The sequence below is a fragment of the Symphalangus syndactylus genome, chromosome 8, assembly GCF_028878055.3.
Source record: "Symphalangus syndactylus isolate Jambi chromosome 8, NHGRI_mSymSyn1-v2.1_pri, whole genome shotgun sequence".
Lineage (NCBI taxonomy): Eukaryota > Metazoa > Chordata > Mammalia > Primates > Hylobatidae > Symphalangus > Symphalangus syndactylus.
Genome location: NC_072430.2, coordinates 22489023 through 22559719, shown reverse-complemented (window position 1 = coordinate 22559719; position 70697 = coordinate 22489023). Strand labels below are relative to the sequence as shown.

The following is a 70697-nucleotide window of genomic DNA, read 5'->3' as shown; positions in this document are numbered from 1 at the left end:
TGATCTAGACCTTCAGGTGCCCCAGTGAGGGTGTGTGTTCAGTGACGGACAATCCCCCTTTCCCACTTTCACAGATTGGACACTCACAATATTTGGACTGTCTCTTGGGTTCTGCAGGAGCAACCTGCTTCCTTCAGAGGGTCTGTGGGTTCTCTCGGCTTTCCTGGTTTATTCTTGCATTAGTTCTGAAACAAAGATTCAAGATGCGAGTCTTGAATCTTTGAAATTTTTTTCAAAGGTCCACACAGTGCTCTGTCCAAGTGGGAGCTGCAATCTAGTCTTGCCTTCTGTCTGCCACTTTTCCCCCTCTTTTTTTTTTTCTTTTAGGCTATGTTCTTTATTGGTTACCCTAACCGCAAGAATGTGAGAGAGGCACAGTCATCCCTACTTTGTAGATGGGAAACTGAGGCTCTGTGAGATTAAGTCACTTGCTCATTAAGTGGACGGATGGGGCCACACTCAGAACTTGAATCCTATCCTCCAGTCCAAGCCTTCACCACCACACCAAACCATTCCAGTATTTTGTTGCTAATTCAAATAAAATATAATCTGACTATGAATAAAAAGATTGGAAGGGGCCGGGTGCGGTGGCTCATGCCTGTAATCCCAGCACTTTCGGAGGCCAAGGCAGGTGGATCACTTGAGGTCAGGAGTTCGAGACCAGCCTGGACAACATGTTGAAACCCCGTCTCTACTAAAAATACAAAAATTAGCCTGACAGGATGGTGGGTGCCTGTAATTTCAGCTACTTGGGATGCTGAGGCTGGATAATCCCTTGAACCTGGGAAGCAGAAGAGGTTGCAGTGAGCTGAGATTGTGCCACTGCACTCCAGCATAGGTGACGAAAAAAATTGGAAGGAAATTTCACAAACAGAGAAAGATCTTTCTTCTTACTACTTTGAGAAACCTGTGAAGTGGAATCATTGGCTCATGATCACCCATGTCTCCCAAGTAAGTAGAACAAGCTTAGAATTAAATGAGTATTTATTTATGAGAGAATCTCTTTATGACAAAATTGAGGTGACTTTTAAGTTCTTCTTCATAGATTTTTGTATTCTCCAAATTTCTTACAAAGAGCATGCATCTTATTCATAATTAAAAACAATAAAACATTATTGTTGAAAAGTAGAATTATTTAATAGTACAAGTAAAGCTCATCCTAAAATAAAAGGTCATTGAGGTTGGCACAGTGGTTCTAATCAAGGCACTTGTAAAACATAAAGTCTCCCAGGAGGTCGAATCTGATTTTCTAAATGGGGTGGAGGTGCGGGTGCCCATGGGTCTGCATTTGCCACTCCTGCCTTGAGTGAAACTTTCATACGATGCCGTAATACTCATGCTTGATATTCTGTGACTGATGATTTTGCATCTTGAAATGATGGCCCAAACTAACGGCCACAGTTGATTATGTTCATGCCCTCTCTGTGTTTTCGTGGGCATGCAAGAATCATTTTACAAATCCTCCAACCACAAGCCTCAACCTCTATACTTCACTTCCTGCCCAATAGGGACATCCCACCTAACCACTCCCCACATTGCATACTAAAGTCTCTGGCCACATGTTCCTCTCGCTCTTGTGCCTCTGGACCAGCCTCTGTGCTTCCCCGTGTGGCCTTGTGTGGTGGGGCAGGCCCCCTCCTCTTAGGTGCTCAAAGTAATAAACTCTTCTTTCAAAGGCAGGTGTCTCTGTCTGTCACCTTACCATACCCAGTGGAAATGAATTTCAAAACAAAATGTGAGGTACATTTAAAAACAAATGCAAAGGATTAGCATTTCAAAAAACAGAGCTGGGACCTCAGCAAGTTGACAGAAAATGTCCCATGGCTGTTCTTGTATCTGCTTGCCAATGCAAGTCTGAGTGGGCACCAGGATGCCACCTAAGCTTGCTTTCACTGTAAAGTGCCACTGGAAGCAAGACTGTCAGAGGGATGCTGACAGCCGACACCCACTGCTGACTACTTGGGGCTCCCTATAGTTTCTAGAAAGAACTAGTTGTGAACAACAAGTGTCATTAGTCACTTCTTCACACCTACCCTCTTCTTTGTGCTACTGTAGGACATCTTCTTGCCTACTCTGCAGGAGGCTGGAGCCATGTCTGAGCAGGTATGCTCCTTCTTGGGAAAGATGCCTGGCTTCTCCACTATGGCCTTTATAATGGAGAGCCTGAGGGAAGAGCACTGTGTATAAAACAAAGCTTGCTCCAGGCACTGTTGCAGGAGCCCTTCATAACTGGCCATTTGTCCTGGTTCTAAGTCAGCACAGGAAGGCCGTGTGGCCTAGGTTAGTTCTTTTTACTCTTTGAGTGTCAGCTCTTCTGCTTTTGTTTTTTGTTTGTTTGTTTGTTTTTGTTGTTTTGAGACAGGGACTTGCTCTGTTGCCCAGGCTGGAGTGCAGTGGCAGCTTGTTCTGTTTGTGAAATAAAGTGGGAGCATGAGGACCAGGGGTTAGGTTCCCCTGGGACTTCTGCCAGTTCTCCAGCATAACTCCTTTCTGTTTTGTTTCTTTCCTTATAAAAGAGCATGAGAAAGCCTACATGAGGCCCCTGGCACATCTAAGGTGGGTGGGGCACCAGGGCCCCCGGAAGAGGAGCCTTTGGATCTGACAGGAGCAAGGGCTTTACTGAGGCTGCCAGAGATGCTATCGGTAACGAGGGTGACACAGAGGTGCCAGCACAGCCTGTCAGGCAACGAGGGAGGGAGGGATGGTAGGTCTAACTCAAAGGACACGAGCTGCCTTTGCTGTGGTGCCACCATGGCCCATTGCTCGTTGTGCTGCTCTCAGGACTCAGAGTATGGGAGCGGGACCATTGCCGTTACAAACCCGCAGGGAAGGGGCTGAGCACTCGGAGGGCTGTGTGTGCACACACGATGTCATCGGAGTCAGGAAGGCAGCCAGCCGCGAGGAGATGGAAAACTGTCCTACGGCACCCAGGGAGACCTTCACAGCCCATGCATTAGCCCCCGTCAGCCGGTATCGTGGCGCTCCCCACAAACCCAGACTCTCTCCTTGGCTAACAACGGCTTCCACCAGCCGACCTCCTTGAGCCTTTGTGTCCTCATTTCTTCCATGTGCCACACATGATGCTACAAGGTCCCTGCTCTGTCCCTCCAACATGCCACTCATTCCTGACTCACAGCCTTCATGCACACACCCCTCCCTTGTCCTCTCCTCACTCTCAGTCATCCTGTTCAATACCATCATGGCACTTATCATAAGCTCTTAGGATCATGTTTATAGGTTTGATTTCATTGTTGCTGTAGGGGGGTCTGTCTCCCCCATTTAGGCCTAACAGGCCAGGAATCTTGTCTGTCTGATTTACTCCTAGCATATGTTAAGTGTTCAATAAGTTTTTGTTGAATAAATGAAGGAAAAAAAATCATGCAGCCTCTGAGATGTCATGGGATGACAGCCCAGCCACCGCAAGTTCGCTAGTAAATCATTTTCAGATTAGGACCCTGTTGATAGCTGAATTCATATTTTAGTTTTATTGAATGTGTTATTGTAATTCTGCAATAGAGGTGCCTAACCTGGGTTGGTGCATTTCCATTCCCAGGAGCCCCAAGGAATGGAAATATGGTAACCCAGCAACATCCCATGAAGCTAGTTACCTAGGAGAATTTGTGGAAAAGGGCACTGACTGGGGTTAATGGGTGTTGGCTTGTGACTGGGGTCCGTGTTGATGGTTTGGTGATGGAGCCTTGGAAGTGGTGTCCGTGCCAGCGAATGCAGCTCCACTGGGGTCAAGTGCACCCTCAGAACGGAAAGAGGGATGTGGTTTGTTATTTCTTGTGCATTAGCAATGTGCCGTCAGTCAACAGGCCATTTCCCACCTAGGATTTAGTGGGATTTTCCACTTTCCCTAGAAAGAGAATACTGTCTGTGGCTTTATTTGTAATCATCATCAGGAAGGTCCTATTGAAGGAGACAGTGAAGTAAGAGGGACCATCCTTCGATCGGACTATAAACTTGGTGGCGGTAGCTGCTGCGGCCTCAGTGCCCTCTTCACTGACATTCAGCACAGCCTTGTGGGTTGCCTGCCAAGGGAAAAACAAACATCAATGGCCCCAGTGGAGACAATTTTACTTAACTGAGTAAACTAAACTGAGTGTTTTTGCCCTGGAATGGTGATGTCTACCTTGAAAGGATTCAAGGTTCAAATGCCCGGCATTGGGTTTGCTCAATAGATTTCAGTGGGTGTTGACTATGGCCCATTGGTCCTTACACTGGGATTGAGATGGTTACAAATACAGAGCAGGAAGATCAGAGTGAGTCTCAGTTCTGCCACTTATGGTCGCAAAATTATTTAGATGCTGCATGCTTCAGTTTCCCGATCTATAAAAGGCAATGATAACTGCATGTGTCCCGTAAGGTTATTGTGTAAATTAAGGGAGATCATACAAAGCAAGTGCTCGTGGACTTGCCAGCAGTAGTAATTGCTGCAGTTCTCGCATGGCAGACATGGGTTTGATATGACTAAAGTTAGATCCCTTCTTTGTCTTCTAGGGAAGAGATTCTTAACCTGGAGTTCCTGGATTTCTAAGCTTCAGGGAGGCTTGAGCTCCTGTGACTACAGGCATTATTTTTCACAGGCTCACAGATGCACTTTCCTCGAGAAAAGTCCATCATGCTCATCATATGCCAGTGCGGCCTCTCAGCATTTTCTGAAAACCAATGACAAAGGTCCCCTTCAGTGGCCCCAGGATCACTTCTGACTATTATAAGCCACTATCAAAATAAAATTTTAGGTCAGGGATCAGTAACCCATATGTGTGCAGGGGCTAGGCAGGTAACCCCAATTAACTGACGGAGACTTCTTGTAAGAGCATGGGGTGCCCACATTACCTGGAGGGTACTGTCTGGTTAAAAGGGGCACGCACAGCTCAGCTCCTGTGACGGCTGCCGTGTGGACACATAGGCTCACTGTTACCATGTGGGAATTAGAGTCAGTGATTTGTTTCAAGAGGGTCAGGAATCTAGACTTTTAGATCTAATATACTACGTTTTAAAACTCCTCTCTCTCTCTCTCTTTCTCCTTACACCCTGAAGGCCAGATAACACATCTACAGAGTGCAAATGGTCTATGGGCAGCCACACTGTGATGCCTGTGTGAGGGCCTAAACTTCAGGGAGGAGGAAGGTGAGGTCAGATCCTGAGGGAGTACCTGCTCGCCTGCAGTAGGCATGGGGGAGCAGCTGCCTGCTGAGGATGCCTTCGGAACATTTGTGTGAAGAGGGATAACAGATGCTGAGTGCCAGAGGCATGGTGGCCGTAGGCCGCAAGATTTGGTTCTTCTGGCTGCAGAAGAACCGCACTTCACCTTTCAGGCCTCTGTTTCCTTATCAATGAAATAAGAGCGCTTGATTAATTCTGCAGGTGCTTCCAGCTTGGACTTTTTTTGCAAATATTCTCATTCAACTCACTTTAGAAACCTGCAGGGAGTCTCTCTTTGTAATTCCAGAAAAATCAGCGTTTTCATCAAAGGCATTTTGGATGCCCATCTTCGGGAGGATGGTTTCCAGATTGTAGGAGGCAGAAATGGAAAATTTGGGGATGAACACCTCTATCCACCTATGGAGTAGGGAAAATGAAACAATGAGGTCACAAGCCCACGGTGTCTGCATCTCTGCTCCTAGATGCCATTTTGGGAGACTCCGTTCTTCCTCCAGCCATTGCTAATTGCTGCTAAAAAGGTCAACACATATTAGCCAAGAAATCCAGGTTGCTCTTGAAATAAGCCTCCCAGCTGAGCAGGTCCAGCACTAAAAACATGCAAGGAGACAGACAGGCCCCCCAGTGAAGTGGGTGCAGAGGTGAGAAGGTGGTCAGCAAGGGAGTCTATGGCAGAAACCAACAGGAGACGTCAAGCAGCAATAGAAGCTCATCAACCACCCACTCACTGTCCGGAGTACCTCCTCACCAGCACTTCCTGACGCAGGCCCTGCTAATGCCCTAGAGCAGCAAAGTCCAGCAGAACATCCTGTGATGCTGGGAAGATCCTAGACCTGCACTCTCCAGTACAGTAGCCATTAGCCATGTGTGGCTACTGAGCAACTTAAACAGTGGCTTGTGCAAATGAGAAACTAAAATGTTAATTTTACTACATTTCAGTTAATTTAAGTGTAAATAACTGCAGGTGGCTTAGTGGCTACTACATTGAACAGCACCACCTGATAATTTAGCACAATATTTTTTTTCCTCTGCAATGGTTTCCCTGAACCAAGAGTAAACAGCCCACATGTATTGAACTTTTTTTTTTAGATGGAGTCTCACTCTGTCACTCAGGCTGGAGTGCAATGACACGGTCTCTGCTCACTGCAACCTCTGCCCCCCGGGTTCAAGCGTTTCTCCTGCCTCAGCCTCCCAAGTAGCTGGGATTACAGGTGTATGTGGCCATGCCCGGCTAATTTTTTTTGTATTTTAGTAGAGACAGGGTTTCACCGTGTTGCCCAGGCTGGTCTTGAACTCCTGAGCTCAGGCAATCCACCCGCCTCAGCTTCCCGAAGTGCTAGGATTACAGGCGTGAGTCCAGCCTGAACATTTATTATATGCCAGACATTGTCCCAGGCACATTCAACAACACTTCCCCCATTTTAAAGATGGTAAAGCTTACTTTTAGTGCTTTGCCCAAGGTTATGAGCTTAGTGACTCACAGCAATGAAAGCACAAAAATACTGGATGGACACATTTCAGTCCTCATCTGACAGGTGTCTTGTGACCCCTCATGCCAGGGACAGCTCTCTTTTCCCTGCCACTGTCCCCTTTCCCTGTTTTCTCTGTGCTCCATCTGCTGCTCTGTGCTCTGTCCCTCCCTCCCTGAGATTCTGTGCCACCTCCTCTTCCTATCCCCAGCCCCAGATGCAGCCTGAGAAGAGAAGAAATCGCTGACACACCCTGCAGCATCTCTTCATCCTTGACTTTGAGTTTTTGCCAGTGCTGTGTCCTCTATCAAAGCTGCCCTTCCCAAGCCTCTGTGTGCTCATATGCTACCCATATGTGCAGCTAAACCCCACCACCTCCTCGAAGCTGTCCCTCAGTCCCAGCTGAAAGTGATCTCTCTCTGCTCAGAAGCTCCTCAGCACCTTTCCTGCCCTCCCCTGGGGCATTATCCAATCTCTTTCTTGAATTCCAGTTACACTGCAGCCTTGCTTCTCTCTTCCCAGACTATGAACACCAGGGAATGCTGCTGAAATCATTCTATGATGCCAACAATATGTTGCTAAGAGACAGAGCATAAAACTTTGACATTCCTTTTTTATCTCATGATTAATCTTTCTGATATTCTCCATATTTTTTATACTCACCATAATAATTACAGAACTAAAAATAACATTATTAGCTAGCATTTACTGAACACTTACTATCTTCTAGGAATTCTTCTAAGCACTTTGTAAATAGCAGGTTACTTTATCTTTTCACCAACCTTTGGATTTGGTAATATCGTTATCCTCTTTCTTATATATGACCACCAATGCTTTTGTTTGCTTGCTTTTATGGGATTATTCCATAGATTTCAATATCAGATTGGCTTCTAGAGCCAGCTCTGCTAGCATATAACAGCTACATGACCTTGGGCAATTCACCTACCCCCTTGGAGCCTCCATTTCCTCATCTGTGTAATGAGTGGTACTAAGACTCCTCATCAGGTGATAGTGAACTTCATGTGCAAACATGTATAGACAGCCCCAGGCTCTCTGTCCTGCATGCAGTTGGTGCTCACTGTGCAGAAGTGATTATCTAACAGCTGTTAGCACAATCGCTCCCCCGTTTTTGAATGTGTGCATCCCCTGCCTCAGGGCCCAGGAGATTGACACAGATGCCCACCTTTTCTGGAGTGAGTGGCTCCACTTTCTCAGTGTTCTGGCTGACAAGGCCTGTTCCAGTTGCCTCATCTTGCCCTTGCTAGGGAGGACAAAGAAGGCCACAGCATCTCCCTTGTAGTCCATCTGCAGCACAAAGCAGTTCAGCTCTGTATCCACCCCAAAAGCAAACTGCTCCTTCTGGTGCATCATGGGGACACGCACAGTGACCTGCTTGCCCACCAGGAATGGGAAGCTCTTTCTTGTATATGCAGGGTGAAAGGGCTTCTCCCACCTGGCTAGCACAAAGAGAGAAAAGAGGTCTTTATGTCAAAGTGCAATTAGTGAGGCAAAGACAGCAAAATGAAATGGGGAATTACTGCTAATGGGTATGAGGTTTCTTTTTGAGGTGACAAAAAAATGATCTGGAATTACACAACGGAGTAGTTGCCCAAACTTGTGAATATACTAAAAACCAATACAATGTTGAATTTTATGACATGTGAATTGTATTTCAATTAAAAATAGAATTAAGTTAAATGGAACAACATAAAGTGAAGGTAACTTAGTAAGGGCTCAAAGCACACCAGTTTTCTTTCCTTCTCTTTCCTGTTTGAAGGATGGATGGATAAATGGGTAGATAGCTTGGCAGATGGAGGGTGGATGGATAGACGAAAAGCTAATGGGTAGATGGTTGGCTGGCTGGGTGTATAGATGGATGAATGGATGGATGGATGAACTGATGGATGGATAGATAGATGAATAGATTAATGTATAGGTGGTTGGCTAGCTAGGTGGATGAATGGATGCATGGATGGATGGATGGATGGATGAACTGATGGATGGATAAATGGGTGGATAGTTTGCTGGATGGGTAGATGGAGGGTGATGAACAGGTTAATGGATAAATGGTTGGCTCTTTGGGTGGATAGATGGATGCATGCATGGATTCATGGATGAATGACAGAAGGGATAAATGGGTGGATCGTTTGGTGAATGGGCAGATATAGGGGATAGATAGATGAATAGATTAATGGACAGGTGGTTGGCTAGCTAGGTGGATGAATGGATGCATGGATGGATGGATGAACTGATGGATGGACAAATGGATGGATAACTTGGTGAATGGGTAGATGGATAGATGAATACTTTAATGGATAAATGGCTGGCTGGTTGGCTAGGTGCATGCCTGGATGGATGGACAGATAAACTAGTGCATGGATAAATGAGTGAACAGGTGGATGAAGGGAGGGAGGAAGGAAGGGGAGGAGAGGGACAGAGGAAGGGAGGGATGATACGGTGGCATCCATGAAAACTCTGCCTGGAGACACCAGGCACTTCTATCTCAAGCACAACCCTATAAAGTTGGCTTTATCATCAGACTATCCAGTCAGCACAGAGACTGGCACAGGTCAGGCACTCAACACATGGTAAATCTTTTAGAGACACATGCTGAGGATCATAAAGCAAGTACGGGGCAGAGGCGAAATTCAAATCCAAGTTGTTTGACTTTAAAGCTGATGTGCATTCCCTGCAACATAGTGAAAACTGTAAAACTCTAACATATATCTATGTCTATATCTATATCTATATCTATGTGCAGTTATATATGAAGGAGAGTTCATATATGTATGAGGTATGAATGACAGTCACATCAGCTTGTCTACATTTCTACACCTATGAAAGTGTTCATACTCTTGGATTTGCTTCTGAAACTGGGTTGTCAGAGAGTTCCATGTTCCTTCTCTAAAACTTTCAAGGGGCAGTGGGACAGCTGCTGGTGGCAAAAGGTCCTTTCTCTCAAGTAGTTTCCAGATTTTTCCTATGCGTTTTCCACTGAGTCAAATATAAACACGTCTCAAGACACTTAATCTGTCTACCCAAAGAGAAATAAATGAGCCTCCACTGTAACTGGTAAACATGAGCTATCCTAGGTCCTGCAGCCAGCTAATTGCAAAGCTAATTAGAGCTCAGGCCCTCCCATTTCTCCACCCTGCAGTCTAGGGTTTGTCTGGCTTGTGTATTTCACTAAGCAAAAATCATCATCATCATCATAAAATAAATAAATAAAAATCAACTTCTCAAATCCTTACCTTTAAAGAAAATGTGGTTCACCAGCACCATGGCTGTCAGAAGGTCAAGGCCTTGGATTATGTCTACAACCTTCCCCTGGGTCCTGTTTTTCACGTGGCTGTTGATCCTCGCCTGGGCAACGGAGGGGTTGGAGAAATCTGTAGAAAAGACTTCTGCTTCATACAGCCTCTTGACATTGCCCAAGAAATTTGCCTGCAGCTGCAGCTCCTTCTTGATGAAGAGGGCACTTCCCATCTTCAAGGCCAGGTCTTCGCTGGGAACAGTCAGTGAGTGAACCAGGTGCTGGAAGCCTTGGTGGATGGCAGACTCTGGTGTGTGTGTGAGGTTGAAGCCCAGGCCCTGGAGAATCTGGGTCTTGGTGACTGAGTGGGCCCCAAGGGAGAGCATGGCCAGGGCAGTGGAGACACTCACGGGGGAGAAGAAGACGTTCTGACTCGGGGTCTCCAAAACCAGCCTGCGGTACAGGCGGAAGGCAAAGTCGGTATTGAGGGAATACACCTGTGAGGCAGGGGTGCTCTTTGTGGAGGAAGGGTGGGGGTATCCGCTGGGGGTATTGGCCGGGGACACACAGTAGATTGGAGCACAGAGGCCAACAGCAAAGAGTACTCCATAAAGGGAAGATACCATTTTGGAACAAAATATGTCTGCAAGAGAAGTAAGAACAATTGAGGGGGTAAACTGAGGGTCCAGGCCCTGAATCAGAGACCTTTCAACACCCAATGCCATCAGCAGCAGAATGAGGACAGAGAGGCCGGTTAACAGAGCTCTCTCACGTAATCTCCTTTGAGCCTCACAACAGTCCCATGATGTAGGTATTATCATTGCTGTTTTACTTGCAAATAAGTAAACAGGCCACAGAGAGTCTGTGTAACTTACCCCAAACCACACGGTTGACTTGTCTGTGTTCTGTGTGGACTTCAAAGTCAGGTCTCAAATTCCAAATCCGTGCTTTTTTGATGTTTCTGCTTCATAGACTTATTTTTTAAGAATTGAGAGTGTGAGATCAGACTGCAAAGTCTCCCTCTTAGCAGCCAGAGGTGGTTTCTCACCCTTTGGAGGTCCCTCTACACATTCTTTATCCATTTTGTGTAGATCTGATTATTTTCTCACCCTGGCTGCCTGTTCCCAGACACAGGCATTTACTAATGTGTGCATATCTCTCAAAAAGTGGAAACCTGGAGCAAAAGGCTGTCCTTTTTGCTGTGCTCCTTCAGGTGCCCTGAGCACTGGCAGTCAGTTGCTGATGAGCTGCAGTTCAGCCACATCTGTCTGCTTCTTCTTCAAGCCTCAGCTGACATGGCTCTGGCACCAAGGAGACTTCAGACTAAATGACCTGATAGCAATTTCAAACCGCAACAGGGCTGGGCTTGCATCCAACCCTGACATTCGTGGTGGACAAGTAACCTCTCTGGACTTCTCTGTTTCGCCTTTGTAAAACAAAGATAGTTACCTTACAGAGTTGTTCAGAGGACTGAGTGTGATAAGGCACAAATTGTGCAGCACGGGACCCAGCACATGGTGAGCACTCAATACATTACTTTTACTGTTGTTTTGTTGAAGTCAGAGAGAATTTGATTTGAGCAACTCTATCAAGTACTGCTTGCAGGTCTCCCCAGCCCTGCCTACAGCACCCTCACCTGTTCAGTTTCATCAGAAAGATTTCATTTACTTTAACACACCTTTACAGAGGAGCTCTAACCCTGTGGGTTGACTCTGAGATACAACAGTAAATGGTCATTTTATAGAAGGAAGGTGTATGAATCCAGTGCAAGGCCAGGTGGGGTCTGTGCTCAGCCAGAGGGGAAAGCAAAGCAGGTGTGTGCTCCAATAGGTCCCATCTGTCTGAAGGCTTTTCTCTCCTCACCAATTTTATACTTTCTCCCCCATGACCTGGATGTCCTTCCCCCCATCATCCTTTTCACAAGCAAGTGCCTTCATAACCCCCCCTTGCCCTTCATCAGACTTTGCTCTTTATTCATTTATACTACAGTGTGAATGGCTGCCACCCACTCTTCTCCTAGGAGCACCAGCATGAAGTGTTACTTTTTGTTTGTGAAGGAAAGACTTTACCCACTGGAACAGAATTCAGTCAATAAGTGAACAATTATTTTGCCAGAAATGGAGAAGGAAAAGACAAGAGAATCTTTGCCAAAAGCGACAAAAATACTGCCACACACAGTCACTTGTCTATGTCAGACCAAGCATAATGTGACAGCCACGTTCCCAACAATTTCTCTGGAAATGAAATATGTAAATGAATCACATTTTACTATACCAGATATAATTTAACTTAGATGGAACTTTATAAAGAACCTTTTAACTGAGTGAGTAATTCTTTTGCAAAACTGTTCACTTCTCTCCATTTCCACTTATGTGATTGGGCGATTTCTGTTTTGTAGTTTTGTGTTTGCCTGTTTGACTAAAGTGGAGTTTTCTTTCTAAGTTACATTTGCATCCATCCATCCACCTACTGGACTCTTTGCCAACCTGTTCTGAACTGACCTCCGGAGCTGCCCCCACCCTGAGTGCCCTATCTCTCCCTTTCTCCAAGGCCATTTTACCCATGCTGCCATCTTCCAAGTCAGGAGACTGATGGTCACTCTGCACTCTTCGGCCACCCTCCTTCCCCACATCGTTCTTCCTCCCTGAGACATCGCAAGCCCCAGCTTCTCTCCATCTCTTTGCTCTTCCCTTGGTCCAAACCCTCCTTATCTCTCCCCTGGACAATCCTGAAGGCTTCTGGACTCATCTCCCTCCTCTGGTCATGTTTGCTCAAAACGTTTTTCTTAAGAAACTTCACCAATTTGACTCTGCACAGAGATGATCTACTGAGAGATAGAAGTGTTGGGGCTACAATGGGGGACAGATAGCCAGGGTCCTGACTCTTAAAGAGCTCCCTGGGAACCCTATGACACATGGCCTTAAGAGTTGACTGCTTCCCCTCTCTTCGGCCCCACTGCCGGCCAGTGGATTTATCTGCAGTCTCTGCAGTCAACGCCAACAGCAAACAGCCCAGGGTCCACCTCCCTCCCTCCTCTTCCCACTCACCCACCCCTTACTCAGGCACAGCATACTCTGCTACAAACGCCCCTCCTGGATGCCACCTTCCTTTGCTCATGGAAAAGCCCTTGTTTCTCACTCTGGAAGACTCTACTTAGCTATTACTGGCTTGAGAGGCCCTCCCTGGCCCCCCTCTCCTGTTGTGACTTCATCACTCTCTCCTTTCTCTCTTCTGCCACTTTGGAAATTTACTCAACTTCTATTACCAAATGGATTATCACTGACCACACGCAGGCCTTTAGATAATCTCTAGGTTCTTTGAATGTGTAATTCATACATTTAGTCCATTGGGTTGAACATGTACACTTATTATGCAGGTACTATAGAAGGTGTTGGGCTACAATGATGGACAGAGAGACAGGGTCCTTGTCCTTAAGGAGCCCATTGGGAAGACGGACAATTAGCAAACACCACTAGGCACAAGAAGTGTGTGTGTGTGATGAGTAAGTACAGGCATCGGGAACACCTATTCCATAACAAGAAAGGCTTCCAGAGGAAGTGTCAGCTGATTGAGACTTGAAAAATGTTAGCAAGGTAAAGGGGAAAAGCAGAGAAGAGAGAGATTCAGGCTGGGAGGACCACCTGTGCAAAGGCCCAGAAAGAACCAGAGCCAGGCAGCTTTGAGGAACAGAAAAGGTTCTGACACAGATTTCAGCACCACAGAAGCCGGCAGGAAGGGCTGGGGAGTGGGAGAGACCGGCTGCTGTGAGAGGGGTCCCCATGCGGGGATGTGCGGACTGGGTTCTGTGCCCTGGAACCCACTGGGGGATGGCTGCAGAGAGCCTCAGCAGCAGAGAATTCTCAAGACTATCCCGGCACCTGTCTGTATTCCTCATTGCTCTACACACCTGCTTCCTGTCCTCCTTCCCCTTTCCCCCACCAGCACGGAAAAGTTCCCAGTGTAGGAGCTCAGTGGACACTTGATGTGCTGCCCTGAGATGGAGAAGCATTTACACCAGCCTCAGAACTGGGGTGGTGGCTGGGCGCGGTGGCTCACGCCTGTAATCCCAGCACTTTTGAGGCAGGTGGATCACCTGAGGTCAGGAGTTCGAGACCAGCCTGGCCAACATGGCAAAACCCCATCTCTACTAAAAATGCAAAAGTTAGCCAGGCTTGGTGGCGGGTACCTGTAGTCCCAGCTACTTGGGAGGCTGAGACAGGAGAATCACTTGAACCCGGGAGGCGGAGGTTGCAGTGAGTCGAGAGCAGGCCATTGCATTCCAGCCTGGGCAACAAGACTGAAACTCCACCTCAAAAAAAAAAAAAAAAAAAAAAAAGCAACAACAACAGAAAACCGAAAAGCAGGGTGGTGAAATGAAGGAGGCCTCCTGGAATATGGGACTGAAACCCCAAGTTTCTCTTATTTGATGAGCTCTGTGACAGACTGGGGCTCTTCAGGAAGCTGTGTAAGAGTGTGGCATCTGCAGGCTTCCCTGTGACAAGCCGGGGTCTACTGTGTTAACTTGGGGTCTGCAGGCCCTCTAGCCTCAATGATGAAGTGGCAGCACTTGATCTTGACGGCCACTCAGAGGTCAGAGCCTAAGCAAGATCATGGTTCCCCTCCTAACCTCAGAGCAGTACTTTCTGTTTAGAGAACAGCATTGTCCTCGCATTGCTTCACCTTCTGAATTGCGTCGACCCCAATCTGTAAGGAGGGCAGCTCTGAGGAAGGGTGAGACAACGTCTGCAGAATGCCCAGTGCGGCATCCAGCCCATGGTGGGCAGGAGACCAAAGCTGCATCTCTTTTGTGGCTCTTATGATTTTGTGTCCCTCCCTTGGAATCATGGTGGAGGAATAGGATTGTCCCTGGCTATTCGTGACCATGGGAGAGGGGACCAGTTGAAGGAAGAGGACATCAGCCACATGGAGGGGAAGCGGGTGCTGCCAGGCGCCAGGATGCCACAAGCACCAGGGGTCTGTGCCCCTTTCTGTGGAGGCTGGGGGTGGGGCAGGTGGCTCACAGGGGGCCCCCACTGACACTGGGTTGTGCCTCCCATGGAATCCCCATTCCCATCAGCAGAGGTGGCCTATTAGACGCGGCCTCCATGCCCCAAGTCTTGTTTCTTTTGGACTTGGGTTGAGTAGGGGAGACCCACCTGAAGTCGGGGAGTTGGCTAGTAAGTATCCTGACTCACCGATGGTACTGGCTTCCATGTGACTTCAGGTAAGTCTCTGCTTTTCACAAGACTTCAGAAAGAGGTGGTCTCAAAAGGCCCTCTCTTCTGAGTCTGGGATCTATGTCTGAGGGCCCCCAGGTCATTGCTCTCTTGGGGGAAAACCATGGCCAAAGCCCATTCAGTCAGCTCTTAAAATCCACCACACTCCCCACTTTGCTTCTCCCCACCCTGAACTCCTGTCCTCCTGTGGCCTCCCCTTCTTTCTCTCAGCCCTGCCAAGGCCCTTGCCCCTCTTTTGGCTGTGGCCTGGGTTTATGTGAGCATTCGGCCAGTGGGCACTGCTCATTCGGGTGACAGGGACACTCTGCCGTCCCCAGGGCTTGCCTCTTCTGGACCTCTCCTTCCCAGCTACCACAGCCTGCACTCCACCTTCCATTGTCTCTCACTCACTCCCATCTCCAAGTGCTCCTCCACCCTGCAGATAGGATGACTTTTACAGATGCTGAACTGGTGTATCATTCAACTCACGTCAAATTCCTCAATGGCTCCCCATTGAGCTCAGGAAAAATGCTCAAGCCCCTGGAATTCAAGAGTCTTATTTATTGGGCTCTGACTTACCTCCCCAGCTTCATCTTTGAGGACCCAGCTGTTTGCATTCCTCAGTTCCACCCCATCCCCATCTTCGTTTGCCTCTTTATCCAGCTTGGGTGTCAAGGGCTTCATTTTAATCTAATTTGCTTCACCTCCAGACCTGTGTCTTCATGTCCCAGCCCTGTGGCAAGGCTCCATGTGTGGTAGAACCTACCTGTCTGCTCCTTCCCTGCCAAGTGCTGCTGGAAGAGGGGTTCTGCAAGGCAGCCTCGTCCACTGGGGGTTCCCAACCACCAGCCTTTATCCACCTGGCAACATGTAACTCATCAGCTCATTCCCATTTTCAGGGAAAAGCTTCACCTTTTCCATGTCCTTAACCTTTTTATTCCAGGGTGGAATGGATGCCCACCCTGCTACGTATGCATGTGTGCCCACATGTGCACACACACACACACACACTCAGCAGACAACCTTGCCTCCTATCTCACATAAAAGAGAGATTCTATGAAAAGGAATTGTCTCAAGTTCCCTCAAAGTGCATCCTCTCTGCCTATCCCTACTTTCCCAGTCACCCCTCTCTCTCCCCTACACATCCACTCCACCAACAAAGCAGAGGATCTGCCCTCCTTTGAGATCCAGTCCCCCTTCCTGGGCCTTAGAAAGTATCTCTTCTCTCCACCTCAGGACCCTTCCACCTATCTTTTCTGCACTTAAACACTCCCCCTCAAGCTGATCCTTGCTGTTAGTTTGGAAACTGTTCAAGTCTTGCTCGTTAAGACAAAGAAACCAACAACACAACAAAAAAACACTCCTTTCACCCTCTCATTTGCTTCTAGCAGCTGCCCTATTTCCATACTCCTCCTCTTGTGGCCCAAATTTTCAAGAACTGTGTATTCATGGCCTCTGTGGCCTTACCTCCAACTCACTCACTGGTCCACTCCAGCCTGGCTTCTGTATCCACAAAAATGTGACCCAGATGCTACTAAAAGCCAACTAATGTGTCTAGGTTCTCATCTTACTTGACTTCCCAGCTGCATTTGACACTGAAGACCATGCTCTGATCCAGTCCTTCCCTCTGGCTTAGTGACACCACATTCCCGATCTCTCTGCACCTCCTTCTTACCCACCTTTGCGGATTCCTCTTCTCCTGCCCTGTCCTTGCATGGTTGGCGAGCCCTGGCACTTGCTTACTTGGTTGTAGCTCTCTCCTCACTTTAATCTCTCCTCTCCCTCCAGCTGCTCTCATGCCACGACACCCACGACTTCATTACTAAGACAGGCAAATGATGTATTATTTTTATTCTCCAGCTTAATCATTTCCTCTGATCTCTGTATGTCTAACTGCCTACTTGATATCTCCTCCTGATGCTGCAAATAAACCTTACATGCAATATGAACCACAGTGAACTCAGACTCCTTCCCAAGAACCATCTCCCAGCAACAGCCACAACTGAAACCCCTTTTCAACATTTCTGTCACTGGATCCACCATTCACCTAGTTTAGTTGAGCCTAGGAGGCATCCTTTCTCTTCCTTCTTCTTCATGTCAACTTATTCCCAGTTTTGTCAACTTTACCTCCTAAATGTTGCTCAAGTCCATCCACTTTTCTCTGCCTCCACTCTGGCAGGCTAGTTGTGCTGTCATTGTGTCTTGCCTGGGCTACCACAGAGCTTCCTAACAGCCCTCTCTGCACACCCTGTCCTGCTCCTCCAATTCACTCTGCACATGACAGCTAGAATAGTCTTTTAAAACTCAAACCTGACTGTGTCACTTACTATTTAAAATGTCTCAATAGTCTCCCATTTCCTAAAGTAAACACTGAAGTCTTAACTTGCATAGCCTGGGCTGTGCTGGCCTCTCTAACTTCATCATAGATCATGAAGCTCCTTGCCCTTGACATCCATGTTAGCCCATTCTGCTGATTTTTTTTTATGCTCACACGTGATATTTGTTGTTTCCTACTCCTGGAATATCCTTCCAACTCTCTTCATCTGACTTTTCCCCTAATTAATTTTTATTCATTATTTAGGCCCTAGTTCAGGTGATTTCCTCAAGGAAACTCTCTTTGACCACTCAAATAAGAAAAATTTCTCCTAGCAGCTATTTTTATAGTACCATCAACTTCTCAGTGAAACACTTATCACTGTCATAGTTTCACATTTATTTGTGTGACTGAACAATTGATAAATCAGGGATCTTGTCTACCTTAATTTTGTCTACTTGTGCACCCACTCTTTGGCCAATACTCATGGTCCATTAAGTAGTTGCTAAAAGAATAAATGAATTGAAATAATCCATTTACCTCTGAAGAGTAATCCTTACTGGTAATAAGCAAGGGGAACTCAGGGTGATGAAAAGTCCTGTAGCTACTTAAGGTAAAGTTACACAGGTATATATGTAAAGTTTGAGTTGATTTACACTTTTGGCCAAAACAAAGTAACTGATACTGGTTGCAAACGGTTGTACACAGATAGAAACTAGACAAAATTTATGACACCATTGAGATACTCAAAAAGTATATAAAACAATTCAGACATTAGAGAACAGGCAGGGAAGGTAAAAAATGAGATAAGCTCTAAAATTGTCCCATTTTTCTGCCTAAGGTCACTTTCTGGACATGTGGAAGAAAACCCAAGGAGGGCATGGGAGGCTTGCTGAGCTTAGGAGACAGACATTAGAGTTTGAGAAAACTGATGAAGCTACAATTTGTGCAGTGAAGTACTAGAGGAGAGCTTTAGAAACGTGCCTAGGGGTCTCTTTAAGTCCAAAGCTAAGTACTAAGCTCTGTGTGCATAAAGTGAAATTCCACATGGCTGGTCAACATACACACACACACACACACACACACACACAGAAGAAAAAATAAACCTACTGTGAAGGCATAAACAAACTAATTTCCAGAGTTCACAAAGCACAAGGATATATTAAGATTATGACCACCCAAAGTGGAGAGACCTGGAGCATTCAGTAGAGACCAGAAGTGTCACATCTTGGCATTAGGGCTAAACTAACTTTGAATTAAAGCTGCACTAGACCCACCCTAACAAAGCTTAAAAACACGCCTTGACAAGCTCAAGCAGATCTGTAAGTAACTTATTGCCTGTTAAAGCAAATGTCAAACACTGTAAAGGAAGACAACAAAACTCAGACAACAAAATTGTAATCTTATGATGTCCAGCATCCAATCAAAAATTGCTAGACATTCTAGGACTAGGAAAATGTGACCCATGACCAGAAGAAAAATTAAGCAATATAAACAGGCTCAGACATAATAGCGATTAAGGAATTTGCAGACAAGGACTTTAAAACAGTTACTTAAAACATGCTTAAATAATAAAAATGTTACTGTAATGTGAGAAAAATCAAACTTCTAGAGATGAAAAACTTAATATCTGAAATGAAAAATTCACTGGCTGGGTTTAACCGCAAATTTAGTACTATAAAGAAAACATCTGTGATCTTGAAAATGTATCAATAGGAACTATTCATACTGAAGACAGCAAGCTGGAAAATAATAATAATAAAAAACAAGTCCCAGTGACTTGTGGGACAACATCAATGATCTAACATATGTGTAATTGGAGTTCTAGGCAAAAAAAAAGTGAGGGACAGTGGAGAACAGAAAATTTTGAAGAAATAGTGGGCAGAAATATTTGTGTACCTTATGTGAACTATACCTAAATAAAAATCAAAATACAATAAATTGAAATGAATGCCACCCTGCTGTTTCTTCCTCTACTCTCTATGATTACACACATATCTCAGTTGGCTTGGACTACCCATCTCACTCTCTTTGCCTGACACACTCCTTCCCATCCTGCCAGCTCCAGCTCAAAATCGCCCACTGCACAAAGTCTTCTCTAGATCCCACAGAAAGTCTGCCCCTCCCTTTACAAACACCTGGAGCAAACCAGAACAGTTTATCTTCTTATATGTCGGTCTCCCTGATTAGACAGTCTGGACTTTGTGAGACATCCTCCAGGGTTGGGACTATGATCAGTAAGTAATAGGGAGAGACGTAGCAGATTGCATGGGAAGGAGCAAGTGGGAGGGATGTTGGGAACCCTGAGGGCCAGGCACTATTGGCTCACCCACACCCAGGGACTTTTGTAAAGACTCATAGTTGGTAAAACACAGAGAGGCAGCCTAAAGAAGTATGGAACTTACCAAGCTTAATTGGGCTCTCATTAAAATGCAAATTCCCAGGTCCCATGCAGAGCTACCTAATCAGATTTTCCAGGGAAAGATGAGAAGACTTGAGAGTGGGGAGGGCTGTGTGCTTCCTCTTCCCACCCTTCACCCCACCCTCTGTCCTTGCCCCAGAGAGAAGCTCTTCAGGGTTTCCTCTAGCTCTGAGGTCCTCAGTTCCTGGGGCCTGAGGGCCACCTTGAAAGTAAAGACCCATTTCTCCCCAGATTCATAAAACCGAGGCTGCTGGAATAGCCACCAGCCAGGAGTAGATCCCCATGGGCCCATCAAGATGGAGCCTTGCCCCAAGTCCACACTCCTCCATGGAGCCTCTCCTGCTGTGTCCAGGCCTTTCTGGGATCCTCTTAGGACTCTGGCTACAGGATCTTTTGCCTGCCTCACACATTCTTATGCTTCTGCTCCATTTCTGGTTTATTGGAGATATTCATACTATTTTAAAAATCTCGCTACATCTTTATACTTTTCTATTTCAATACTTGTTTTAATATTTCACCCATTGTTTCTCCTAACAGTGGAGCAGATTGGGTGCCTCAAGGCTACTCCTGGAGTGCCATCTTAGCTAGAGGGTACCCTTAGGATTGTCAAGAAGCCTCCCCAGCTGAGATCCACAGTCCCCACCATGGATCTGTCTCAGGACGTGCAGCTCCCTGCCACCCTTTCTGCTGCAACATTGTTCATTTCCTAGCCTGCCCAGTGTGATCCCCTGACTTCTAGGAATCTGAACCAAGCTGAGGGTAGAGATAGGGAAGGGAGATAGATCCAGACAGGACCCCAACACTTGAGGAGTTTTGTCTGTCTGTTAATTAGTCTAGGTTTTTTTTTTTTTTTTTTTTTGGCAAGGGGTCATTATTTCAACATCATGGGACACATGGGATTCCTGCCCCAGCAGGGGTCTTCATCCTGGAGGGCCCCTTTTTCTGCCTTGCCCAGGAATCTGTGATTCCTCTGTTCACATCATGGTGAAGAAAACAGCTATGGAAAAGCTGTCTGTGCTGGAAGGACATTCAATCTCCATGGAAGCCCAGCCAGTGGACTACCCTTCCTGCTCTGGAGGCCTCTAAAAGCCAATACTCTATGGATGCGTGCCCAGCAGGTGCCAAGTGGGTTCATGTAACCTATAGCATTGAATTCTCCCAAGACCCTGAAAGATCAGTATTACTATCCCCACATCATAGAGATGCAAAACTAAGGACTGGGCCACCAAGGGATGTGACTAATGTCACAAACCAAATAAATGGCACAGCTGTGAATTTGACCTCAGCCTGTCTAACTCCAGGGCTTCCCACCAACCTCCAGCCACCTGACTCATTTTTCGAAGTCCTTAACATAAAAGACCACTATATGTGACGTGTATCCTGGATTGGATCCTGGAACAGAAAAAAACATATATTCATTTAAAAAGATGGTGAAATTCAAATAAATTTTGTAGTTTAGTGAACAGTAAGCTACCAACACTGGTTCCTCAGCTGTGACCAACGTCTCACAGTCATGGAAGATGTTAGCATTAGGTGAAGCTGTTGAAGGGTGCATGGAAACTCAGTGGACTCTCTTCATATCTTTTCTGTGAAGCTAAAATTATTCCAAAATTTAAAAAGAAGAAAGAAAAGCCAATTAGTCAAGGACATAAATCAGGAAAACATTCCAACTTTGGCCAAGGTCTCCAGGGATCAGGGAGATGACTGCTCTGTTCACAAGGTAAACAATCTCAGGTGGTTTCTGCCCACGACGTGGAATCACTCAGTGGCAAAGTCCTCCCTCTTCCAGTTCTCTTTTGATTATTCTGAGTTCCCCCAGGAGTGAGTCTCAGCTTGATGCCAGCCCATCTTTACCACCATCTTAGACTTGCTGACTTTCCTTTCTAACAAGGGTGAGCAGACCACAGCCTGGGAGCCTGCAATCTGTGACAGTCTTGGTTGAATATAATCACTCAATTAGTTTTGTTGTGTGCATTTTTACTTTCTACTTGTGGCAAGTTGTGCTAGTTTCTATGTATGACTGCAATATTAATTTTTCTATTTAAATGAATTTTCTTTTCCTAACATGAATTGATTTAAGGATAGGCCTTGAGCAAATAATGTACAAAAGAGAGGGGAATTTAGTCCTAATCATGAAAGTGGCTTGGGAGTAAATAAAATTTGAGAAACTGAGCACTAATAGAGAGCTGGTTTCCCAAAGAGAAATGGCACCTCGGCTTTGCACCCCTGTGGGAACACCTGAGCACCGACATGGTGACTCAGTGGAGTAGGATACGTGTTCCTGGCTGGTTCTGAAGGGAGACTAGAAAATGGGGAGGAAGCAGGCCATGTGACCTCAGCACTACTTGAACAAGGTCCCTGTCTCTCCTGTCCATCCTGGCTTCTCCATCCCTGGAACACAGCTTGGCACATAGTAGATTCCCAGTAAGTATTTATTGACTAAACAAATCCATGGGAGAATGACTATACATAAAAGTTTCGAGCCAGTTCTATCATTTCCAATATGAACATCAAAGTATTGCCCCAAATAGAAGGGTCTTCTGGGGGCATCCAGGGCAACCTCATCATTGCACAAATGGGCAGTGGAAGCCCAAGAGGAAGAAGGCATTTGCTCCAGCCACACAGTCAGTGTCTGGGAAAAGCAGGACCAGGAACTAGGACTTCCCATCTGTGATCATCCTTGCCAACACACCAGTCTGTCTCTTCTGTCATGCACCCACATGAATGACCTCAGCCTAGGCAGGCGATGCTGCAGGCAGAGTGGGGGCAGACAGCAAACCAGACTCCTGGTCACACCAACTGGAAGGGTTGTGGGCCGGTGAGATGGGGAAAGTACCTGTGTCGTGTCAGGCTTTGATAGGCATCTAGGAAGTGTCGGTTATGTCAAAATCAAAATCCACTCATTCATTCATTTATTCACAAGGTCAGTCAGCCCACAAATATGTGACCTGGGAAGGCTTCTGAGAAGGAGTAGGGGTTAACCTTCCCTGAAGGACTGAGTAACATGCTGGAGGGAAGTGGTGGGAGTGGGAGAGGATGAGGAGCAAGGAGAGCATCCAGGCAGGGTGGGAAGAGGTAGGGAGGTGGCACACAGACCTACAAGAAGGAGCAGGCATGGCGACATCCTAGTGGGCAGGCCTGCCGGACTAAGGCATGTGACTCCCCTCCCAGAGGAGAGGGGAGCTTTGGAGGGGGTTGACCGTGTCTGGACAAGGATGATTGGCAGGGCAGTTTTTCTTTCCAGCAAATATGTGTTGGGTGTGTGCTCTGTGGCAGGTACCGGCCTGGGTATGGGGGATACAAGGACACAAGTCTGCAGGCAGAGGGGCACACAGCACATGGGCTTGCCTGGATCACTCTCAAACTGCACACCTGCTGCAGCCCGCCATAGCTCTTCAATTAAAGACCAGCATCCCTCTGTGGCCCACGAGTTCCCACCTACCTCTTGGCCCCACTCCCACCCCTTCTTGCTTACTCATCTCATTTCAGCTCCTCACCCATGCCACTCCTGACCTCAGGGCCTTTGCACGTGCTGTTCTCGCTGCTTGGTGGGGTCTCCCTGGGCTCCCACCCTCATTTCTTCCTCTTTTTTTTTCTTTTTCAAAATAGAATTTATTTTTGCAGTGAATAATACAAATGTGGCTATGAAAGCAGAACATGATATTTAAAAATATTTAAGATATGCAACAGTCATTTTAAAAACAGAATTAGTTAAAAGGAAGATGAATAAAGAACTCAAGCTTATGCCTGATTTCTATTGGTATACTTAGAAATACCGATCAGTATTTAACATATTATTAACTATGCTGGAAAAAACACCTCTATATGCAGTTTTAATTCCTAACTACAGTTTAAAAACAGATGAGTTCCCAGCATTTGGAGCTCCTCCTAAATGTTACATCCTGGGGAAGCCTTTCTCGGACCCCTGGACTGGACGCGACCTGTCTGTGACACCCTTTGCAAGCTCTGCAACGTCTCCTTCACTGTGCCCGCTGCAGCTCATGACAGACATGTGTTTACTGGATTCATGGTGGCTTCCCTCCCTGATTATTAACCCCAGGAAGGCAGGAACCGGTCTACATATATCAACAATGAGCTCAGAGATGGCAGCCCAGAAGTCATCATTTAATGGAGGATTGACTGCAGCCCACAGGGGCCTGGAGGGAACATTCAGACCCACCCGCCATCGTCATGCATGGAGGTGAGGGTTTTGGAAGGCTGCTTGGAAGAGGCTGCCTGGAAGATGTTGGAAAGGTAGAGAAGAGTTCATAAAGAGGTCCTAGTGGCCTGGGTATTAAAGGGTGAGTAGGAGTTTGTTAGGCTGGAGGAGGGAATTCCCATTAGAGGAGATGGCAGAAGCACTGGAGGGGGCTGGTGGAGGACTGCAGCAGGAGCCCTCTACTGCATGCCCACATGCCAGGCACGATGGCCATGCAACCTCACGTGATCCTCAGAGGTGGGTAGGTAGATAGAGGGTATTAGTCTCCAGCTTAGCCGCTGGAGGTAGATGTTATGATCCTCTCTCAAGAAATGAAGCGGCTAAGGCTCAGAAAGATTTAGTGATATGCCCAGGTCCTCTGGCCACTCGGTGGCTGTCCTGGCATTGTCACGTCCCCAGTGTCATATGTTGCGCACCTGAGACCGTAGCTAAGGGTTTCTGTGTCTTTCCGTACCCACCCCTCAGGCTGGGGCAGGGGAAATGATGTCGGCAAAGGGCTCGGCCGGGATTCCCAGCCTTTTTCCCACGTCTGTGTCCCTGTGCGGGATCTCAACCTTCTCCCTCACCCCCACCCTCTCGAAAAGGGGCTGCGCTCTCTGGGCTCCGAGGCTCAGCTCTCACCACCGTCCACTAGCCCTGCCCTTCCCCCCTCCCCCCGCAGGCAGCCTTCTCCACCAGCCTCTGGGGACTCTTCCCTTCCTGCCCCAAACCAGAAGATGGGGCACTTGCTGCATGTGGCTAACCCTGAGGCCACGAGAAGGCCACTTCACCTCTCTGAGCCTCAGTTTCCACGTCTGTTCTAGGGACCCCCACTCTGGCTGCTCTGAGAGCACCTGTGACCAGAACACAAAGGACACCATGAGCTGCAACCTGCTAAACACGCCCGGGAAATGATAAGTAGTGCCAATCGAGGCTCCTCAGTGCCAAGCCAGCCAGTATCCTCTCCTCTCCAAACACCGAAAGACCTGGGAATTCCCTGCAGGAGAGGAAGGAACCAGATGCCTGAAATGAGCTTGCCGCAGGCGGGGAACCTGTGAGCGGCCGTGCGAGCACCTGATGCCCTCTAGTGGCCACAGGTGGCCCTGCAGGGCCACATTTTCTGGGGAGGGCGCAGAGACTCCACTCACTCTTCAATTGAACTTGCTAACAGATTTAAACCGCAGGATCTGCCTTTGACAACAAGATAGGGAGGGGACAGGGGAGGGAGGGTGCCAGGATGTTCTTTTTGTGCCTGAAATGGACAAAGCTGGCGGCAAGTTCTAGCTGCTACTCTAGACTTCGTCCTTCTAATGCTGCCCGTGGGGCTGGACTGGCCCTGTCCCTGTTTCCCATCCCCTGGATTCCTGGCTGAGCCCAGAGCTCCCTCGTGGACACTCTGGGGCGGATAATTGGCCAAGGACTCACAGAGGTGAGACCAATTTTGTTAAAGCACTGAACTAGCTTCCTTGGCGCCCCAAAGGGAGTGGCAGGACCTTCACTTCAGAAATAAGAACACAGAGAGGGTTTGTGGCTTTTCCGAAGATACCTCATTCTAGGATTTGAACCCCAGTCTCTCACTCCAGACCCCAGGTACCTGTTGTGGCCCATACCTTCCACAAATTATCCACGAACAGCCAGTCAACCTGGGGCAGGGCTGTGGGGGAGAAACATTTGTTTATTAAATCACAGAGTCCCTCTGCCCACTGGAGGGGAGAGGAGAATGCCACCAAGTGGGTGGGGGTGGGACATTGAATCCCAGCATCTGAATGGGCAGGGAGGAAATGGGGCACAAGACTTCTAGAACTGGCAGTTTTGCTCATTCGGGCAGTCTAGGGAGATGGTGACGGGGAGAGACTAAACTGAAATGTGCCTGTGACTTCCATCTCAGGAAGATGGAACATGTTCAACCCCAAGCCGTGTTCCGGGTCTGCGGCAAGCAGGAATTCTCCTTTATTTTCCAACAGGGTTAACAATCTTTCCCAGGAAGAGCACGGAAGGTATTTTCTCGCTGTAAATCAGCAGCAGATAGGGTTTGTCTATCTTGACGACGAGTGGTGTCTGCATGGGCAGAGTTTGTGCTCCGGTGCCAGCGGCCCCCTCCGTACCCCTCTCATCCATCTTCAGCTCAGCCTTGTGCACAGCCTACGGAAGCCAAGAGCAAAGTCAGGGCCTGCCAAGCTGCTTGGCGACCATAGTGGGCCGGAGGCCCAGAGAGGATCAGAGAGGGAGGATCAGAGAGGCATCCAGCACAGCAGTAACTTGGTTTACCCCAGGGTTCCTGGCTCTTTTGCTATTAATGCTGGAGAATATTCGACAAGCAGATGCCGCGTGAAGGAAAAGATGGTGCAGGGGGAGCATCAGTTATGCGAGTTGGTGGGAGGAGAGATGGAGTGGGGTTTGCTTCTCTTTCTCATGGGTTACAGGGAAGGATCAACCATAGCCGTGGCAGAAAAGGTCTCCTGGGCTGTAGCTGGGTGAAAGTGAGGTGGTGGTACCCCCACCCTGAAGCCTCCAGCACCTCCTTTCATCCACCTGGTGGATGGTTAAGAGGGAGAAGGATTCTGGATTAGCTCTTTGAGATGACTTGCATCCCAAATCCACTCCAAAGGCATCAACATCTGTAAACAGGTGATCAGTACTGGGAAACTAGTGGGCATGTGTGAAATCCTGGCACATTTCTTTCTAGCCTACAAAATTCTCACAATTTTACTTGCAGAAAACAGGACAGTATCCTGTGTTAGAATCACAGCTATCAGCAAATGTAACTACAGAAAGAAACGAGCCATTAAACTCAACAAGACCTTCAGAGCTGGTGTTGAATGTTTGTGGGAAGTCTGTGGCAGGAAAGCTCAAAAGTGAGAAAATTCTAGTAACTGTGTTTCTTATGTCAACGTGAAAAATACAGTGGAATCTGTGCCATCTGATTCAGAGCAGTGGGCTCAGATTGGCAAGCTGGATCCTTCCCAGAATGGCTTGAACCTCCCACTTTATCTCCACTAAGCACCCAATCCCCACCACCCACTACTCCATGATATCCAAAAACCCCCAGCCTTGGCCACCCTGCTGCACCCATCCCCACACCCATCTCTGCTTGTTGAAATCTTTCCCCTCCTTCAATGCCTCTTTAACCCCAAAGTAAGGTTGCCAGGTGAAATATAGGACACCCAGTGAAATTTGAATTCAAGATAAACAATGAATATGTTTTAGTGTAAGTGTGTCCTGTGAAATATTCAGAACATACTGGAATTAAAAAATTTATTCATCATTTATCTAAAATTCAAATTTAATTGGCTATCCTGTATGAAATCTGCTAAATCCGGTGACTCTACCTATATGGTGCTCTCTTCTTGCCCCAGACAGTCAGGTGCTCACATTTGCCAGAGGCCACAGGCCCCTTTGCTTGGTCATCTCTTCCTATGCAGCACATGCTTACGCCAACTCATACAAAACATGTGGCCTTGGGCGCGGTGGCTCACGCCTGTAATCCCAGCACTTTGGGAGGCTAAGGTGGGTGGATCACCTGAGGTCAGGAGTTTGAGACCAGCCTGGCCAACATGGTGAAACCCTGTCTCTACTAAAAATACAAAAAAGTTAGCCGGGCATGGTGGTGGGCGCCTGTAATCCCAGCTACTCAGGAGGCTGAGGCAGGAGAATTGCTTGAACCTGGGAGGTGGAGGTTGCAGTGAGCCGAGATGCACCACTGCATTCCAGCCTGGGCGACAGTGCAAGACTCCTTCAAAAAAAAAAAAGGAAGAAAGAAAGGAAGGAAGGAAGGAAGAGAGAGAAAGAAAGAGAAAGAGAGAAAGAAAGAAAGAAAGAGAGAAAGAAAGAAAGGAAGGAAGGAAGGAAGAAAGAAAGAAAGAAAGAAAGAAAGAAAGAAAGAAAGAAAGAAAGAAAGAAAGAAAGAAAGAGAAAGATGTGGCCTTTGAGAGAGGATCTGGGTTAGACTTAGACTAGTTCTAGGCCTGATAACTGTTCCAGGCCTTGAACAATGTTTCCTACATTGAATTGATTTCCAAAACAGCAGCAGTTTTAAAGACTGGAAGCATGAGGCTGGGGGAGGTTATGTGGTTTGCCCAGGATCACGGGGTTGGTAAGGGGCACAGCTGGATTCATGGCCGCCCTGACTGGTGGGTGGAGTCCTGGCTCTGACAGCCACTGTGACCCTGGCTCTGGCCCGGGGCTGGGGGAAGGCCCCTGTGTTGCAGGGAGTGGAGTCCAGGCTAGGCAGGCTTACCTCGCTCACTTTCAGGCTGCGATAAGGGATGATCTTGGTGAGATCACCATGCTCCTCAAAGATTTTGGAGACACCTATGTAGGAGAGCGTCTTCTTCAGGTCGAAGGTGCCCGTCATGTGGAGTCTGGGCACAGACACATCTACGACCCTGGGGAATTGACATGACAAGGGTGAGTGGTCAAGTCCTGTCATGTTGCAGGGCAAGCCTCGGGATACATGACGAATGAAACGTGTGTCCTCCCAGCCCCGAAGGTCTCCAATCTCTCTCCATCCACAGAATGAGGAGGGGCTCCTTAACCCTGGGACCCTGGTTTCAAAACAGCGTAAGCTCTCTGAACCGTGTCCCTGCCTCCCAGCACACCTGCCCCAGAGCCCTCTTCAGGGAGTGTTCTCAAGTCTCAAGTTCCCCCATCTCAGAGCCTCTTCAGCCACAGACACTGACGATGTCCCCACTGTAGTCGCTGCCATGCCTGAGCCCTGAGCCCATCCTGACCCCAGAAGACCTGACACTGGAGGGAACAAGGCACCCAGAATCTGGAGCTAGACAGAACTGAGTTCAAATCCACTCTGCCTCTCATGAGCTCTGTGACCTTCCCTCTCTAAGTCACTTGTGCGAGAAGGAAGATGATCATCATCACTCCCGTGGGACACTCGGGGTGCTGAGGCAAATGCAGACAAGGCGCTCAGCAGACAGTTGGTGCTTAGCAGGTGTCCATCCTCCTGCCCTCCAACTAGCAGCTTCACATCCTCTGTGGCTGAACCGCGCTCAGCCTCCTGCCCGGAGCCTGGGGCCCAGGGGCTCCGGAGGTACTTGCAGACCCTGGATTCCTGTTCACCTGGCCTTGCACCCTATTTTCCCACCTACCCAAGGACCTCATTCCTGCCTATGTGTCCTCTCTCTCCTGCACCATCCTTAAACAGTGCCCCTTTGTGCCTCCTCTGGAGGAGGCTGCACGCTAGAGGGACCCCATCCTCAAAAACTAATGCCAAGACATCTTTCTTGGCCCTGAATAGCCTCTCCAGCTTCCAGCTCATTTCTTTTCTTCCTTTTATAGCAGCTATCTCCACTCCCTCTCACGATTGCCTCAGTCCACTCCAGTCAGCTCTTTGACCTCAACTTTTTATGGAAGCAACTTTTTCCAAAGTCACCGTTGACAACTAGCCCCACGTCCCAGAGCCAACTCTCAGTGAGCTGCACCTGACGGTAATCCCTTTCCCCAAGGTGAAAAGCATCCCAAGTCCACCCCTTGAGGCTTCTCCTCCTGCCCCACCACTCCTGCCCCTCTCTGGCTCCACCCCACCCATCTCTACTGGCTACATTGCTGCTTCGAGGCTCGGACCCTGGTCCCCTTCTCTTCTCCACCTTCACTCCCTCCCCATGCATGCCATTCAGTCTCACAGCTTTGAATATCATCAACAGGCCCAACGACTCCCAAATTTACCTTTCCACTCATTCATTCACTCAACAAACATTTATTAAATGCCTACTGTATACCAGGTGCTGTTCTAGGTGCTGGAGATGCATCTATGAACAGAACAGGCAAAGATCCCTGCCCCTGACTGTGTGTTCTAGCAGGGAAGACAGGTGATAGAATCAACACAACAAAAAGTACCACCTAAGCCTACATACATGTACTAGCAGTATGCAGAAGGCAGTAAGTGCAATGGAAAAAAATAAATAGATCAACTTGCAGGAATCAAGGATTGGTCCAAGGTTTGAGCAAACCTTGAGACAGGCAAGAGAATTAGACAAATTGGACTTTTTTTTCCTGAATAAAATGGGGAGTCACTGTAAGGTTTTGAACAGAGGAGTGACACAGTCTTGCTTAGGATTTAAAAGGATCATTCTGTTGCCTCTGTTAAGAAGATACTCTTGGTGGTGGTGTTGTGTGTAGTGGGGATCGGCAAAAATTGATGCTGGGAGACCATCTGGAAGCTAGTGTGGTTGTCAGATATTGGGAGACACAGAGACGGAGGAAAGATACCAAATTCCAGATGTGGTTTGCTTAGGCTAAAGGAGTTTTCTGACAGACTGAATGAGGCATTTGAGAGTGGTTAGGGTGACTCCAGGGTTTTTGGCTTGAGCAACTAAAAAGATGGAGTCACCACTGACTGAGATGGGCAGGCTTGGGGAGGTTCTCTGGGGACAGATCGGGACGCCATTCTAGATGTGTTGACACTAAGCTCCAATTACACATCCAGGGGAGATTCTGGGTAAACAGAAAGATCCATGACTCTGGAATTTGGGGGAGAACAGGGGCTGGGGATGGAAGCATGGCAGTCGTGGTAATAGAGATGGTGTTTAAAGCTCTGAGCCTGTGGGCTCACTCAGGGGTAAGTATAGACAGAAAAGGAGGCTGGGAACTGAGCCCTGAGACACTCACCTCTGAGACCTGGAGGAGGAGAGGCGTCTCCAGCAAAGGAGATTGAGGAGGGGAGAGGTGGGAGGTGCCATGAGAGTGGACAGCTGGAAGCCAAATGAAGAGCGCCTTAAGGAGGTGGGGACACAAACCAGCCAAAGAGCGAGGCCTGAGACTGACTGCACTCTGCAACACAGACACCCTTGGGACCCTGGGAAGGGAGCTCTCTGTGAGAAGTGGGTGCAGAAGCTGGACTGGAGTGGATTTAGGAGAGGATGAGAGGAACTAGGGGCTGTGAACAGAGGCAACTGCTTCATGGTATTCACCTGCAAAGGGGGAGTGACGAGATGGAGGAATAACTGGGGGAAAGCAGAGGTCAAGAGAAGCTTTTATGTTGGGAAAAATAATAGCACTGAGATTACCTGCAGGCCAGCGCAAGCCATACAGGCCTGCCTGCACAGAAGGCAGACACCTGCTTTGTCTTCTTGCATAGAAGCCACTTCTATGAGCTGTAAGTTTTCCCTGGCCCCCTGCGAGCTTTCATAATGGGAAAAATAAGAGCATCTTTGTATCTGATGGAAATGATTCAGAAGAGAGAAAAACATGCTGATGTAGGAAAGCGAGGAGAGGATTTCTAGGGTGATGTTCCTGAGTAGCGAGGGGACGTATGTCCAGTGCGTAAATGAGGAGATTGGCTTTAGTTTGTGCCAACGTGGGAAGGCACTAAATGCCACTGTGCTGATGGGTGAGTGCATATACCAATATGTACAGAAATGTGTGGGGGGCACCCAGGCTGGGAGTGGACCCTCAACACTTCTGAACGGGACAATGGCTATTTCAAAGCCACCAGCAGTTTTCTGCTCCTAAAGGTGGACCCTGGGAACTAGAGCTTTTCCTCTGGGGAAATCAGAGCAGCGCCTGGCCTCAAATTATGCAAATCCAAAGCAGGTGCCTGCCTCTTGCATAGAGGCCAGGGGGAAGTCATCTGAAGCCTAAATTCTGACATATTCTACCCACATGTAAGTTGGTGTGTGTCTGTTGACTTGGTTACTTCTTTTAGGGAAAAGGTGATTTTTCTGCTCAGTGTCTTCTAGGCCCTCCAGTCTGGAGGGGACTGCAGAAAGAATGCATAGAGTTAGCCTGTCCACCTCTGCTCTCCCATAGCGGGCCACTGAGCTGTCTGGACTAGGCTTCCCACCTGTAGATCAAAGCAACTTGACCACTTATCTCCCAGAAATAATGAGCTCAGAAGGTAGGAATATTTGCCTACCATGTTCTAACCAAATGTAATTCCCTGGGGACCGTGGGCAAGCCCTCTGTCCTGCAAGAGGATTTAGAGTTTCTTCTCGGGAAGGTGGACAATACCCTTTCTGTCATTCCAAGGTGAGAAGTGACTGGGTAGGCAAGACATCCCTGGGGTGAGAAGAACCTTCCTCTCCATGGCCCTCCTGGTGGGGAGGCCTGGCCTCAAGTCAAGGAGATTCGGAGAGCAGTCCCAGAGGGATGGGGGAGGCAGACCAGGCACTAGATAAATGGAAGGAGGTGCCTTGGAAGAGATGCTGAGAGCAGCCTACACTTGGACTTCATAAGACGCCACTGAGAGCAGCCTACACTTTACACTTGGACTTCACATGACACCACTGAGAGCAGCCTACATTTGGACTTCACAAGATGCCAATTCTATGCGCTGTAAGTTATCCTGGGTCCCTGTGAGGAGCTTTGGTTCTGTTATTCCCAAACCTCCAGGAAGTCTGGCACTAGCCTGCAGAAAATCTCAAAGGTTCTATTCCACTCTTGTGTAAAGGTGCAAAAGGAGATGAAGCCTGAAGCCAGAGAGATGTGGTAGTGCCCAGGGAACATCTCTGTGTGGTTGGTGGTGGCCTGATGGTGGTCACAGCACCAGGGGCTGCAGAGGGCCTCAGTGAGGGGAATGTGAAGCCCCCAGTGTAGCATCTGAGCTATAGCCCCATGGAGAAATTGTCAGACATGGCTTGGAGATAGGGGTGGAGTGCACTCAGGACGGTGAGTTCCAGCAAATCAACTGCAGGGTCTCAAGCCACTGTAATTTGAGTCCTACAGGAAATGTATTCTGGAGTCCATGTCTCACAAAGCCAGGACTTCCAGATGAAGTGGGGTGGAAGACCTGGCATCCCTCCCATTTCTCACCTTCTCTTCACCTTCTACACCCCCCAGTTCCCTAGGGAGATGTCCCAAGACATCTCTGTGAACTCTAAAAATCTGTAGAGTGCTGGCTGAAACATGACAGTCCCTTTGGGGATGTCCCCATGTTGAGACAACACGGGGGAACCCGTGGGTGGTAACTGAACTGAACTAATGTGACTCCTTTCACATGGAACATGACTTGGAGGCATTGCAGAATGCATCTCTGATATCTAGAGTGAGCTGCAGGCTTGAGAAAGGAAAATTCTGGTTCTGCATGCTTTCAATAAAGTCACATTTATGGAAGGGGGAGCTAAGTGGCAGGGCATTCCAAGAGCGCTGCCATCCCTCAAGATCTGCACAGCCTCACCCGCCCTTCCCACTGGGAACATCTTTTTCAGTGGAAGAGCAGCCACCCTAGGGCTTCAACCTGAGGGTAAGAGGGTCAGATTTGCAGGACACCTGCCATTCAATAAACCAGAAGTTCAAAAGTTCAGCTGAGAACCTTGGAGCTCTGCCTCTTTAGACAATGGGAAGGAGAGAGGAATTTGCATTTGGGTGTGTTTTCTGTGGGGCAATGCTGTGCTAAGGCACATTTAATTCTCTCAAGAGTACTGTGGTGTTGGCAATATTATGGCCACACACCATAGATGAGAAAACCAGGTCTCAGCTAAAGGTTGTAACCTGGACCCCTCCTTTTGTTTCAGTGGCCAGACCCTGCCAACCCTTGCAGCTCCCTGGTTCCCAGTGGGAAGGGTAGGTGAGGCTATGCAGATCTCAAGGGATGGCAATGCTGTTGGGATGCTCTGCTACTTGGCTCCCCCATCCCAGTACCGTGACTTAATTGGAAGCATTCGGAATCAGAATTTCCCTTTCTTGAGTCTGCAGCTCACTCTAGATATAAGAGATGCATTCTGGAATGCCTCCAAGACAGTGTTCTTCTGCATGAAAAGAGTTGCATCAGTTCAGTTACCAACCATGGGTTACTAAGCTCAATCCTAGCATCATCAATACCTCTCTTGGTACCGTCCTTGGTGCCTGACAGGACATTAGGTGTGGCAGAGGTTCTTGGTAAATACCTTTATGGAGATGCATGGGGAATGATGACAGGGACAAGGTGGAAGAGGGAAAGAGAACAGAGAAGAGGACATCTGACACCTGTCCAAGTGGAAGCTGCCCACTCTGCTACATCCCCTTCATTGCTCTGGCTACTAGAGGCCACTAGCCCAGCCACTTTCAAGGCACTATGTATGTCCACGCTGACACTAAGTCCCCAAGACTTAAACCCAACACCAACTCTTACCTCTTCCCCCAAAATCTATCAGTAAGCAAGTGCCTGGGAGGAATTCTGTAGGCTTAGCATTAATCTAATATCAGTTTATGTTTTAAAAGAAAAATACTTACTCTCTTTGGTTCTTCAACTATTATTTGTATAACTTACTTTGGATACTTCATGGGTTTTTTTGTGGCACCACAGTTGACAACATCATTCTACTCACAACTCACAGCTCTCTTTTACAGCCCGTGTTTGTCCTTGCAGTTTCCTTTGCTCCTCCCCCTTTCATACAGACTGCCACTCAGCTTTGAAGATTTGGCTCAAATGCTCTCTCATCTGTGAAGTCCTCCCTGACCACCACCCTCCACTAAGACTCCATCTACTGTGCTCTCACAGTCTTGATGAATCTCCCTCAAAGAGCCAAGCACTTCACTCTATTCCTATGATTTGTTCCCCAGTCTACTTCTCACCATGATATAAGTTTATTATAGAGCCCAGAAGGGGACTTGGCCATGAGGTAAGAGCTCAGATAGAAGAAATAAGAGGGAAGACAGGAGAAGGAAAAAGCTGCAAGGGCTAGGCACCCACTTTACCTGCGTGACAGTAATGTTTTCCATCTGGAGAAAGTGTCCACCTGCAATCCCTTCTCCAAGTGCGTCAGCTTGCCCTCATCAGGAAGGATGAAGACGGCTGTGATATTTTTCTGGTAGGGTATTTCCAGGATGGTGCAAGAGAGCTTATCATCATAGCCAACTTGGTACATGCCACTACGGAACATCATGGGCACCTTGACTGAACTGTTTTTCTCCAGAAAGAAATCTTCCTCTTTAGTTACATTTGGATCAAACTCATGTTTCCACCTGGCTTAGATTGAAGACAGACAAACAGACATGATTATCCCAAAGGAAAAAAGGTGACTAAATCCAACTAACCAGTAGTCTCTATCCACACAGATTCAGGGTGAAAGGGGATATTCCAGGATATCAGGGAAGTCCTTGCCCTCATGCCATGTCCTGGAGATTTCTGATGAGATGGGCTCAGGTGTAATTATTAGTTCCCAAAGAAGCCAGGACTAGACTGCCAAATTAAGAGGGGAAAAGCAGACTACCATAAGCTCAGGTTCCCCTAAGCCTGAGAAAGCCCACTGATTATGTCCTAACAGAGGGGACTGCATTACAATTAATGAGGGCTAATTGAAAATGATGTGAGTAGAAATGCTTGATTCTAATCTGAGTCAGTCATGAAGGAGCTGCTCTCATGTGGAATTAAGAAAACTGGTGAAACAGTCTGCCATTGGGAGCTTGCCAAAGAGCAGTGAAAACTGAAGCCTAGATGCCTGGACTCTGAAGATACCTTGACCTACTGGGCATAAACTCAGACCTGGGTCTTTCAAACTTGCTACCTCAGAGTCCTCATTATAGGGCCAACTCCCTGAGTTCACATCCTGGCCTCACTGTTCTATCTACCTGTCCAAAAGGTTATCAAGGGTTAACCCTGGGTAAATGTCTAGATCTCCCTGGACTTCAGTGTTCATATTTGTAGAATGAGGATATTGACAGCTGCCTCATAAGGATGCCTTGACACATAGTGGGATAAGGCAGCACAGCTCAGTGCCTGTGTATAGTGAGTGTTGAGTAGGTGCTAGTCATCATCAGCATCATTATTTTCACTGTTATTCCTATTATTATCTAAGGGACATAGGGATTTCAGGAAATTCCAGATTCTCCTCTTTCCTTCTCTGGTTTGGGCAGATCGAGGTTTTAGACTGCCATTGGTCACCTTTTTTCTTCTTTAGCCATCAATCTGCCTGTGGATTTTGAGAACCCTCAATTTTTTATATTTAGTACCATGTTCCTGACACTCCAGCAGTGATTTTGTCTGGACTGATGGGTGTTGGCCTCTGATTCTCACCTATTTTGGCCAACCTGTCTGTGTACATGTGTTCTGTGTGGTGTTGGGGGATAAAGTTGAAATTTGGAAACATTATTCCATCTTTTTTTCTGTCTCTCCATCAGATCTGGGAAATATATAAAGTCTGATAAGGAGAATTTATATAATATATATATATAAGGAGACCCACCAAGTGATCACCATCACCATAATCAACACAATCACCATCTCAGGTGTCTGCTGGAAAGCACACAGTGCTAGGGCCAGGAGAAATGTCTTCCAGACCTGACTCTCAATGATGGGCTTTGTAACTTGGAGTAAGTTAGTTACTCTCTCTCTGAATTTTTTTTTTCTCATCTAAGAGATGGGAACAAAATGTCATTCCAATCTCTATAACCAATGTTGTGTTATGATAATCACCAATTATGAAAATGATAGACTTCATAAAGCTCATTTCACATACATTTTCACTTTAAATCTCAATAATTGTATGATGAGTTATGTATCATGGTACCCGTTTTACAGTAGGAAAAGTGAGGTTCTGAGAGGTAAATCACATATGAATTCAAGGTCACAGAGCAAACAAGTGGCTAACTCAGGTTTTTAACCCAAGTCTAGTGGTCATCCTATTCTTTCCACACCAATATGCCAAAAGCCTTACCTCGAAAGAAAATATAATTTGCAAGAAGCATCACAGTGCCAGGGTCTATATTCTCGATCAGGTTGTTAATTTTCCCATGGGTTTTATAACTGATAAAGTCATTGATCTGCTTCTGAGTCACTTCCAAATTCTGAAAGTCGGTAAGGATGGTTTCGGCACTGTAAAAGTTCTTGGCATCTTCCAAAAACTTACGCTGTGGCTGCAGCCTATGGTCAATGAACAGCATGTTCCCGATGCTCAATTTGAGGTCCTGGGTCTTCTGGACCAGCTCGTGGATGATGTAATGGAAGCCCTCATGAAGCTCTTTTTCTGGCATCTTTCTGAAGTTGAACCCCTGCTTGATCTCGTCCAGGGTGCTGTCCTGGGCACCCAGGCACAGCATGGAGAAAGCTGTAGAGATGCTCAAGGGGGATAGGAAGATGTTCCTGCCAGGGTTGTTAAAGGTCAGCTTCTTGAGCAGCTTAAAGCCAAAGTCCATGTTCTGCCTTGCAAGCTCTTTGGGTGCCGTCCTTTGCTTCCACCCTTGGGCCTGGCTCAAAGCTTTATAATTCGTTGGTGAGAAGCTCGGCTTTAGAAGACCTTTCACGGTGAGGAGAACAGCCAGAAAAATGGCCAGGCCTAGTGTGGGGTTCATTTTCCTTGAAGAATATCCTGTTGAGTAGTAGACCTGAGGTTAGCAGAAAAAAAGAACATGATAACCCCATTGCCTACATGTTACCCAGAGGAAGACCAGATGAAAGAAGAAATACAGTGATTAGTATGTGTTGTACATAGCAGTTTATGAGTGCTTTGACCCCTTTATAGCATTTAAACTTTATAATCACCCTGGGGACTAGAAATGACTTTCTACATTTTGTAAATAGGAGGACTGAATGTAGAAGACATCTCTTGTTTTTGTGCCCTCTTTATGGAAACAGTCTCAATTCATTTGAGGAACAGCTCTCCTTCCCTCCATTGGACCACAGTGAGGATACCCCGTAGTGTAGGCACGTGGCCCAGACCTACCATCATAATACTTCATTCCTTTGCCACACTGGCTGGTTAAAGATGAGAGTGTGGACCAAAATTAGACCACTCAGTGTCTTTCTAAGGGAATGCAAAACCCCCTAAACTTTGGGGCAGCTAGCTTTGTGAAGTAGCCCTGAAGCTGAATGTGGCCATGGTTTCTACATGTAGAAGGAGAGGAGAGTGATAGAGGGAGGTCGAAAGACAGAAATGGACTGACACATCCGATGACATCTTCGGAGACCCTGGACTAAGCTTTAACTCAGTTTGCTACCCACTTCCATGTTTCCAAGTTATAAAAGCCAATAAATTTCCCTTTTAGAGTTGGCTGGTTTGAGGTGAATTTTTCCCCTTCAGCCAAAAGAATTATGACTAATTTGCAGAGATCAAGCCCTTTGTTTAAGCTCATATGTTCTCTAGGTGGTGGATACTCATTCCAGGAGGACTTAGGTCTCCAGGAAACCTTCTTCCCTACACCCTTCCCAAGGAGGGAAGAGGATGGCACCATGGGAGAGGAACAGCCAGGTCTGCCTGGCTCTGGACTTTGCTCCTTTCACCCACCTCTCAGCTTTGACATCTTCCAACGGCACTGTGAGCTTCTGGGAGACAAGACTGTTTTCCCTTAATCTTCAGCCCTAATGCTGCAGTGAGATGCCAAAAGCATGTTGGCCTAAAAAGCTTATTGATTTCTCTAGTTGGACATACTACTGTCAGTGATGGTTACACTCATTTATATGTAAAACGAAGGCAGATTTCTTTGCTTGGTCATCTGTTATATCATTTAATCTGCTTTCTTCCTGTGATTTATATCTTACATGTCTGTAATCCGTGGGTAATATCCTGTCCACAGTAAAGGTTATTCATGATTGTCTTAGATTGGGTTCCCTAGAAGCAGAACCTGAGATGGGGATTTAGGTGCATGTTATGTATTGAGGCAGTTGTCTTCCCTGTAGGGAAGCGAGGGAAGTGGGATGGAAAAGGGAAGGAGCCAAGGTGACATCTAGCCTTGGCCTGGTCCACAGCGGGAGGGCTCTCCAGGCTGGCCTTTTGGATAGAATCAGTCAGTTGGTGGCTGTGATCTGTCCTCTGGATGCAGGTCATGGTGCATAACTGGGTCAGTTAGGTCTTGTCAGCCAAGGACAATTTTCTGGAAAGGGGAGGGCAGCTGTGAGCTGTCAGCAGCCAACCCTCACAGCAGCACCAGCAAAAGGGAACTGGGTCAGCCACCAACAGGGTCTGCGCAGCTAAATTCCCAAGGCTGGCTCTTTCTGGTTGACTGAATAAGCAGATGAATGAACACTAGGCAGGGCCTGTACCTAGGAGTGTCCCCAGTTCCCTGGTTCTTCATGTCCAAATCCTTCTACGCCAAGCACTGTGGATAGAACCTTGATCACAACAAAGGTCTTCAAGGAGTTTGTAGTATAGTATTGGAAAATTCTAGTGAATACTGCTCATTGCTTCCTCAGCATCCATTCTCCCAGCTTCCCAATAGATCCTCGTCTTCCTTCTTCTCCTCTTCCCCTTCCTCCCCTTCTTCTCCTCTTATCCTCTTCTCCTCATCTTCTCTTTCTTTTTCTTCTTTTCAATAATATACTCTTCTCTCAGGCAGACCATGTGCATCAGGGACACAAACCCCTCCCAGCTCCAAGGGAGGGCCTGATTAGTGCAGGGGCATCTCAACTCTCCTGCTACTGGTTGGTTCAGGAGCCAGACTTAATCCAATCAGTGCAGGAAGGAATTTCTGCCCTGATCATTGTTTAGGGAGGGGCATGTGGCTTAAGGGGTGCAATGAGGGAGGATTTCAAGACTGTTTGTTGGAATGTTGGGGTGCTGGCCTGTCTCTTTCCTGGGATGTCCTGGGCAGGAAGGCATGGTATGCAGGGACTTACAGCAACTTTGCCCCATGAGGGAAGTGACTCTAAGACAAAGCCATAGCACAAAGAGGATGCATCCAAGGGCTCTTAAGAGAAACCAGAGCTGGGTCCATGGAAAAAGCTGACCCCAGAGCCCACCCTGCCTCTGGACCCCCAGTGACGTTGAGTTACATGGTCACTTCCTTGAAGCCAAAAACATCCTCACAAATAGGGGCTGATACATATTTTTTAAAACACCAGGACTACTAAGTAGGCAGGAGTTCTGTGCTCTGCTCTCATGCCTTGGTAGCTGTGTGACATTCCAGAAAGCACTTTCCCTCTCTGAACCTAGGTCCTCTCTAAGCACCTTCTATCCCCAAAAACCACTCTTTGGTAAAACTTAATAAGAGCTGGTGATGAACAAGGGCTCTATGGACTGTCTGAAAACAGATTGTAGAAGAGAAATTAGTAAGATTCCCAAGGATGCTTCAGATAAACAAAAGAAAATAGGAAAGATTCCATCTCAGGGTTTAGGGGGCTGCACTGTTTACAAAGGCTGCCTGGATTAAAAATAGAAGGTTCTGCTATTCAGAGTGGGCGCAAGTTCCCAGCGCCTAGGAGTGGAGAAGTTAAGACATGTCCCTTAAGGAGCTGAGAAAACATTCTCAGCAGCGATGAAACCAGCAGCCTGGGAGGAGCCTTGGAGGAGGCTGGGCAGGGCAGGGCCGGAGCAGGGAAGGAACCTGCAGAAAGCACCATCCTGGGAACACTTTGTGGCACACACAGCTTTAAAGTGATGTTCAGTCACTGATCCCTAAACATTGTCAAGTTTCAGAAACGAGAACGGATTATGGAATTCCAGGTCTGGATAGCGGTCCTCCCCTACTTGTGTGTTTGTTAGGTGTTTCGAGGCAAGTCTCCTCACCCTTCAGGCTTTCAATATCTTCATCTATTAAATGAGGGGGAGGTGGTGACTATTTGGTTTCTTCCCCCATGAGATGCTGCTGATCAGGTGGCACTGCCACCACCCCCCCCCCCCGCCAAGGGACACAGCCCACACCCTGGCCTGGCCGGGTCTCAGCACCCTCCCATCTCAGCATGCCTATGTCACAGCAGTCTCCACCGGGCCTCCTGCCCTGGCTCCCTGAGTGCGAACATCTGGCCTTTCTCCCCCAAACAGCCCACACCAGCCTCATTCTGGGCCTTTCCATCTGTCATCACGGGCTTTAAACTGACCCAAATTTGTCAGTTGGGTTAGATGCCTGAGTAGGCTAATTTTTTAATTCCATCAATTAAAATAGCTGAACAACTGGTTATTTCCCAATCAATTGATAGGTTGCTCTCCTGAGTTGAGCAATTGTTTGTTGGCTTTTAGTTTGGAATGTGTGTGTGTGTGTGTGTGTGTGTGTGTGTGTTTGGCTGTCACTCAAAATAAATAAAGAGATAAAACTAAAACAAAACCAAGAAAAAAAAGAACAAGATAGAAACCAAACCCCATGGGGTACACATGGGACACATGAAGCTGTAGTCAGTATTTCAATTCTCTGACCATCCTGCTCCCATGTTCCCTATTAATTTGGAAAAATAATTCCCTCCTCTTATGACTAGATAAAATAGTGCCTCACTGACCCGGAAGTCATTCATCCTAAAGACAGATCCAAACCAGGTGGGAAGCGTTGGCACAGGTAGCACAGGCAGCTTAAATCTACAGGAGAGGGAGTTTCCCTGTGGGAGGGCACTGCTTCCACCTCCCACACCGTCCCTATCAGCCAACTGAAGCAACAGTGAGCTGTGACAGCAGACTCAACAATAATAAAATTTCTAATTTTACAAAGTGCTACCCCCGTTATCACCACACTTTGAAGAAACAAAACCTAAACAGGGATAACACACACAGGCTACAGAAGGTCTACTCCGTGCCCAGTGGTTTGGAACCACAGTTTCCTTTAGAGAGACTTCCCCCTGCCCTCCGGCAGGTCACTCCTCTCCTGATAGTGGACCACTCTACCTCTCTTCCCTGGGATGAAATTGACTGGCTAGAAAGAGTTGATGTAATATCCTTCCTCAAGCCAATGAGACCAAAAAGTTTAGAATGCTTTGGACAAGTTCCCATGTCTTGAGAACCAATAGAGCGAGCTTCAGGCAACCAGTGTGTTGCCTGCTCATCGGGGAGATGCTTCCTACACTTGGCTGCATGCACCAGACACCCCTTCCTGCCCCAGAAACCCCTTCCTGCCCCAGGAACCCCAGGCCCTCTGAGATGCCACCTTTCCTCAGAAACTTTTCAGAGCGCCCCTTGGAATGTGCAGCACTTGGGTAAACCCGGTGCCCTCCTTTGGGCTGAGAAATCTGAGGAATCCTTGCTAAAGATGTGCCTTGGCCTCCCAACAGAAGACCCTCACCAGAGCCCTGCACTTGAAGAGCCACTCCAGGCCTGCTCTGTGGCTCACCTGTTTTAAAGGACTGATATTGCTTTAAGAAGAAATCACTCTATATACATTAGAAATTAAATTATTATTTTGAAAAGCACATTTAGAACTAAGTGGTGGTAGGACATATCTTCTCTCCCCTGTTAGAAGTAAGAGAAGCCCCATAAACAAACTCTGATGACCACAGCAATATACTTTCTCTTCCTTCCTGGAAAACAAAGAGTGGAGCACATGTCCCCATTCTGCTTCTTAATTTGCCCTCTAGATTTCTGCCTTCATTCTTTAAGAAATATGTTTGAGTCCTCACTCTGTGTCAGGCACTGGGGCACTAGAGCAATGCCCAGGAAATGGTCCATATTGATGCTGCAGATTGACTTTCAGCCCAACAAGCCCTACAGTCTTCTCCAAACCCTCAAGAACCTTCCAGCTGTTTGCCTGACCTGGTCCTCTTCCCCTTCCGTGACTGCCTTCTAGGAGGAGGGGTATGTGGGTTGGAAAGGCTGAGAGATCATTGACTTCAGGACTATCTGTGCCATAAAGAGGGAAATGAGGCCCAGAGTGGTCAAAGGAAGAGATCGTTGTTGCAATGTGCATCATTGGTGAAGGCAATTCTGCAGAAATGCATTGAACAGGCTGCTTCGCCTCACTTTCTCCATGAACCAGTGAGTTGATGGATCCAGCCTCTGTCCTCAGAGAGAGGTAAAGATTCACAAACAGCACATACAAGGCTGACTGTGGCCAGCATCATGCAGCAGGGGTGGACCCAAGTTGAAGGGACCACTTATGTCCCAAGACCTCTCCCATCCCCAAATTCATGAAGCTTTTCTCTTTAGAAAAGCACTGGGCAGTAGACATCCATAACACCCTGCCAAAGATGTTCAACAAATTCCTCAAGAGGGGTTTACCTGGATTTTAGTGATCCTCTAGAATTTTCCTTTCATACACCCACCTGTGGACAGTGCTATATCCTCCCTCAGTCTGAAGCAAGCTTCGTGTGGAAAAAGCAAGAAGCACCAGATCTTTTGGAAGGGAAGGTCTCATACTCACAGTACATTCAGAAGTCCACTGAGCCAGCCAAATGCACCTGCCTTTCTTGCTTTATTATTTATACTTCCATGGCCTCTTGGAAGAGTAAGGCCAATAAATGAGCTGGTGTGAGTGGGCAGGTGATGGAGGCTTTGGGAGCAATGGCCACACCACCTCCCTGGGAGTTCTCCTCACTTGTGGAGGCAGCAGCATGATATTGTACTGGCCACACCCACTGGGCTGTGGCTTCCGTAATGAAGTCCACTAGACACCTTTTGCAACGACTCTGTTTCCCAATCGCTCTCTGGGTATGGAAGCCAGAATAGTCTACAAGTAGATGAGCCTGGAGTCCTAATACTAAATATTCAACCCAAATATCATCATTGCTGCCCATGGGAACAGGTTGATAACTGGGTTTCTTGGGGTCATTACCATGTATCTCTCACCATTTTCTTTTGCTATTTTTTCATGTGTTCCAAATTGTCAGCTCTGTTACCTTAGCTCACATCGAGTCCTTTGGGGAAAAAGTTCGAGGACAGACAAATAGACAACTAAATGCATAGGTTCTGTTAGGAAGAACAGGAATTAAAAATCCACCTCAAAGTTCATGATCATGGAAATTACAAACTGTTTTCCTATTGCATATTTGTTGTGCTGGGGTGATGAGACTATGGTTGGGCTCTGTTGTCTCTTCTTCCCCCTTACTTTTCTATATTTTCCAAATTGTCTTTAAAAAACAGATATTACTGCATAGTATTCCATGGTGTTGGCACATGTATACATTTGTAACAAACCTGCACATTGTGCACATGTACCCTAAAACTTAAAGTATAATAATAATAAAAAACAGATATTACTTTAGGATTAATTTTTCAAAGGCTTAAAATAAAATAAAATAAAATTCTTATCTTCAGTTTTATCACTTGGAGAGAGAAGCATTGATGATGTTTGGGAACATTCCAAACCCACTGATCCTGGGATGGAAGAGCAATAAGCTCAACATGCCTATCTTCAATTCTGCTTTAGCTAGTGAGCTCCAGTGAGCGGAAAAAACATTCACATATTTCTTCCCCATTGAGTGGTGTTTCACAGTAGGTCGTATCTGACCGAAGCTCCTCGGAGGCCTCGGAAGAGCCATGGGTGGTGGTTTTCCTTCCTTTGGGTTGATGCTTTTAGCAAAGACATGACTCTCATTCCCAGAGCTATTCAAAGCAGGTGACCCAGAGAAACCTTCTTGGAAAGAGGAGACGCTAGTTCATTCCAAAGCCTGGTCCAGCCACAAACTCTATGCACTCAGGGCCTAGATGAACAGGCCATGCGGTCGTGGATTCCAGAGCTGCCCAGATCAGAAACCATCCCCGAAGAAGCCCCTGAGCCACCACCTTCCCTCACCCAGGGAGCAAGGCCTGCCTGCTGGAATGCATGGGTCAGAGACACCATGTGAACAGCGAGACGAGAGACTTCACACTGGCCGGCTCTGGTCACTAGGTTGCAGAGGAGACAGAAGGACAGGCTGAGACTAAGAAGTGCAGGTGGTCCTATTGTGACTGTAGAGGCTATAGCGATGGAAGATCGGAGCCAGTGAGGTGGACACTGACCCAGAATCCAGGTCTGTACCTCTGGTTTGGGAGGGAAAACCTGCCCTCTAATGACAGGGTGAGGCCTGTGTGAGTCTGAGGGTCATGCCTCCCCGCCTGCCCCAGACACACTCTGCTCCAGGGCAAATTCCCAAGGAAGACATGCAGGGACAGGCCAGGGTAGGGATGCCCACTGAGCGACACGGGCAGCACTGGGGATGCCTGAGTTCAGATGGTGCCAGAGGCCAGTAGGCCATGGGCAGAGGGTAGCCACAGGTGGGCTGCCGGCCAGCCAGGCGCTACACCTTGGTTGGGAGTTGCCCGTCCTGCCTGGGGAAAAGAGCCCCAGAGGAGGTGCACGTCTGTGGACAGCAGTGAAGGAAATAGGCATGGGAGGGAGCAGCCCCCTTCACGCGCCCATTAAGGGACCTCAGCCTAGACTTGAGGCTGCCCCGACTGCCTGTAGCCAAGATTCAGGTCCCGTGGATTTGTGCCTGGTGTTCACTGGGGGCTAGGAGGATGAAGGGGATTGTCTAGCCTGGGAAGATGATTGTTATAAGTTAATGGGCCTAAGGCACTGGCCGGAGGCTGAGGGGTAGCCTGAATGTTTTTTACATTATTGCCTTGTGTAGGGGTGAGAGGGGAGCTAGGAATTTCTGGTCCTCATCCTCACTCTTTGGATCTCCCAGATGCAAGAAACATGTTAGTGACCATGCCATACCCTAACTCCAAGACCTCCAGTCAGATGGGAACACAGAACACAGAGATACAAGTCATACTAGGTAAGGGCCAAGATAGAGGTAACTTTGGGAGATGAGAACATGCAGGAGGCACCTGATCCTAGATGGAGTGCTTTGGACTGCGTCATAGATGGGGCACTCTTAAGCTGGGTTTTGAAGGATAAGTAGGTGTTCTCTAGGAGAAAACTGAGGGCGAGAGAAGTTATATCAAGGATTTTGCATCCTGGAGAAAGTGAGTGAATAATCTAATGCCTCCAGAAATTGTATGTGTGACTTTGGGCTTCTGGTTCTTTAACTGCAAAATGGGAATAACCTATTTCTAAAGCAGTTGTTTCCATCCTGGGAGTGCATTAGAATCATCTAGGAGCTTTAAAAATATCTATTTTCAGAACATTCCTCTAGAGATTTTGAGTTAGTTGATGCAGGATAAATCCTGGGTAAAGGTGCTTTTAAGAACTTCTCTCCAGGGAATTTAATGAGTACTCAAGGTTGAGAATCCCACTCTAAAGCAAGTGATTCCCAGGTCTTTAAAAGCATTCAGCCACCAGGTATTAAGATGGCTCTAAAGCCACAGTATTAAGGTATTGGGACAGAGACAGACAAGTTGACCAATGGAACAGACTAGAGAATCCAACAGAGCCACACGGGAAGTCACCTGATATGTGACAACGGCATCGCTACAGTTCAAAGGAAAGGATGATCCTTTCAATGAATGGTGAAGAAACAACAACAATAAAACACTAGTGAATGTCCATACAGGAAAAAAATAACAGTGACCATTTTACTCAACATACAAAAATTAATTTGAGAAGTCACAGACCTAAATGTGAAAGGTATTAGATTGGACCATATGAAACTATTGGTCTTTAATATTTTTTAACCTCAAAACCTGCAAGAATCAAAATGATAAAGCTTCTAGAAGAAAATATATTAACAGTAGATCATCTTCATGACCATGACATAGGCAGAAAGTATTAACCATTTTTAAAAAATGATAAATGGAACTTCATTAACATTAAGAGCCTTGTTCCTCTAAAATTACCTAGGACAGTACAAAGGCAAGTCACAGGCTGGGAGTGGTACGTGTAATGTCTGTGTCTGATAAAAGGCTCATGCCTGTTTTTAAGCACTTCTACAAATCGACTGAAAAAAGACAACAACTTAAAAACTAAACAAAGACATGAACAAATACTTCACAAAAGAAGATATCCAAATGGCCAACAAGCATCTGAAAAGGTGCTCGACATCATTAATTATCAAAATATGCAAAACAAAACGACAAGAAGAACTCACTACACACCAAGTAGAATAGCTCAGATTAAAAGGACCGGCAACACGAGGACATGGAGCAAGTGGAACTCTCTTACACTGCGGGTGGGTGTGCAAACCGACACCAACGTGTTGGTTGGAAAATTGCTTGGCAGGATCTATAAAAGGTAAACATATGCTTACCCTTTGACCCATTCATTGTACCTCAGGGTATATGCCCAACAGGAAATGAGTGCTTGTGGGCTTACAAAGACGTGTACTGCAATGTCCATAGCAGCTTTATGTAATAGACCTAAAGTGGAAACAACCCAGATGTCCATTTATAGTAGAGTAGGGAGAGAGAGAAAGAGATTCCTGGCCACCATCCCAGATCATACTTTGCATTTCCCTGGGTGGCCGCACTCTTCTTTGGTTTCCGCAGGATCCCCAGTTGATGCTCATGACAGACAGCTATGGGAGCCAATGACCAAGAGTGTGAAACACTGCAAAGCCCAAATCCCACTAGAACAAATTATACTGTACCTCCGAGCAACAAGGCAAAGACTGAGTAAATGCAATGTATTTTCAGTCATTGAATTCAACTCCAACTGGGGAGCTTAATCAATAAATGATTTAAAATTAATAAATAATCGATTTTGAAAGAAAATATTTTTAAGCAATCTCCAGTAAGATCCTAGGTTACCCTAAAAAGCTTCTAGTACAAAATGTTGAAAATCTTTCCACACAAAAATCTAAACAAGTAAGAAATAAAAGGAGAGAAATGGAAATTTTTTTTTGAAAAAAATGGGAAGCATTCTATAAATAGTAAAAAATTCAAGATGGCATTTCAGAACATTCGAGAAAAGGTGAACAATTCCACAAATGCTATTAGGAAACAAACAAATCATTTCAAAAATAAAATTACAAGTGTTGGAAGAAAACATTTTCATAATGTTAGAGTGAGAAAGAACTTCCTAAGCGTGATACACAAGCCAGAAACCATGTAAGAAAAGATGGCACATATGGATATACCATCTTTATGCAACGTGTTAAAACTCTATAGAATACGTAAAATTTGGAATCACAGATCGGAACGTGTGTACAAGATAGAAAGCTAATGTTCTTAACAATTAAGAGTTCTTATATATATCAATAAGTAACCACATGTGTTTCTCAATCAGCAAAAAGGTAAAAAATTTGGGTAAATATGTATTGAAACATTGTGGGTGGGGGCCAGCTTTGAGTTTCCTCATCTTATTTTCTTCTTTGTCTTTGTCTCTGCAGAACAGGGTACTTCCATATACATATTAGTAGATATGGTTATTCATAGACATTATGTATTTTTCACACCAACTTTGCAAGTTTAAGTGCTGCTAGACCCATTTTTACACATGAGAAATCTGAGTTTCCTATAGCTGGACAGTTAGCAGATTTAGGACTCAAAAATCAGGTCTTCTGGGTCTGAATCCCTTGTTCCATGGATAGCTTTCTGGTAGACCATAAATGAAAGCATGGCCACAGCATCTTGGCAGCCAGCACAGACCCATGGAACTCTTGGCCAGACTGGTGATCCAGCCCTAGGGCTAGGCATGAGAAGGACGCAGAATGTCTGTCTATCTGAGTGATCACCTTGGCCCTTGGTTATCTTTTCTAAGACAGAGAAACAGACAACACACACACACACACACACACACACACACACACACACACGGCCCCTTGGACTAACCTCACCTCCCCAGTTCCTCCTTTCCCCTCAGGTCAGTCTTCCTTGGCCTTCCCCAGGTGTTGCTGATCCCAGCCTCCTAGTCCTTTTTTGGTCCTGGTCCTGCAGCCTCCAGGTTCCAAGTATGTTCCTCTAGGCTCCCCAGCCCCAGAAGCCTTGTCTACAAACTGGGTGGACTTCTGCCCAATGACCTACTGAGCCTGCCTCTGCCACCTCCACCCCTTTCCCAGGATCAGCCTGGCCAACTGGCCCTGCCAAGTGTCACACTCAGAGAGCAATGCATCTGGGAGTTCCTTTCCTCACCGCTTGGGAAAGCTCAGGCCTACTTTTTCTCTCCCATCCTTAAGAGCAAGGGGCACTGTGCTAGGTACACCCAAGGTGCTCTGTAGATTCACTGATGAGGGCCTGGCTTGCTAGGACCTGAGTGTTTGGCACCCAGTAAACCTCATAAAAGTGAGTGCACCAGAAACCAGTGACACACGCCATCCCCTCCCAGCTCCACAGCCCTGATCTCTGTGATCATCTTTGAGCAGAATCTTCCACCCCAGATTCCTTCCTTGGGGCAGGACACGAATGGGTGTGGGCACACTGGCACTGCTGTAGAATACCAGCCGCCTGGCACAGATGTTCGCATGGCCCTCTCTCACCTCCTAGGTGCAACCTGGGAGCAGGGAGCCCATCCATCCAAACCCACCCCACTCCCGAGCTCTGGGAGGTCTCAGGGCCTGGGCCTGTGGTCTGGGTACCAGACATAGGTGACTCATAATGCACCTGGTGGCTGGAGAAGCCATCTGGTTCTCATTGTACCCACCTGTACAATGGGCAATAGGAGACTGCATTGGATCTGTGGTTGCCTGAGACAGCCAAACTATTGGAAGTCATGCTGTCAATCAATTTCACTTAAAACAATATAGACCCAACTCCATGCTAAATGTCATTCAAGCCAGATCTAGATGCTGATAGAAGAGCAGAACAACAGAGGATATAAAAAAAAAAGAGAATTTGCTCAACGCTACTAACCATCGGGGAAATGTAAATGAAAACCACAATGAGATACCACCTTACTCTTGCAAGATGGCCGTAATTAAAAAGTAAAAAAAAAAAAAAAAAAAAAAGATGTTGGCATGAATGTGGTGAAAAGGGAACACTTTTACACTGCTGGTGGGAATGTAAATTACTACAACCCCTATGGAAAACAGAATGGAGATTCCTTAAAGAACTAAAAGGAGAGCTACCATTTGATCCAGCAATCCCGCTACTGAGAATCTACCCAGAGGAAGTCACTATATGAAAAAGACACATGCACGCACATGTTTTGTAATTCCAAAGATATGGAACCAACCTAAGTGCCCATCAAACAATGAATCAATAAAGAAAATGTGGTATATACACACCATGGAATACCACTCAGCCATAAAAAGGAATGAAATAATGTCCTTTACAGCAATTTGGATGGAGGTGGAGGCCATTATTCTAACTAAAGTAACTCAGGAATGGAAAACCAAGTATTGCACGTTCTTGCTCATAAGTGGGAGCTAAGCTGTGAGCACAGGTATAAGAATGATATAATGGACTTTGGGGACTCAGGGGAAAATGTTGGGAGGGGGTGGTGAGGGATAAAAAACTACACATTGGGTACAGTGTACACTGCTCAGGTGACGTATGCAGTAAAACCCAGAGATCACCACTAAAGAACTGAATCCAAGTAACCAAAAGCCACCTGTACCCCAAAAACTGTTGAAATTTAAAAAGAGCATTTCAGAAAAATATTTATGGAAGAAAAATGGCAAACTGCAAAAAAGTCCATAATTTAATGTTTTTCTGCACTTTCAGGTAGCCCACCAATTTGATTTCAGCAGCATGTGTATTTCTGTGCACACCTCATGTACACACACACACATGCGCACACACACACACACATATATATATACACACACACGCACACATTTAATTCTTACAAGTCTGTGAGGGATCATTGTCCCACTATACAGATTAGAAAGCTGAGGTTTGGGATAGTGAGTCATCTGTCAAATGTCACATGGTTATTTAATGAATGTGCAGCTTCATAAGAATTTCTTAATATAAAAGCAGAAAAAAAATATGTAGATACCACTAGTGCAGAAAATTTGGGAGAAATCAAGGAAATTCTGGAAGTGTCTGCATGCCCCACATAAGACTGTGGCTGTTAAATGCTGGCTCCTGGGATGGCTCACTCTAGGATTTGTAGGGTTGGTTCATGCAGCCCAGAACAGGAGCCGACACCACCTTCAGTTCTCCATCTCTGAGCCATTCGACTTCTCCTTTGGAAGGTGTCCCACCCACCTCTCTCACCTGCCTTTCCCTCATCCTCCTTTCCTGCTTCCTTCCAAAGAGGCAGAACTTGAGTTGAAAAGTAGATTGAATGTTTATGATGTACCAGGCAGCAAGCCAGGTGCGGGGGAGAGAGAAATAATCAAGTCCTCATAAGCTCACAGACCAGGGAAGGGACAGACACTGGGGGGTCACGCCTGTACTCCTAGCACTTTGGGAGGCCAAGGCAGGTGGATGGCTTGAGGTCAGGAGTTTGAGACCAGCCTGGCCAATATGGTAAAACCCCATTTCTATTAAAAATACAAAAATTAGCTGGGAGTGGTGGCTCGCACCTGTGGTCCCAGCTACTCGGGAGGCTGAGGCATGAGAATTGCTTGAGCCCAGGAGGCAGAGGTTGCAGTGAGCTGAGATTGCGCCACTGCACTTCAGCCTGGGTGACAGTGATACTCCATCTCAAAAACCAAACAGAACAAGAGTTCTGTAGAGGGGTGAGTTCAACATCACTTGCACCCACGAGAGGCAGATATTGAATCAAATCAAGGCCTCCAAACAAAAAAAGCAGCAGCTCCATCCCCCACCCACTCACAGGTCCCATCTCAGGGGGGCATTGTGACATTGAGGTGGAGCACAGGTCCTACAGCCGCAGCAAGCTGGGCCACCTCACCCAGGTCACCTCACTTCTCTGTGCCTCAGTATTTCCATCTGCCCAATGGGACTACTGAAGTACCTGCTTTGTTCATTTCATCAGATTGTTAGCAGTGCTATCAAATGCAATGGCCCACGTGGAGAGGATCCATTAAAACTAATTAGTAGTAATCATAGCAATAGTTATAATAGTAATTAATAAAATAGTAATTAATTACTATTAATGGGCATTACTAATGATAAACATGATGACAGTGAGCTGATTCTGTTCATCCAAGTCACACTCTGCTCACCATTCTCATCCTCCAGCATCAAGAGTGAGGGTGTTGGGTGCCTAACACTGCTGGAGCCCAGGAGGACAATTCTTGTCCCTCAAATGAAACGTGCTATCAAGAATGGATCAGACAGCAAAAATCAAATGTTAAGGATGGCTGGGATCCTTAAAATTCAGGAGGAATTTGGATGGATAGTCAGTAGCTACCCAAATAGGGTTATCTGTTCACACCTAACTACTGACTATTTTGTGTGCTATTATATAGTTAAGGATGGGAAAAGCTCATTTCGAGCTTTCAGAAATTTGGGAAAACAGAGTGGTTGTCTACTTAAGACCAAGGAAAGGGCCAAGTCACAGAGAAGATGTAGTGAAGAAATACACAAGCCCACACATCTATTCTCCAGGAATGTTCCACACATTCCCCAGTGGGTTCCATTAGCAGCTCAAGCCACTAGCATAAGAATGAGGAGTGACACCAAGGGTAGCGCTGGAAGCAGCCATCCCACAGCTCACCATGCAGGTGGAAGAAGGGAAGTTCCCTTCAGTCATCCAGGTTTTCAGCTCTCCCTCCAGGATAAGCAAAAGCAGGCTGATAGAAACCAAGTGTGGGCTGGTAAGCAGGTCACCCTTATTTGTAAGGGCATACTCTGAGCTGCCACGGCTTGTTTGCTGATACCAGACAGTCCTCTTACAGAGAACTGCCTTTATAATCCAAGACAAAATGAAGGACAATTACTTTCGGAGACAGAATACAAAGATGCAAATGGCTGATATCAGATACCTTTAAGCAGTGCAAACCAAGAAACAGTAGAGACTCAGGAATCTGAAGCAGGGAGGGAGGACCTGAGAGCGGGAGAAGACTGTAGAGAATTCTATGTAGAGACAGAAAATCTGGATTCAGGCTCCATGGCTGCTGTTTCCTAGCCGTGCAACCCTCCTCAAGTTACTTCATCTTTCAGGATCTTGATTTCCTCACCCATAAAACTGAGGAAATGTTTGAGAAACCCATTGGGAGGAGAAATTAAAGTAGTGACTGTAAAAGGTGTGGTGTAAACCATAACCGCCCGTGCACAGGCTGCTCTGTGACTTCGGAATTTTGCAGGGGTCCCCAAGGGCTGGACCAATGGCTTCCATTTTCCTCCACTCTGGGATGAATTTTTAAAAAATTACTGGGTGCTCAGCTTGAAATCTGTGGTGTTGGGATGAAAACCTAACCACCATACAACTGCTATTTTCTTCCAGTGGTGTTTCCAAATGCCAGAATAACCTGACCAGTGGGACTTCAGCCAATCAGCCCCTCTGCGTCACTTCCCAAGACCAAAAATGCTTTCCCTCCTTGGATGAACAGCCTGGAGGTTGCTCCAGTGGCTCCCTGGGGGACTCACAGTCTGAGAAGGGGTATGGGTTTGAGAAGGGCAGCATGGTGCGGGCCTAGACTCCCAAGGCCACCCCACATCTCAGCACATCTGTGCCTCAACCTACTCACCTGTGAAATGAGGGCAATCATACTCACCTCCCTACTGTTGAGAGGCTGAGATAATTCGTGCAAAGCCCTGGGACTGTGCCTGGACTGTGCAGCTTAGGTACTCCATGGCGGCTGGCTTGTTGTTTTATTATTATCAATCACTATTATTCTTATCCTCATATAACCTTAATTATTATTTTGTGATGGCACTGATGACAGAGACGGTTGTTTTTGGCAGCAACCCCAAAGGGCCACAAGTGCGTCCACATCCACCCCCCTCCAGCCACAGCTGTCTCCCACCTGGCACACGCTGACAGCCTTGGGCATGCCAGGCCAGATGGGACTCGTGTGCTGCAGGCACGTGACAGAGCTAGACGCCACAGCTACCGGGTGGGCACTGTCTGCCAGCCCCTGGTGGCTGTGACTCACCTCCTAGTTATGGCTGGCAGAGGTGGGAGAACAACCTTAGAACTCGATGCAAGAAGTGGGCAAACTGAGCAGGGCTGGGGTCAGGTGGGGACCTGGGTGGGCCCTTGGAGGTGGCTCTAAAGGGCTTGCTTTGGGCATTGGGGGTGGGGTGCAATTGGGTCCATGTGGGTGTCCGGCAGTTGGGACCAGATGCTCTCTGAGCCAGTGGGTCTATTCCAGGGACTTGGTCTGGGCCATGTCTTAGATCTAAGGGCTTAGAGGAAGTGCAGGGCAAGGGAATTCTGAAGTGGTGGCAGTTGGTGGCCACAGGTAGGCAGGTCGTGGGGCTTTGAGTCTGTAGTTATTTGACTCAGGGCTTCTGCAGCCACTGGTCGGAATGCAGTTCAGCGGGGGAGAGTGTAGAGGTGGGCAAGGATTAGGCTGGATGTCAAGACAGGATTGCAGCCCAGTGGGAGAACAGGCAATGAATCAGGGCCCCGAGGCAGAGGCCAGCTTCCACGGACTGAGGAAACCCATGGTGGCCGGAGAAATGGTGCTCTTTGGCCAGAAAAGAAGGCCAAAGCCACCAGCCACACACCTGCTGCTGGGCCTGACTCAGTGGCTGAGTTGGACACCTGGGTCAGGGTCTGCAGAGCCTGGAGTGATGGTCCCCAAGGGCCAGCACAGCCAAGGTTACCAATGTTGGGCTGAAGGTGACATGCCTGGGGGATCCTGAAACTATGCGACATGTTTCTGTGGGAGAGGCAGATGATTGGGAGTGCCAAGCCATAGACTGAAAGAGAAGTGGAATCACAAGGGGTTGCTGCTTGGTGAGAATTTAAGAGTCAGAGTGTCAGGAAGACCTAGGGCTGTCTGGGTGGTCCGGGAAGGCTTCCTGGAGAAGGTGGCCATAGAATGGGAGGAACCCAGAGTTTCTACATCACCTTCCCCTGCAAGAGGCAATCAAATCCACCTGTGTCCTCCCCTCCCGCCACCACCATGTCTAGAGGCAATGAAGGAGCAGGAGCCACCCACTCAGCATCGCCGTCGACGGGGATGCCTGCCCTACAGAGCCTCTCTCAAGTTCCCATATCCCAGGGTCTGTGCCTGCACAGACAGCAAATGCTGCTCCACTTGGGCCCTGATCCAGGAGCTGGGGATGGCAAGGACAGCCAGGTTCTGTGCTCAAGGAGCTGATACTCAAACGGCCAAAGAACAGCAGTGCAGATGCGGGCAAGCAGTGCAGATGCGGGCAAGCAGTTCAGATGCGGGCAAGCAGTGCAGATGCGGGCAAGCAGTGCAGATGCGGGCAAGCAGTGCAGATGAGGGCAAGCAGTGCAGATGCGGGCAAGCAGTGCAGATGAGGGCAAACAGTGCAGATGTGGGCAAACAGTGCAGATGAGGGCAAACAGTGTAGATGCGGGCAAGCAGTGCAGATGCGGGCAAGCAGTGCAGATGAGGGCAAGCAGTGCAGATGCAGGTCATTTCAGGGCAGGGAAATGCTGTGGATTTTGAGTTGAGCAGATCGAGTTTGAACACCAGCTCTGCTCCCAGTTACCTCATCCCTGGAAAGCTATTGCACCTCCCGAAGACTCTTCTTACTCATCTGCTGAATTTGGATAAAACCATCCACTTCCTGGGATGTTTGGAAAGAGAAGAGAGGAACCCAGCCCCGCAGAGTTTTGCAAGCAGGGAATGCACCAGCCCGCAGCATCCAAGGCGGCGCCGAGCAAGCAGGTTCCACCTGGAGAGAGTGGGGTTCAGGGAGGTCTCGGATGGCAGCCTTGACATGATGCCGCCAGAACTTTCCATCTGCCCTTGCCTTTGCTCCAATCTGTGTGCTGGCTCTGTTCTCGCTCTCTCTGCAAGCTGGCTTCCTCCACCTGAGCTGGGCTTCCACCAGGGCAGCAACACTACGAAGAGTGATATGAGATAGATGTTACTGCAGGGATTAGGCCCCCCAGTGGTGGGAGCTGGGGAGAAGTCTGTGGAAGGCTGTCATCCTGGGTCTGGTGGTCAGCCCAGAACCTCTGCAGGTCAGCCAGGTGGGGAAGGAGAAGAAAACCTGGGTATGAGATGGGGCAGAATGAGGCCTGGTCAAAGCTTGAAGGACAGACCGGAACCCACATCTGTCACTCCAGCCTGGCTGACACAGTGACCCGAGGAAGGGGCCAGTGCTCCTCACCTGACCTGAGACCTGGAGAACTGAAGGAGGAGGCCTGCTGAGGGCTGGAAGAGCCACAGATGCTGTTCACAACCACCAGGTGCACCAGCAGGTGAAGGGGGGCAGCGTCTAGCACCCCACACCAACCTCAGAGTGTTCCTGCTTAACTTCTGCCTTCCAAACCAGAGGTACCTTTCTCTCGTAGCCAACTCTTATCTGGAACCACAGAGGGTGAGAATTCTTCTCTACACTGACACACCTGGCTGGAACTATCACCCCCAACATCTTCCAAAGCTTATACCTTACAGTTTCTGTCCCCAAGACCTATTGCCTTTGCACTTTCTGACCCCAGGTCCTAATTCCAAGGCTCAGACCATCCCCACCTGGTTCAGGTGCCCCTCTTTGGGTCAAACACTTCTGGACACATGGGTCAGGGCAGAACAGGTGATAAAATGACAGCTCCCACAAGCAGGCACCTAGGGAGGGGCAGTTTCTATAGGAAGGGCAGGAAGGAAAAACCGTATGTGTCACCGTAGCTATTGCACACACACGCATTAAAACAGTAAAATAGGGATAACATGGGGGAGGAAAAAGCCTCGGGGGAAGAGCAGTGAACTTGCTGACCTTAAATATGAATGAAATTTCCCTTTGGGGGCACAGCACATGGCTCTCTGCGTCCCAGCAGCCGAGGACCACACGTAGTTCCACAGCTCTCAGCATAAATGTGTGTGAGTGTCACTTCCTCACTCTATCACAGGCATCAGACAGTGGGACCATGTGTAGCACAGCTTTGCACCCAGGCAGTGCCTGTCATAGCAGGAAGCACAGTGGAGAGTTTCAAATGTGTGTTTTGGAGGCTTTTTGCGAGCAGCATCTTCTCGCTACTCACCTGTCTCCCAAAGCAAGCATGGCGGCTTTCCTGGGTTCTTCCCTACAAGAGGTACCTCCTAGATTTCTGGTTAGCTCCTTCTATAACTTAACTCACCTTATTCTTTTACAAACGTGGGTTTGGCACCGACTGTGCACCAGCGTGGTCTCTTCCCTGTAGGGCTGATGAGTCAGAGGGAGTGATACTGATGATCACCATCGTCCCAGTGTGTCTATGGATCTGGACGCTTGACACCTGGGGATGCCTGCACCCCATATTTTCCCATATATTGGGCTGATATTTTTTAAAAACTTCTCCCCACATCCCCAGTACTGGAAGCTTTTGTTCTTTTTTTCTCCTGGGGATGAGTGATTTCCCAGACTTAAGAAGGCCCAGCGCCTGGGTCTGTGGGTTCTGTTCTGGAGTGGAACCTGCTTAGTTTCCGATGAAGAAACTGGTTTCTTGTGCTGCTGTTTTGCTTCTTGCCATGTTCGGTCCCCTCAGATGCCAGCCAGACATCCGGCAGGGGGCTGGTGAGGACTCTCTGCCAGGCACCTGGGAGTCTCCCTAATTATCCAGTGATCCTCCCAGCTTGTGACACCTCCAGTCTCCCAGAGATAGTTCAGGCTGAGAGGCTGCATTGGAATGTGTGGGGAAGAAATGGCCCTTTGAATGTGTTCAAAGCCTCAGTGGCTCCTGGCTGGGGAAAGCCAAGGGCAGCTGTGCTCAGCAAACTTCCTGGGGAGCCTGTGGTGTTCTCACGGGGAAATGGGAAAATACTGGCAAGAGAGAACTTTGTCATTGTTCCCTGCATTTAAGCAGGAGGGAAAAGAAAGGAGAATGAAAGCAGGTCCCTGGCAAGCACATCAAATTAAATGTCAAAAATATCCCAATGCTCATAACTCACCAGCGGCCGATGTCTGAAGTTACAGCTTCATGCATTTATCACAGACAGCACTTTGAAAGGGAAAGGTCACGAGTTTTGATGTCAGAGCAGCTTGGCTTTGAATCCTGGCTATATTCCTGATTAGCTGGATGTGTCTGGATAGTATGTTTAACCTCTTCAAACTTCAGTTTTTTCTGTAAAATGGACCTCGCACACCCCATGGGAGACCACCATGAAGAATGTGAACATCGAGTTAGGGCTTAGAAGCCTTATTTGCTAACAATACAAAAATGGACATTCTAGGTTTATCGTGAGGGTTAATGAGATTATTTAAACAGATTTTTGTGGTTTTGTTCTTAACTATATCCCTTGAACCTTGAACCTTGCACATAAAAGGCACTCAATAAATACCTATTGAATAAATTAACAAATAAACATCTGAATGAAGAGGTGTTATTTCCCTCTCTAAACTCCTTTGCCTGTGACAGAAAATTCAAGTTTGTTAAATAGCAACAGTGAAAAAATGTTCGGATTGTAATGGAACGTCTACCACTCCCCAAGCCCTCAGTCCACTCACCTCTTCAGCCTCTCTTACCTTTGCATTAGGGAAGGGCCAATGTTCTTAGACTTTTCCACCCCAAACAAGCCGTTCTTGTCTTTACACACTGTGGACCTTGGGTTTGTAATACCTGCTTCTTGTCCACCTGGGAAATTCTTATCCAGCTTCAAAGTCTAGTTTACATGTCACTTTCTCCGTGAGGAGAGGGTGATGGTGCTGGCAGTGGTGGTAATATTAGTTCTGGTGGTGATGGTGGTGGTGGTGGTGAGAGTGGTGGTGGTTGTAATGGTGATAATAGTTCTGGTGGTGATGGTGGTGCTGGTGTTGGTGGTGGTAATGAAGGTGGTGGTGATGGTGCTGCTTGTGGTGGTGATGGTGGAGATAATAGTTGTGATGGTGATGGTGGTGGTGAGTGGTGGTGGTTGTAATGGTGATATTAGTTCTGGTGGTGATGGTGGTGGTTGTAGTGGTGAGAGTGGTGGTAGTTGCAAAGACGATAATAGTTCTGCTGGTGATGGTGGTGCTGGTGTTGGTGGTGGTAATGAAGGTGGTGGTGATGGTGCTGCTCGTGGTGGTGATGGTGGAAATAATAGTTGTGATGGTGATGGTGATGGTGAGAGTGGTGGTAGAGGTGGTGATGATGGTGATGATGGCACTGTGGTGGTGATGAAGGTGGTGGTGGTGATGGAAGTAATAGTTGTGGTGATGGTGACGTTGATGGAGGTGGTGGTGATGGTGGTGGTGGAGGTGGTGGTGCTGGTGATAATGGAGGTGGTGGTGATTATGGTGATGATGGAGCTGGAGGTGGTGATGCAGGTAATGGTGAGGTGATAGTTGCCATAGTGATGGTGGTGTTGATGGAGGTGGTGATGGTGATAATAATTGGGGAGGTGATGGTGGTGGTAGTGGTGGTGATGGTGGTGATTATCATTATGGTGGTTACAGTGGTGGTGATGGAGAGGATGGTGATGGTGGTGATGGAGGTAGTGGTGGTGACAGTGGTGATAATAGTTGTGGTGGTGATTGAGGTGGTGGTGATGGTGGTGATGGAGGTGGTGGTGGTGGTGCTGGTAATGGTGATGATGGAGCTGGAGGTGGTGATGATGGAGATGATGGTGGTGATGGAAGTGGTGGTGGTGATGGAGGTGGTGATAATGGAGATGATGGTGGTGATGGAGGTGGTGGTGGTGATGTTGATGATAATTGTTGTGGTGATGGAGGTGGTGATGGAGGTGGTGGTGCTGGTGATGGTGATGATGGAGGTGGTGGTAGTTATGGTGATGATGGAGATGATGGTGGTGATGGAGGTGGTGGTGGTGGTGATGGTGGTGATAATAGTTGTGATGGAGGTGGCGGTGATGGTGGTGATTGAGGTGGTGGTGATGGTGGTGATGGAGGTGCTAGTGATGGTGATGATGGAGGTGGTGATGGTTATGGTGATGATGGAGATGATGGTGGTGATGGAGGTAGTGGTGATGGAGGTGGTGGTGATGGTGGTGGTGGTGATGGTATTGATAATAACTGGGGCGGTGGTAGTCATGGTGGTGATTATAGTTATGGTGATGACAGTGGTGGCGACGGAGAGGCTGGTGATGGTGGTGCTGGTGATGGTGATGATGGAGCTTGTGGTGGTGACAGTGGTGATAATAGTTGTGGTGGTGATGGAGTTGATGGTGGTGGTGGTTGTGATGATGGTGCAGTCACTGAACAAATCCTTACCCTAATAATATTAAATAATTGTTAATAATTAATAATTAAGTAATTATTAAATTATTTCTTTTTTGAGCCATAGTTTTCATGTGGCCCCAAAGAGAAAGTTCTTTATTGTATGCTCTTTCATCCTCTTAAAGTTCAAACACATTTTAACCTTCAGGACTTCCAGTTTTGAACTCTTCTTGGTTGTCTATTCTATTCCTGAGTGAGAAAAAAGGCTTTGAAGGTCACCTTTGATAGAGAAAGATACAGCAGGAGAAGATAACAGATCATTCCAACAGTGAAACAGGGAATAGAAAATTGCTCTAGATGGCTGCTCTAGATGGAATCTCCTCTCTTGGCCTGCCCCTGCCATTCATTAATTCATTCCTCCATGTACAGGTTCTTACTGACCACCCTCTCTGTGCCTGGCACTGTGGCAGGCGCTGAGGACACAAGGCTAACCAAAGTTCCCCCAAGCTGCCACACGTGCAGGCCTCTCCTGAGGGAAGTGCAATGGCCTCACCTTGTACCTGGAATCCAGTGGGAGAAATGTCTGTAATTCATCTATGGCTTCACTGTGCCACTTGGCTGATCTAGATAATTAGGTCCCTGCTATGGTTTAAATGTTCATTCCTTCTGAAACTCATGTTGAAACAATCCCTAATGTAACAGTATTAAGAGTTGGGCCTTTAAGAGGTGATTGGGTTATGGCCCTCATGAGTGGATTAGTCCATTCATAGATTAATGAATTCATGGGTTATTACAGGAGTGGGCTTTTTTATAGAAGGCAGTTTGGTTTTCAGTGCAACCCTCTCGCCCTGTGATGGCTTCTGCCAAGTTGTGATGCAGCATGAGGCCCTCACAAGAAGCTGATCGGATGCGGCTACCTGATCTTGGACTTCCCAGCCTCAGGCTGTAAGAAAGAAACCTTTTTTAGTTTTAAATTACCATCTCAGGTATCCTGAATAGCAGCAGAAAATGGACAAAGACAGTCCCCAAACCCAGAAATTTAATAAAACAAAAAAACCAAACCATGCACATAATTCCTCAATGGAACTCTTAATCTAATAAAAGATTAAGTGACAGTCCAGAGGGCCCACAGTCTCCAGAATCTTTGATGTGTCAGGCTTAGGCATGGGAGGAGATGAGACAGTAGGGAGAAGTAGGCAGGTGTAACTGGGGGGAGTACGAGCCGGTAGAAGCCCCTCTGGGACCTGAAATGACACCTGGCATGAGATCCAACCCCACTGCTCCCGTTCAGGGAGACCCACTGGGGACAGGTGGCATTGAGCCTGGCCACATCATCTCCAGGTTGGTGATGCCACCTCTGATGGCCTTCCTCATTGTTCCATCTCTAATCAGAAGGATAAAATGTGCCAGCAGCTCTATCTCCCACCCTGGAGGGTGACAGCAATGACCATCAGGGGTTTTCTTAGAAGATGAAAGCTCTGTTTTGCCTCTGGGCGACTGTGGTAGAAGACAGATTTTTCTGTCACTTTGTGGGTGACTTGTGATCCTGTTTCCTTAATGTCCTTCCCAGTGGTTTCTAAAGAGATGCCCTATGCCAACATTCTCTTGAATTCTGCTTCTCTTTTCTTTAAATGGGACTTTGATTCTAGAACAGTTGCATAACACGATGCCCTGCCTTGGGCTGCCCTGTTCCAGTTTCCAAAGCAGACCCTATATTACTCTGCTTCCCTGCTGTATCTTAAAAGAGAATGCAGTGGACTTCCTGGGAAAGAGCTTGTTTTCTCACAGAGCCTGTCCTCACATAGGCTGTCTGTGGCCCATCATTCAGGACCCACTCTCTGTGGAGCTGTGGGCCTCCACCTACCTCTCCAGGAATGTCCACACTGCAGCTAAGCTTTGCACATCCCTTCTCATAAATATGAAGAGGCAGCTCCCCACCCCAGGGCTGCCTCCCTTCCAGCTTCCTATATCTACACAAAACAAACTCTTCAACTCAAACTCCACCACCCCACAAAAGCCTCCCTGGATTTTTTTCAGAGTTAGAAGAGGCCACACCCTTCTCTCTTCCCCACAGTGCCTGACCTGTGTGCTTCCTATGATAAGGACCACAGGCTATTTGTGGACTCAACATTTGTTTTCTGTCCTGGTTTCATCCCATGACCCTGTGAATCTGTGTGTCCAGCTTGGGTTTGGAAGGCGTGGAGATGGACTGCCTTCAGCCATGGCGAGTGTGGTTGGCTGCCTGCTCCTTCAGGGTCTGCCCTTCCCGGGGCAGGTGTCACCCAGGGGCTGAGCAAGATGAGATTCACAGTCCAGCCATTTGAGCCCAACAGGGAACTCAACTGAGCAGCACTCTCTCTCATGCTGAGGAGTGAGTAGGCCAAAGCTTCACAGGCTGGCCTTGCAGCTCAGCTTCTCCATCTGCTTCACCCTTAGGTGGGGATCCCTGACAAGCATCTTGTACCCCAAACGCCATCCCAGCCTCTGCTTCCAGAGAGCCCAGCTGGCTATATGGGCTTTCTCCACTTATTCTTCCATTCAGCAAATACCAATTAAGCACTGACTGTGTGCTGCATTGCACTGGGCAGTGGAGATCCAGCAGGAAGCAATGTGGGATGGACAGACTAGAATGGTGAGACAGGCTAGAAGAGGCAATACTCACAGACTAGAAGCGAGTAATGAATGATGATGGCAAATGTTATGGGAACAGACAGGGCGATGGGACAGAGAGTAACTTGGAGGCAACTTCCCATGTTACAGAAAAGCTTCTCTGAGGAGGAGACGTTTGTTCTGAGTCCTGAAGATTGAGAAGCCAGACATGGGAACAACTCTTCTCCTGGCCCTGTATGCCCAACTGCCACCTGGACGCCTCCCCAAATGCCCTCAGCCCCGAGTAGCCCCAGGTAGGCTCCCCTGTCCCCAATCCTTACTACCACTCCTCTGCCTGTGTTTATGATCTTGGTGTATGCCACCCAGATCCTTGGTCATCACCCTAACCCCTCCCTCTCCCTCAGCACCAGGTCCTGATGCCATCTGTCCTTGAGGTGGCCGCACCTCCCAAGCTGATTGTGAGGGCTTGGTTTGGGCAGGCCCTCAGCGCTGTCACCAGCTGTTGCAATACTTGTCTGACAGGTGGCCCTTCTTCAGTAGGTCCAGTGTCCTGTGCCATACTCCACCCTCACCTGCTCACAGAACTAAGCACTCCGAGCTCTGGGATCGTGTGTCACGTGCAGCATCAGTGTGCTGCGAGGTGCACAGGCTGGTAGGCTAACACGACAGATACTGGTCTCTCAGTTCTGGAGGGCGGAAGTCAGAGAGCAAGGTGTGGGCAGGACCATGCTTCTTCTGAGACTCTGGGTAGAACCCTTCCTTGCCTCTTTCCAGCCTATGGTGGTGGCAACAATGCTTGGTGCTCCTCAAATGGCAGCTGCATCCATCCAATCTCTGCCTCTGTCATCACGTGGCCGTATTCGTGTCATCTCCCTCTGTTCACCCCTGTCTCTGTGTTCAAACTTCCCCTCTTTGGAAAGACAGCAGTCATAATGACTTCATTTTAACTTTACCTCTGTAAAGAATCTATTTCCAAATACGATCACATTCTGAGGTGCGGGGGATTAGGAAGTCAACCCCTCTTTTATTTGGAGGAGACACAACTCAGTTCCTAACACCTGTTATGCCTTCATCCCAGTCTCACATATTAGCATAATATTTTCTACTAAGGCCTCCTCCCCTCTCCTACCCTCATCCCAAAACCCAGTTCTGTTCTTTTCAATGTTTGATTTTGCAGCACAACCATTTTTTCAAAGATAATTTTACATGGAGCCCCAATAATACAAGCACAAACAAAGTAGAGGCCCTCTCTGATTACAGGGCAGGCTGTGGAGGGTTGGAGGGAACACCCCACCCATCCTGCCATGGCACCTAACTGGCTGGCCTCCAAGGAAGCTGTGGGTCACTGTGTAGAAGCCCTGGCTGGAGTGTGTGCCCCCTGGAGCTGCTCCTGGCCCTGGAACCTGGGGATCCAGACCACCCCCTCACTTTCTCAGGCCTCTGCCCGAATGCTAGCTTCAGAGATGTCTCCCTTGATGATCTATTGTATGTAACAAATAGCACATAATCCCCTACCTCTATCCCCTGTTCCTGCCTTATTTTCCCCCTAGCACTTATCACCATATTTGTTTATTTGCTTATTGTCTGTCTCCTCCGTGTACTAGAATGTAACCTCAGCAGGGAAAGATGCTTCCTTGCTGTTCTTCCAGGGCTTGGAACAGTGTTTGGCTTGAGGTGGATGATCAATAAATATTTGTTGAGAGGATGGTTACATAAACTTTTTTTTTTTTTTTGAGATGGAGTCTCACTCTGTCACCCAGGTTGTAGTGCAGGTGCGCGATCTTGGCTCATTGCAACCTCTGCCTCCCAGGTTCATGCTATTCTCCTGCCTCAGCCTCTAGAGTAGTTCGGACTACAGGTGCCCGCCACCACGCGTGGCTAATTTTTTGTATTTTTAGTAGAGACGGGGTTTCACGGTGTTAGCCAGGGTGGTCTCCATCTCCTAACTTCGTGATCCACCAGCCTCAGCCTCCCAAAGTGCTAGGATTAGAGGTGTGAGCCACCGTGCCCAGCCTACACAAACTTTTTCTTCAACACCTTTACTGAGGAGTAATTCACATTCTAAACCATGAAGGGCACTATTCTGTGTATGTGTAGATACACAGTTTAGCATATTCATAAATGTTTGTGAAACACAACAGGTCATTGTAATAGCCTCTTTCTCTAGATGACACCAGGCTAAAGAATATTGTTGCCAGCAGAACAGTTTATTACACATACTCATTCATGGAAAAGAGAAAATCAGGGGTTTGAATGAGGAGACACACATGGACATGGAGTTTCTGTAGATATCATTTTTCTGCTTTTATTTTATGAGAAAATATAGACATTACACTAAGAAGCTGAGGAATGTACATATACTAACCCTTTATGGCCAGATATTAAAAGTTGTTATGTCATAAAATACTGCAAGTTCATTAAATTTAAAAAATTAAACAGTGATAGTTGATACCTACTGTTTTTGCTGGCTGATGACCCCCTTAACTGAAAACTTTCAATTTTCCATCTACTGGATCTTTACTATGGCAGCTGCTATCATGGTACAAAGTGTCCCCAACCTCTGCATGTGATTGATCTAGGTGACTGACCTGGAATAATTGACTAGCTATAAGCAGAAGATTGAAACTGGACCCCTACCTTACACCACATATAAAAGTCAATTGGCCTCCTTCTTGAGGAATTTGGACTCCAAGCTAAGGGATGCTTAGTGTGACTGCTCTCTGAAATGAAAAAGATATAAATTTGGAGCTCTTGGTGGCTTCATCCTGCCATGTGGACTAAGGAGGGGATAAAAATCAGTTGGCAGTAATAGAGAAAAACAAAACAATGAAAAAAGTATAAAAGGTTGTGAGAAGGAGAAGAGGAAGGAAGGGGCTGGATTGCATCGCTGTCCATTTGTTCTAGGAGACACCGCTTGGGCCACAGTTGCCTTCTTACCATCCAAAGAAACTTACTTAAGGAAAGCATCAAACAAATGAAATATATGTGATTAAATTTGACAATAGGGAAGAGGATCATTTGCATCATGAAGTTTCCTGGAAGCTTTTTTCTCCCCTCTAAATTATTCCCTGTTTCCTGTGATCTCTCCAAGTCTCCATCTCAGGTTGCAAAGGGAAGGGCCTTTGGGAAAGGTCTTCTTTACCCAGACACTCCCACTCCAAGCCCCTATGGCCCACAAGGCAAGACTTAGCTTAGCCAAAGCCACTCTGTTTCTGCTGCATCTCTCCATCCTGAGTTTCTACCTCAAGCTGAAACATAAATCCTCCAGGGAAATATTGTTTCAGGCTGCCTGGTGGTAGCAGAGCCCCAGGGTCTCTGAGCCCTGACCTGGACATGACCAAACTTAGGCCATGACACTCTCCCTCCCTTCTTCACCTTACTAGAATCTCTCTTTTCAGAATAGTCTCTGCTGCCTTGAGGTAGGTCCTCTCTTTTCCTTATGGGAGCTCCCCTGGGAAATATGGGGACCTTGTGAATACTTAGAAAAGAACATCATACTGAATTGACAAAAGCTGGAAGCATTCCCCTTGAAAACCCGCACAAGACAAGGGTGCCCTCTCTCACCACTCCTATTCAACATAGTATTGGAAGTCCTTGCCAGAGCAATCAGGCAAGAGAAAGAAATAGGAATAGGCATTCAAATAGGAAGAGAGGAAGTCAAATTATCCCTGTTTGCAGACCACATGATTCTATACCTAAAAAACCTCATAGTCTCTGCCAAAAAGCTCCTTGATCTAAATAAATTACTTCAGCAAAGTTTCAGGATACAAAGTCAACATACAAAAATCAGTAGCATTCCTATAAACCAATAACATCTAAGCTGAAAGCCAAATTAGGAATGCAGTCCTATTCACAATTGCCACAAAAGGAATAAAATACCTAGGAATACAGCTAACTAGGCAGCTAAAGATCTCTACAACAAGAATTACAAAAACTGCTCAAAGCAATCAGAGATGTCTCAAACAAATGAAAAAACATTTCATGCTCATGGATAGGAAGAATTGATATCATTAAAATGGTCATACTGCCCAAAGCAATTTACAGATTCAGTGCTATTCCTATCAAGCTACAAATGAAATTCTTCACAGAATTAGAAAAAAACTATTTCAAAATTCATATGGAACCAAAAAGGGCTCAAATAGCCCAAGCAATTCTAAGCAAAAAGAACAAAGCTGGAGGCATCAGGTTACCTGACTTTAAACTATACTACAGTGCTACACTAACCAAAACAGCATGTTATTTGACATGGTTTGGCCGTGTCCTCACCCAAATTTCACCTTGAATTATAGCTCCAATAATTCCCACATATTGTGGGAGGGACCTGATGGGAGATAATTGAATCATAGGGGTGGTTTCCCCCATATTGTTCTCATGGTAGTCAATAAGTCTCACGAGATCTGATGGTTTTATAAGTCATTTCCCCTTTCACTTGGCTCTCATTCTGTCATTCTCCCCATGGCCATGTAAGACATAGCTTTTGCCTTCCACCATGATTGTGAGGCTTCCCCAGGCATGTGGAACTGTGAGTCAGTTTACTCAGTAAACATTTAATTTAATTAACTACTTGTGCCACATCTGGGGTAAACTCTGGAACTGCAAAGATTAAAGAGACATCTCCATGCACTCAAGGATCTCCCAGACTAGTACAACAGGCAGACTAGGAAACAACTGCCAATAATAAGATAAGAGACCCACTGACTAGGCAAAGGATTTTGTTGTTAATTTGTAGATTCTATTTTTTAAGCTTTTTGGATCTTAATCAGCTTGCATTTATCAACAAATTGGCAACTGGTGTATTTTTATATTTTTAACCAACAAGTCATGTAGCAGTCAGGACAGATAAGACTATGCTGCAATAACAAATGGCCCCAGCATTTCAGGGTCTTAAAGCAACAACAGTTGATTCTTGCTCATGCCACAGGTCAGTCACAGATTGGCTGCTGGTCCATATAATCTTCCCTCTGGGACCCAAAATCTTTCCCAAATATCGCCAGCTGTAGTGGCTAGTGGCAGTGGTGAGAAAAGCATGGTGAACCATGCATGGCTCGTGAAGCCTACTTCCAGAAGTGATCACATCTCTTCTGCACTTATTTGACTGTGCAAGGTCAACGTATAATCTTTTCCCAAGGAGGAGCAGCAAACACAACAGTCTACCCCCGGTTCAAATTCACTGAAACACTGTTTGCAAAATTTTTTAATAGATTAAAAAATTTTAAATCTTTTTTTGCTTTTAAAAGATTCTCCCAAACCTGAGGCTGTTTTTTTTGTTTGTTTGTTTGTTTGTTTTTGTATGTCTTTTGAAAAACTTTACTTTCTCATTCATAATAAAAGCCTATTGTTTATATCAGAGGGATAGGCAACTTGAGGGGGGGAATAAATCCACTTTGAAATGGGGTCCATTTCAAATTGAAAAAAAAATTTAACAAATTTAAAATATTTGTTATGTGAAAGAAAAACTATGCAACTCATTTTTAAGGATCGCACTTGCAAGTATCTTGCACAAGATAAGCAGAAAATTTCTGTGTGGTATCAGGGCTTTCCACATAATTCCTCATCGTGTAAGGATTCCATTTTATGATATTCTTTTCATAAAATCAGGACTTTTAAAATGACTCTTCATCTTTTTATAAAGAATTCTAAAGATTTAATTTTAAAGATCACTTTTTATAAAATTTAACACATTGATAATATCTTGTAGCTTGCTTACAGGAAATATAAAGAAAGAGTTTCATATACGGTTTTATTTCTAGAAACATACCCCAGAATTCTTTGTATATTCTAGTCTAAACACTGTGTCTGTACCTGCACATTTTTCCATAAAAATATTGTTTTGACTTTAGAAATACAGTGTTGAAAAAATACATACTCTCCAGTACAACTTTCTTTTAATGTTTCATGGAAAAATAACAGTTAAGTATAATTCAAAGCTGAAACAGAATCTAAGCCTCTAGCAAGCAGCCTAATTGAGACATATTAGATTCATCAGTGCTGTTACCCAACTATACAGCAAACAGCCCACATGAGAAATTCATTCCAGCAAAATTTGCTTTGATTCTTTTCTCTGCCTCATTAAACAGTATTTGCTGACAAATGAGTTGATTTTAGCATGCTATTATTTTTCACAGACTATTTAAGTCATTTTTCTATGACCAACAGGATGTGGCTTTTTTGTTTTCACAGTGAAGAATCAAATCTCAAAAGAGGTTTCTCCCAGGAAGCTGGTCACATTCTCTTTCTTGATCTGGGTCTTGTCTGCTTGGTTGCATTCGGTTTGTGAATAATTAAGGAGCTATGTACTTATGTGCTTGTTTCCATATGTGTATTACACTTTAATAAAAATGCTTAAAGAGATATTTAATGTGTTATTAAAATTGATACAATTTTCTAACATACCAAATTGAATAACACATGATTGTAGACATTACTGAAAAAAGCTTACAGATGTTGAGCATAGTTCTAATTTTTTTTTTGTTTTTTTGAGGTGGAGTCTAGCTCTGTTGCCCAGGCTGGAGTGCAGTGATATGATCTCAGCTTACTGCAACCTCCGCCTCCCAGGTTCAAGCAATTCTTCTGCCTCAGCCTCCCAAGTAGCTGGGCTTACAGGCACCCACCACCACGCCCAGCTAATTTTTCTATTTTTAGTAGAGACGGGGTTTCACCATATTGACCAGGCTGGTCTCAAACACCTGACCTCCAGTGATTTGCCTACCTTGGCCTCCCAAAGTGCTGTGATTACAGGCTTGAGCCACCATGTCCAGTCAAGCTTAGTTCTTAAATAGCTGGCTAATTGTGATGGTTCCACACTACTGTAACTAATATTTCATACAACAACATCTAAAGAGGAGTGAATCTTTTAGAATTGTGTTCAGCTGCAAGTGACACAAAACCTGATCAAACAATTGCTTAAACAAATTAGAGGGTTGTGCTTTCTCACGTAACAGAAAGACGACAGTTCCGGTATTGTTTCAGCAGCTTGAAGATGTCACAGATGAGTCTTTATCACTGTCTTGTCCTTTCTCTCAGGAGCACAAGACAGCTGCCACACCTCCAGTCATCATATCTACATTCCAGAAGGGGAGAAGGAGGAAGCCATGAGGAGGAAGGGTATTGCCTATGTTAAAAAAAAAAAAAAAAAGAAAAAAGAAAAAAGAAAAAAAGAAGCTTTTTCAAAAATCCTTAAGGGATGTCCTATTATTTCTCTTTAGCCATATTTGTTACATGATCACTCTTAGTAGCAAGGGAAACTGGGAAATGTAGCTTTTTTGCTCGGCACATGGCTACCTCACATAAAACCAGAGTTCTGTTAAAAAAAAAAAAAAAAGGCAGGATTGGCCATTGGAGAGGCAACAAGCAGTGCCTCCCAGTCAAAACCTGGCAGAGTTACTGATCATAGCTATAAATCTGATTTCTCAGTGGTCTTTGTGGCCTCCAGTGTGCTTTAGCTGACTCCTTGTCAGATGTGGCTTGGCCATCAGAACTGACGTGGCTGATGGGGGGCCAGAACCTGGGGTGGGAGCCCACACAGGAAGCGCATGCTAGCCTTTGTACAGACGGCAGAAGACATCCACCCAGGTGATGGAGGAATCTCTTTACATGGGTTGTCAATTGTGAGGGTTAGTTTAGCTAACCCCTGGTAATAGATTCTATATATTTGGTAAATGCACTTACCCAGGCACATAGAAACTGCAATGAGAGACAATAGTTGGAAGTTGAACTAAGGACTGAGGACAACACTACTTCACACCCTCACTGCCAGCCACACGGCTCTCACCCTCCCATCAGCGTACCTCAGATCCTGCATATGGCAGGTGGCTGAGTGACCTGTGAACCAAGTGAGGGACCCAGACTCAACCCATTTATTACATATTAGTAGAGATTAGGGTCTTTCTTTTTTATTAGAATAGTAAAAGTTAAACGAAGTTCTAATATTTTCTTCCTACCCCGCAATGGATCATCTTGCACACTTTGCTTTAGAGAACCTGAGACTCCTGCATAGGCAGGTCCCTGCCCTCATGAAGTTTACATGCTAGTGGGGAAGACAGCAAATGAGCAAACAGGTAAATGGACACATGATTTTGTGTGAAGATCACTGCTTTGAGGGAACGAAATGGGACAATGTGATATGGGGTGACTCTGGTCAGAGAATGGGCAAAGATCCTTCCATCGGGTGTCATGGAGGGTCTCTGAGGAGGTCACACTTGAGCAGAGACTTGTGTGACAAGGAGGATCAGCCTGGAAGAGTTCCCCTTGAAGGAGAAATAGGATGTGCAAAGGCCATGGGGTAGACTGAGTTTAGCATGTTGGAACAGAAAGAAAGTGGGGTTTCTGCGGTGAGGGCCGGAGTGGAGTAAGTTAAAGGGAGGGTGGTAGGAAGTGAAGCAGGAAGTTATTTAGAGGCTGACCATTCAATGGCTTCCAGACAATATTAAGAACTCTGGACATCATCTTAATTGGAACAGGAGGCCATTAGACATTGGAGTGGATAGAGTGGCAGAGCTTACTCCTTCCCAAATGTTGGCCATAAAGTCTGTGAGTTCCTTCGGAGTGAGGACTATATCTGGCATTGTGTTCCCAGAGCACTGCATGTGGCTGGCACACAGAAGCACTTAACGAGGGC

General features: G+C 46.8%; 2 protein-coding genes across 6 annotated transcripts; both read right to left on the bottom strand.

Annotated features, from left to right (window-relative positions):
* Positions 1–3458: 3458 nt before the first annotated feature.
* On the bottom strand, positions 3459–16848 carry SERPINA9 (serpin family A member 9). Of its 3 annotated transcripts, XM_055291409.1 has the most exons (6): positions 16787–16848; positions 10302–10534; positions 9890–10001; positions 7822–8095; positions 5421–5568; positions 3459–4034 (listed from the first exon to the last, which is right to left on the bottom strand). In XM_055291409.1, exons 1-6 carry the CDS (start codon positions 16821–16823, stop codon positions 3831–3833), a joined length of 1008 nt encoding a protein of 335 aa, XP_055147384.1. In that variant the 5' UTR covers positions 16824–16848; the 3' UTR covers positions 3459–3830. The 3 variants fall into 3 exon arrangements, with proteins under 3 accessions (XP_055147384.1, XP_055147382.1, XP_055147383.1); XM_055291407.1 differs by having other exon boundaries at positions 9890–10534; XM_055291408.1 differs by having other exon boundaries at positions 9890–10344.
* Positions 16849–25967: 9119 nt separating this feature from the next.
* Positions 25968–56922, bottom strand: SERPINA12 (serpin family A member 12). Of its 3 annotated transcripts, XM_055291404.1 has the most exons (6): positions 56478–56922; positions 54887–55241; positions 36626–37276; positions 34668–34938; positions 28279–28426; positions 25968–26183 (listed from the first exon to the last, which is right to left on the bottom strand). In XM_055291404.1, the coding sequence occupies exons 3-6, from the start codon at positions 37257–37259 to the stop codon at positions 25992–25994; spliced, it is 1245 nt and encodes a 414-aa protein (XP_055147379.1). In that variant the 5' UTR covers positions 37260–37276; positions 54887–55241; positions 56478–56922; the 3' UTR covers positions 25968–25991. The 3 variants fall into 3 exon arrangements, with proteins under 3 accessions (XP_055147379.1, XP_055147380.1, XP_055147381.1); XM_055291405.1 differs by lacking the exons at positions 54887–55241; positions 56478–56922 and adding an exon at positions 48230–48357 and having other exon boundaries at positions 36626–37292; XM_055291406.1 differs by lacking the exons at positions 54887–55241; positions 56478–56922 and adding an exon at positions 42862–43051 and having other exon boundaries at positions 36626–37292.
* Positions 56923–70697: the final 13775 nt, after the last annotated feature.

What these genes read in the sequence shown, in the direction of transcription:
- SERPINA12 (XM_055291404.1), bottom strand. Translation starts at nt 37,259, where the DNA reads ATGAACCCCACACTAGGCCTGGCCATTTTTCTGGCTGTTCTCCTCACC. An exon ending in AAATTATATTTTCTTTCGAG is followed by an intron (nt 34,939 to 36,625) that starts GTAAGGCTTTTG and finishes CTTCAATCTAAG; the next exon opens with CCAGGTGGAAACATGAGTTT. An exon ending in AAAACATTACTGTCACGCAG is followed by an intron (nt 28,427 to 34,667) that starts GTAAAGTGGGTG and finishes TCAATTCCCCAG; the next exon opens with GGTCGTAGATGTGTCTGTGC.
- SERPINA9 (XM_055291407.1), bottom strand. Translation starts at nt 16,823, where the DNA reads ATGCAAGGACAGGGCAGGAGAAGAGGAATCCGCAAAG. An exon ending in GAACCACATTTTCTTTAAAG is followed by an intron (nt 8,096 to 9,889) that starts GTAAGGATTTGA and finishes TCTTTGTGCTAG; the next exon opens with CCAGGTGGGAGAAGCCCTTT. An exon ending in ACTCCCTGCAGGTTTCTAAA is followed by an intron (nt 4,035 to 5,420) that starts GTGAGTTGAATG and finishes TTCCCTTGGCAG; the next exon opens with GCAACCCACAAGGCTGTGCT.